Below are 60,948 nucleotides of genomic sequence, written 5' to 3' on the forward strand. Positions count from 1 at the left end.
ACATCCTATGTTTTAGCTCTGCGGCCAAAACCTCCGACTGAAGCCTATCATTTTCACCCATAACCAAATCCTTACTAGCATGGGTTTCCTCCACCTGTCCTTTGAGGTCCTCCAATTCCTTCATGATTTCTGCCTTCTCAGCATCAAATACCTTGACAGCCGTCTCATTCGCCTCCGCTAGCACACTAAGTTCCATCTTGAGCCTCTCAACCTCTGCTTCATAGAAGCTATGTTTCTCTTCTGCGGTCAGAGCCTCCGACCTAAGCTTATCATTTTCAGCCATCACTAAATCCGTGCTGGCCTGGATTTCCTCCACCTTCCTTTTGAGGTCCTCCAATTGCTTGATGATTTCCACCTTCTCAGCATGAAATGCATTTGCGGCTGCCTCCTTTGCCACCTCCAGTGTGTCCAATTCCATCTTGAGCCTCTCAACCTCCGCTTCAGATAAGCTACATTTTTGCTCTAAGGTCAGAACCTCCAACCTAAGCTTATCATTTTCACCATCTACCAAATCCTTATTTGCTTGGGTTTCCCCTATCCTCCTCTTAAGATACTCCGATTCCATCATCATTGCTGCCTTCTCAGAATCAAAGGCCTTCCCAGCCACCTCTTTTGCCTCTGCCAGTGCAGCTAATTCCATCTTGAGCTTCTTAACCTCTTCTTCAGACTGGCTATATTTTTCCTCGGCAGCGAAAACCTCCATCCGAAGCTTATCATTTTCACCCTTCAAGCTCATCTCCACCTCTTCCTTCTCGCTTGCCAACACCTCAGCCGCCTTCTTAGTCTCCTCCAATTGCTTCTCCAGTTTACCCTTGCCGCCAGCCAACTGGGTGCTTTTGCGCTCCAACTCCCACACCTTGTCCCGAAGTGTCGAGACCTGGTGTGATAGGGACTTCACCCTGTCATCCGTGAAGAGATCTGCAGCTCATGTTTTAGAGTGGGTATTAGAGGAGACACACAATGGGATCATGCCGTGCAGGAATTGGACGGAGAAAAAAGAAATGATGTCTTGGCTCACCTGCATACCACGACCTGTTCTGCAGGGTTGGAGAAGTCGACAATGCCATGTCGTCGGTCGATGTTGCCGAGCACTCGTGGGAAGTGGAAGACGCCTGTGGCTATCTTCGCAGTGCCCCCAGATGAAGGATGGGCTCTGTGTTTCTGCCCCTGCCGCAGCTGCCCTAGGGTGAATTTATACAAGATGGAAACTGGAAAGGACAGAGAGGATGAAGTGCCAACGAGGAAGGTGGAAGAAGCAGGGCAGAGAAGGGATGGAGTAATGGTGCAGAAGAGGAACGGGGGCAGAGGGGAGACAATGGATGGAGTGTTGGTGAAAAAGAGGGATGGAGGAGCAGTTAGTCTGTACTTGCTGGGAAGTTTGTGGCCGGCAATGGATGATTCGATGAATGTACTTGCTGGAACGGATGAGCAGCTCTTTGCTGTCCTTACTTGCTGCGATCGTTGTTCGCTTTTCTATGGCTCATTTCCACCCTGTGATCTTGGTGCTAATCTCACTGAAAGATGGAACTTTTCTGCTGGTTAGGGTCCATCTCCGTACCCAGTATAGGAACGGTTCCATGCATGAGCTCTGCTCGGCAGCTAGCATGGCGAATAGTTCACTTGGATGTCCTGCCAGCTTGAAGTGCCGGCTCGCTGCCACATCCAGGTGGGCGGGTGGCGCATGCCCGGTCACGCCTATGGAGGTGATGAACTGCTTGGTGCATAGTGTTCTGTGCTTGGATTTGTAGTGAACTTGTTACGCAAGCAGTTTGTCCTTGAGTTTCAGACGTGCTGTTTTTGTGCCAATCTGCATGCAGTTTGTCCTGTTTCAGACCAGATCTATATGAGTTCACACAACCACCCTGGATAATCCAAACATAGCATTATTCTCAATCCAAATACGCTCCAAACACATGAAGACCAGCAAGATGATTCAACCCAAGGATACTCCAAACACATGAAAACCAGGGAAACAATCATCTCTAGGTAAGCAAATGAACACTGACAGCAATAGATGTGTCTGCTCAATCATGAATCTTTAAGTACAATCGGAGAGGAAGAAGTAACGGATATTATGTGATGGAAACCTACTTGGTTTAATGAGTTGAAAAAAATTAAAGGGCCCACAGACACCAGGAACTTGGTATTATTCGAGTACATGCAAAACCAGGAAGAATGGGAAGTTGCTTGTGTTTGGTGATAGTTATCAGCTGTGTTCTGGCTTATCAGGTACACCATTTCAGAGTAGAGGTTGATTAACTGGGTTTTGCAAGGCTGGATCGTGGATTTTGCGAAGCACTCTCAGTTACTTTCTGCCTCTGTTTCTGAATTCCGGGTAAGTGTATCTCTTTCATCTTTTATCTTGGCTATTGCAAGAACCTGGAAACTCAAGCTAGCAATTTACATACTGCTTTCCCTAGTACTTCCTATGTGAAAGTTGTGTGCGTGCAAATTTCTGCAGTCTACTCTCTATTATTACTGTGATCCTAATTTTGCTGAAAGTTGTGGCTTGTACTTTACATGCCTCATGCCTTTGCCTGTTACTACTTTACTACCCGCAAAAGTTTTTGTTGCAAGGGATACAGGTGAACTAAATGCTTAAAATGAGAATTTGTGGTATTTGCTTATAAACAGAAGCAGGTGAATAACTTTGTTCAGTTTTTAGGTTAGTTTCTGCACCAACTTCACTGCTGCAAATTCTTTAAAAAAACAGTTCTGTGATATATGTCTTGGTTCTTTGAGGGGGTTTCACATGCTGAAGCTCCTTTTGCTCACTCATGTTCAGAAAATTTACCATTTAGAAACTTGCAACTCTGAAACAGAACACCTGGCTTCATAGCCTAGTGACCAACCCACAATGAAGTAGGCATCTTGGTAGCATCTCTATTGCTACAGTTGTTTTTACACTTGTGTATCACATAAGGGAAGATTGATCATTATCAAATTATATGCTAGTACTTTCAGGTAGAGCTGCAACCCTGGCCATCACTACTAGAGAACTGACATTCCATCTACCTTTTTTGTCACGGTTAGTATTGGCCCGTGAGTAAAGTGGCGAGCCACCAAATGCCACCGCAGGGGGGAGTTTTAGTCCCGGTTGTAAATACCAACTGGAACTAAAGCCCCACTAGTCCCGGTTGTAACGGTTAGAAAGATCACACCGACGCCACCCCCCTTTTATCCCGGTTGGAAGCTCTAGGACAAAAGACTCCCCCTTTTGTCCCGGTTGGTAATTCCAACTGGAACAAAAGTAGTTGTATTTTGTTCCGGTTGGAATTTCCTTATTTTCGTAGGGATTTCACTCCTCCAAAGTGCTGTGAAGATTAGCTACTTCATTCTCCCTTCATTTATTGTTATTATGCTTTGTTTTATGCTTTAGAGAGGGAGAAAAATGAGTTTTTTTTAGAATGAGGGGGAATGGAGAGAATTTTTATTTATACATGTTTTTGAGATAGAATTTGATGGATAGCTTGCTTGTTATATACGATTTGTATTAGCTAAAAGAGCTTGATCAATATTAGATATGAGAAAAATACAGAGTAAATGTGTTTTTAATATTTGGTCATTGCAATAAAATTAAGGTAAATAAATTGTAGGTGTAAGAAAATAGAATTTTATCATTGTTTCAATTTTTCATGTCACTGTAATTTAACAATAATTATATTTCTTTGACCAATAATTTACTTATCTCATGTTTAATGGAAGAATTAAATATTATAAACAATAATCCTATACGAAGCCCTATGTTCATTTTCCACGTAATATGATGCAGATGGACCGACAATGGATGTACCGCCTCCGTTCCTCTAATCAGTGTCTGCACATGGCATAAATGTGCTTACGCTATTCTCTACGCATAACTTAATCTTTTCCGAAGTCTATGGAGAGTCACCTCCGCTCCTCCAGTACTAGAAAATAATGGTAGAACAGAAGAGTTTCGAATCCACATACTCGGGCTGAATATCATAAAAGAATCTTGAAATAGTATTCCAAACACCTTTTGGAGCCTAATTCTCATAATAGAAGTATGCTGGCCCAATATCCTCTTTAGACAAAGATCTGTTCACTGACCTTGACCTAGCAACTTTTGGTCAGTTTTGGCTTGCCACCATGGGCCATGCTCAGTGGACAAATGTTTTGCCTGGACGAGCTATTGTGTGTGTGCCACCATAGTTCTATTTTAGAGAATGTGGCACTTGCTCCAAAAGACGTTTGGACAATTATTTCAAGATTCGTTTATGATATTCAGCCCGAGTATGTGGATTCGAAGATCTTCTGTTGTGTCATTATTTTCTGGTACTGGATATGTGGAGGGGACTCTCGATAGACTTCAGAGAAGATTGAGTTAAATGTAGAGATGGCTTGGTGGGCGAACATTCTGCTATGTTGTACCATTATTTTAGGATAAGTGACTACGCGAAGTTCACTATGGAGCGTCTGTAATCTTTAGTGCATATGTATCTTTATTGTCTTGTTATGAGTATAATCATTATATTTATCTTTGGTGATTGTTATGAATGTTGAATGGTGCAATTTTCATGTGAATTATTTTTATCTTTATGAAAGTTGATTGGTGTAAATTATGAATATTGATCAAGTTCATTATCTACTGCAAAGACCTATATCCATTTCTCACGTAAAACAATGCAGATGGACCGGTAGTGGATGTATAACGTGGATAGATGGGTCAAGGAGTTTGGTGATGGCTTACATTATTTTCTAGAAGTGGCCAAAGCCAACAAGCTAGAGAACGGGTTCATAGGTTGTCCATGCTTCCAATGCAGTAACAAGAAGGACTACTCTTCCTGGGGGACTATTCACAGCCACTTGTTTAGATACAGTTTCATGCCTAACTATTTGGTTTGAACCAAGCACGGTGAAAGAGTGGTTGTAATGGAAGACAAGGAAGAAGAGGGGGACGATAACAACATTTCGGACTGGGCTGCAAGCCAAGCTTTTGCAGATACTACAATGGGCGGGGCTGATGAAGATAAGTTTGCAGAAGACGGTCCTATTGATGATCTCAGTCAGGTGCTACGGGATGCACACAGAGATTGCGAAATTGAGAAGGAATCAGAAAAGTTGCAGTGCATGATAGATGATCAAAAAAATTATTGTACCCAAATTGCAAGCAAGGGCATAAAAAACTGGGTACCACACTAGAATTTCTGCAATGGAAGGCAAAAAAATGGTGTGTCCGATAAGGCATTTCTGTAACACCTGGTGTTTTGATAATCAAAGATGACAAAGGAAGGTTAAGGGTGAATTGTGGAGAAAAGGAAAGAAATTGACTGGAAGTCAAATTCAAGTCGAATTTGACCAAAATTTGAATTTTGGAATTTAAATTCGGAAAAATTTGGCAAAAATATGAAATGGAGGCTTGAGAGTGTTTAGAACTTTAGGGATTAAAATTGGAGACTAATCCTAGGCCTAAAACCCTCAAGAAAAGCAATTGAAAAACAAAAACCAGGCAAGTACTGTTCACTGTCCGAAAATAGAAATTTCAGAAAAACAGTGCAAGTATCCAACTTGGAAATTGATTTCTGCCAAACTTTCCAAGTAAGTGGACAAAGGCAACTACATAGCAATGAAGTATGATCTTTGTACAAGTTTAATAGGGTATTGTTGATCAGGAATAGTAAAGGAATCAAATTTAAATTGAGGCTCAAAGTCAGCACTATGCTAATTTCGATCTAAGTACTGAACCTGCACTTTTTCTAAGTCTGAAAACAGCATCAAGTAGCTATGTTTGGAGCAAAATTCAGAGAAAAGTAGTGCAAAAGGTATAGGTGTTCATGTGCAAAATGGAATCCTTGTTAGTTATAGAGCATGAATGGTTAGTGGTTGGACTATGAGGAATGAGTTTGGGCCACTGAAAATGAATCAAAAGAAGGGTAAACGACCATGCACAGTGACTGTCAAACTGAATCCAAGGTTCAGAACGAATTCAGTTTACCCGAGAGAGAAATTTAAAATTCCGGCCTCTGGGATAGTTATCTCGAGCAAGAGTCAATATATAGATTAAAGTGCCTGAGTTTATCTCCAACTTTGCTTAAGAGACTCTTGGACCGTTCGATGCAAAATCAACCATGGTAAAGAACTGAAGTTTCGGGTAACAGAAAGAAAAGGGGGACGGCAGTAAGCAGAGCAAGGACGTGTCACCGTCGGTGCCTTCACCGGCTACACAGCTCAGCGCCTAGGGCCACCTCTTCACCATGCAAGCCTACAACTAGGCCACGGTGTCGCCCATGCGCGCGGTGAAACCTTTGCATATCTACCGTTCCCGCCGTTGCTTTTACCGTGCTATCTTTTTACCGCCGCCCGTAGTCCACAGCCAAGCCTCTGCCGCTGAGCAAATTCCACCGCCACCTCACCTCCCACGTCGATTCTTTTCGCCCACATCTCCGCTGACACCTTGCCAATAGCCGTGCCTACTTGTTGCCCCACTTCTCCGCCGGCGAGCTCCTAGCCGTCGTCGTTTCCGCCTGCCGCCACCAGACCTCCTGCTCACGGTGAGCTTCACCTTGCCGCCACTCTCCTTCCTTGTGGTAAGCTTTGGGTAAGTTCGTGGATCACTAGGAAGCTGTAGGGGTAGTTGGAGGACCGAGTGACGGCCGTCGGTCACGCCGCCCGCCGTCGTGGAGAGGCCAGTTTTGGCCATCTCCCGGGGAGCCACCGCCGCCCATGGGTGCGCTGTGGCTTGGAGATGCCTCCCCAGCCCGGCGCCGTCGATGGGGGGGCGCCGACCGTCGAGCCGCGCCGCCCCCTGCCGCGCTCTGTTTTGGTGCAAGGTTAAAGAAGGCGCTGGTGCTGGGGGTCCACGCGGCAGTAGAAGAGGAGGAGAAGGAAGAAGGGCTGACCGGGTGAAGGAATAAGGCCGATGGGCCAGTTTAGCAGGCCGGGTGCAGCGGAGAGGAAAGAAAAAGAAAGGTGGGCCATTGGGCCAGCAGAGAAATAGAAGGGAGAAGGGAAGAGGAATCGGCCCAGCAGGCCGGCAGTGCGAGTTTGGGCTGGCGGGTAAGGAGAAGAAGAGGAAAGGGTGGACCCGAGCTGCGGGCCCAGCGCGAGTGAGAGAGGGTAGAGTAGGTGCGAGTGAGAAAAGTTGGGCCCGGGGGTTTTGGGATAAAATTTAGGTTTTCCTTTATTAGATTAATAGATTAAATTCGTGTATCACCATTTAAATCACAGAAATTTCTAGGAGTGTCCAAAATTAGTGAAACCAATTTTGTTAGGACTGTTTTATTTTCCTTTATGCATTAAAATTCTTATACCTTAGGAAAAATAATAAAAACATTGGTATTTGTTTAATGCCTTTTTATTAAGGTATTTAAATAAATGCTTAGCCTTTATTAAATGCATAAAATGTGGAATAATGTTTCATATTCACAAATTATTATTAACCCATAGGAGTTAGGTTTTGAGACTAGAAAATATTTATAATATTTTCTAAAAATAAAAGAAAAAGGCTAAGGTAGGAGTAGTAAAGAAAATAAAAATGATGGGTTAATCTTTTCGGGTTTTTATGTGTTGGCTTGCAACTTTATCATGATAAAGTGTGTAGTCACTTGTTGGCTTGCAACTTTATCATGAAGGAAAGCTGTATAGTCTTGTATTCAAAAACTTGCATCACTAACCCATGCATGTATTATATCGTAGACACCAAAGCACCTGAAGGGGAATTCTTGGAATTATCAGAAGGACCTTCGGAATTTGAGGAGATCGTTGAATTGATCCCCTGTGAAGCCAGTCCGTCGAACAGTGCTAACATTTTTATAGATCAAGGCAAGCCCCGGTGCATTTATACCTATCTACTTTGGAGTTATTATTTCATGTGTCCAATTATTGGTTAATTTCTATATGAATGCATTAAGTCTAGGAGTTGATTGAAACCCATTCTTGTGCATGATCTTACCTTGTTTTAAGGACATCTTTGCCACTTGTTCAACAATTAGTAAGTAACCCAAGCTTAGAAATGCTTAAATGCTTAAAGTAACTTGGTTACCGAACCTTAAGGTAAAAATGTTGGGTCATACATGCTAGATATGGAAAGATAGTTGGAAATATGGAAAGCCGACAGAAGCTAGAGATGTTAGTTATGTCTGCCAGTTTAATTTGGTTAAGGCCCGATCATTGTCTTAACCTTTGATCAAGTGATTGTCACCTGGTTTCTTACTGGGTATGGGACTAGTAAAGCCCGGTAGGTTAGTAGACTCTCTGATCGGGAATATTTCGTACCCGTGCTTGACGTGCTGGAGATTGGCAGGGGCGTAGCCTGAAACTCACATGGAGATCGGGCCAAACGTGGGGTCCCATGTGGGGGTGCGTCCCTGGGTTTGGGTAGTCTTATTCCCAATCTTTGGATATGCTAATCGAAAGGTCGTTATGTATGACCCGGACAGTCGTACATAACTGGTGATCAGGGTGCTCTCCTGCAGGATGTAAATTGATCCGGATCGCTGCAATTCTCGGTTATGAATGCACTTGATCACTGTTGAGCATCGTAGTATAATCTCATGAATGCAATGTCTTTCCAAAATTAAATTGTTGTATGACTTAATTTCCTACTATTTGCAAAAGTATCTCTTTGTCATCATCTAGATTGGTTAGGTAATAACTTAATTGAATTAAAAGATAAAGTTAAGGTCTCACTTTTAGTAAGCTTTTTTGGCAAAAGGGGAGTCAGCCACTACACTAAGCAGCTATCATGTAGTTCCAGAAAAGCTATTATATTGGTTAGTTGGGTAAGCCTTGCTGAGTACCCCGTACTCAGGGTTATCCCTTGTTGCTGTTTCAGAGCCACAGCAGGAGTCCGCAGAGGAGGAAGCCCCAAAAAACTAGGGTATTGTTACAAGTCTCGTAATACCCTAGAAGTAAAACTTAAATATTTATCTCTCACCCAGACCAGTTTATGTTCTAAACTCCTAGAACCCCTCTAACCTGCACTGTTAAGTTTATTTCAAACTATGTTCTGTAATAATTCGTACCCCTTGTATGTATGTAAAAATGTAATATTTGTTGATGTTTTCCCATCGTGGAAGCGATCCTGGTGTATGGCTATGAGACATGACGTGGATCTTTCGAGGAGTCCTAGGGACACTCGACTGACTACCGGACTTATGCTGTTTTAAGTGCGTTTCGAATAATTACTGTTCTGACAGCGATTAGGTGCATTTAAACCAGTTTAAGTTGGGCGGTTCCGCTACACAGGGCATATTGAAAATTGTTAAGTACATTCTTCGTGAGAATAATGAATTGCTGTCCACAACATATGAAGCTAAACAGATTGTTTGCCCTCTAGGATTGGAGGTTCAGAAGATACACTCATGCCCTAATGATTGTATTCTCTATCTTGGTGATGAATAGGAGAAATTGGATGCTTGTCCTGTGTGTGGAGCACTACAGTATAAGATCAAGCGAGATGATCCTGGTGATGTTGAGGGGCAGCCTCCCAAAGAAGAGAGTTCCCACAAAGGTGATGTGGTATTTTCCTATAAAACCAACCGGGACTAAAGGGGTCCACCCTGGGCTTGGCGTGGCCGCCCCTTCTGTCCTGGTTGGTTTTACCAACCAGGACTCAAGGGGGTCTTTAGTCCCAGTTGAACGACCCGGGACTAAAGACTCCCCCTCCATCTCAAAATTTTTATGTCGGACGGATTTCTAAGAGATTTGAGGCCTACCAACCGGGACTAATGCCGCGTTTTCTAGTAGTGCATGCCACACGGTTGACAATGAAACTATGAAAGGAGGCTAGTGTAGTCAATGTCGATATTGTCGTACATACATCTATGGGCCCACCAGAAGGTTTGGACAGTTCTAGATATAAGGCTATACACTGAGACGTGTCAGACATGGAGGCTACGATGCAGGACGGCATAGTCTACATGGTAGGACAGGAACATAGTCGAGGATTAGAAAACTAGTCGTAGCAATTAGAAAAGGACTCACCTAGTCGAATCTGAATAGTATTCTTGTAAACAACCGACCTGTAACCCTGCCCCCCAGTAATATAGGAGAGCAAGGCTGCAGCGGCTGCTGAGCACGAAAAATGGCAACAGGTTCGTAAAAAAGCATGGTTGAAGAAACAAAATCCGGAGCCACCACTGGATAAGCGTAAGCTTCGGTCTTTCATCAAAACAATGGAGGCAGAGCAAAGGAAAAAGCCAGAGAAACCTCCGCCATCTGATTATGACAGACAGATAACAAAGCAGGCAGCTCATAAGAGGAAGAAAAGTGAGAAATCTATTTCTCAACTCGGAGAACAATCCAACCAGTTGGTTGCCCCGCTTGTGGTGCTTTTTGACTGGGAGAAGAACCTACCAGAATTCAGTAAAGATACTAATCTAACAGCAGCACAACTTCGAGGGGAGGATGAAATCCCAACGCGCCTTGTGCTTGTCAAATGGAAATATGAGTATGGTAAAGAGCTCGTGCTTCCGAAGTTGGTAAAATATCTCCCAACGAAGATGTACATGTTGCACCAATGGTACATGCAGGCTACATCATATGGTTTTGTCGTGATGGAAGTTCGTGTTGGCGATCAACATTACTTCCGTGGTGATTACATCATAATGGTGCCCCTGGAGGAACTGTACATGCTATACAATCAAGACGCACTAGACAAATCACTAATCAGTTGCTGGGTCCTGTAAGTCTTTAGTATATTTCTCTAACTTCAAAATCCTCGTTCTAGTCAATTTGCAATATCTTAACTCCTATTCGATTTTGTATCGTGCAGGATGGAGATGCAATATTGTCGCAATATTGTCGCAGGATGGGATACCATGACATAGGCTTCATGGATCCCTCAATTATTTTCCAGGATAATCTAACGGATAAACCAGATGAGACTACGAAGAATATATTTAAGTTCCTCAACAAGCATTGGGACAAGAGACCCATATTACTACCATGGAATTTTGAGTGAGCATTTTTCCCATCTCATTCTTTTCCGAACTATCACTTTAACATAATACTAACTACCTTCAATTTGGATGCACAGGTACCATTAGGTACTCATTATTATTATCCCCGATCAGAGCTTAATGACTGTCTGGGACCCTTTGAGGAAACCAAAAGAAAAATTCGATGACATCATAAACGTTCTGAACAAATGCTGGACTCGATTGCGTCAAACTCACAAGGGCGATTTCAAGGAGCAACTTGTTTTGCATACAGATTTCCCGGTATGTGTTGAATTTTCACATCTCGTGACACTTCCTTTAACACAACAAATATTTCATAACTTTTTTTCATATATATAGTGTGCGAGACAGCAGGAGGGTACTCATTACTGCGGATACTACGTTTGCGAGTTCATCCACAAATTTGTGGGTCTGAAACATATCACCGAACAACAATTAACCATACGTATATACAAAATTAATTTTCTTGTACTTCAAAAATTAATTATGAACTTATACAAAAATTCATGTGTATATAATATTATCTCAAATGTTATATTAAAGATAAATAGAACCTTCCATAAATTAGCGTATTAGAATTAGTATGCATAAAGGAAATAAATACGAAATACAAATATAGACTAAAGGAACAAACATAAGAAAAGAAATGAAAAAAATTAGTACCGGTTGGGGATAGCAACTGGTACTAATGAGGGCACCTCCCCGCGAGGCGTGGGAAGCCCTTTAGTACCTGTTAGTATCCCCAACCGGTACTAAAGGGTACCCCGGTTATTTGAACCGTTACTAAAGGGCCCCCCTCTAGTACCGATTGGCCAGTACCGGTTGCGCATCCGGTACTAAAGGGTCCCCCTCTAGTACCGATTGGCCAGTACTAGTTGCGCATCCGGTACTAGAGGGGGTTACTAACCGATACTAAACTACATTTTTCCAGTAGTGTGGTCAATCCCCTATGGGCACCTGCGGCGCACATTGATCAATAGCAGCCCGTAGTGCAAGATTTAGGGTTTGTGCTAACATGAAGGATAATAGAATTGTTGGAATTGTTGATTGTATTGCTAAGCCTTGTGGCGGATTATATATGAATATATTGCTTTGGAAGCAAGTAGTCTCCTTAGAAATAAGACAAGCCAGAATTACAAATAATCCTAATTTATCATATCTAGAGATTTCCTAACATATTCTAATAGTAAGGATAGATTGATTGTCAGCGCAACGAATTCCTTTTTGCAGAGAAAGAATCACATGCTTTTATAGAAAGCAGACACAATGATCTCCTGTAAACATATAATTTTTTTACTTCATATTTTAAATTGTAACAATACAGTAGGGATGTCTAGAAATCCGACTTATCCGAATTTGTATCCGCTAAAAACACCAATATGGATATCCGTATTCGTATTCGATTTTAACAAGGATCTCAAATGGATGTATCCAGATTCGATTTTCAGTGTTATTCTCTATCTGGTTCCAGATTCGTATTCGACGTAAATGTGAAATATCCAACATTATTCGTATCTGCAAAGAATAAAGTGACCAATGATGCCATCTAAAACTTATTTATATTACTAAATACTAATACAAATGATGTTAATTTTAATATTGCTAATAAAATAACTATTTACACCATTTAAACCATTAAAAAATTATCTACATGACAAATGACTAATTATGTTAACCTAATATTACGAGTGATATGTAATGATAAAGTTTAATTAATTTTAATATGAATAATTATATTAATTTTGAATACATTATATTATTAATTAAATGAATAAACCATATTTAAATGTATTAATGAACTTAATTTTATTATTAAATGATATATATATATATATTTATGGAAATAATTATTTTTATATTTATTTTGGTATATTTAATTATTTATTAATGAATATGTTATTTTCAATAGGATCTATTATGTACTATGCTCATAATTTACTTCCACCATGATTTTTGATCAATTATAAAATCTACGATAAAGCAAACTTAATACTCGTTATGATGCTATGTTATAAGTCTTGTAAGTATCTGAATTCGAACTATTCGTTTTATGTTCATATTCGATAATATTTGTATTTGAATTAAAATATGGTAAATCGTGCTATTCGAATTCGATTCCATGCGTATCCGATTCGAATCCATCCCTAACAATACCGATACAAATAGTAGCAAATTCATTGTGCCACGCGAGAGACTGTGCCATTGCCTGTGGCCCTTAAGTTCGAAAACCCAAGATGGTGGGTCAACACCAACAAGAATTACTCTGCGATTCCTGAGTTGTAACTGAAAATACGTACTCTGATGACTGCACACCTATGCCCCAGCAACACACATACGCACATGACAGATCATTGATCCAACCAACAAAGTGGCACTACCATTCGCAATGATGCGATTTTCAGATTGGATTCAAGAAGTTTATACAAGTTGCTTATGCCACTCTGACTGACATATAATTAAGGTATTCTCTTCTAGTCTTCAGGAGGTTCAGAATTTATAAACATATTATATGCCCTATTCTTTCTACATACCATCAACACATGGCAGTTGGCATGTTGCTACAAAACATGCATCTGAGAAAACATGCTTCAAAAATACGTTCACCGAGAATAATGCAACACATAAAAAGGGTATAATATGTTTGTGCTTATTACACGAGCCAGAGAACCATGCATATCTAATTAAAATAGATAAAATTCCTTCATGTATAATGTATTTTGATAAGCAATATCATAATTATTATCTATTTCTCAATTCTCAATGGTAAAGCCATTTGAAAGCACCAATGTATTTTAGTGTTCATTCCTTCTAAACATCTGTTTCAATCATTTTGGTCTGCAATCAACACCTCCGACGGAAGCTTATCATTTTTAACCTTCGTTAAATCCTTGTTGGCTTGAGTTTCCTCAACCTTCATCATCCTAAGGTCTTCGAATTCCTTCATGATTTCTGTCCTCTCACCATCAAATGCCTTTGTAGCTGCCTCTCCCGCGTCCATCAATGCACCCAATTCCATCATGAGCCTCTCAATCTCTGACCGAAGCTCGTTATTTTCACCCTTCACCGAATCATAACCCACCTCCAATTCCTGATTCTTATACAGAGCTGCATTGAGCTCCGACTCCAAAGACGCTGCCCTCGCATCCATCTCCACCTTCTGGACCCTTAGGATCTTCAACTCCTCCGCCTTCTCCTTAATCTGCTTCTTTGCTTCTTGCTGGTACGAATCCGCAGCGCTCATCAACACTAGAACCGCTGCCTTCATGTCCTCCAATTCCTCCACCTTCGCCTTAGTTTGCTTCTTCGCTACATCTTGGTACGCGTCGGCAGCGTTCATCAGAAGCAGGCTCGCCTTCCTAGTGTCCTGCAATTCCTCCACCTTTGTCTTGATTTGCTTCTTTGCTGCTTGTTGGTACGTATCGGCGGCGTCCATGAACAGCAGGCCTGCCTTCCTTGTGTCCTCCCGTTGCTTGGCTAGCTCATCGGAAAGTTTGGTGTTCTGGCCCTGCAACTCTCGTGCCTTGCACCCTAGTGTGGAGACCTGGCTCTGGAGCTCACGATTCTCGTTGAACATTCTAGTCTTTTCGCGCTCCAACCCCCACGCCTTGCCCCTCAGTTCACTGTTCTCATTGGACAGCATAGTCTTTTGGCGACTCAACTCCCGCACATTGGACAGCAACGTGGAGACCCGTCTGGAGAGTGCCAGCGCCTCGCGGTACCAATAATACCTGCAACGTATGTTTTAGAGGCAGCATTAGAGGGTAAGAGAGAGGGGACCATGCTGCGTGCGTGAGACTTGGGTTGATTTGAATCAAAAATAAAAATGATTGTCTTGCCCACTCGAATACCATGATTGCATGATTTGGCCGCAATTAAGCTGTTGTCACACACTCGTGGGGGGTGGAAGACGCCCTTTTTGCCTTTGGCAGCCCAAGGATCGACGTAGTTCGTCGTGCTACTTGTGCCAATGGAAGCTGCGCTCAGGGTGAACATATGCATCATGCATGTAGATAATGAAGAAGGAAAGGGTAGAGAGGGAGAGGAAGCAGAGCTGCAGAGGAGAAAAGGCATGGAGTGCTGGTGAGGTGGGGAAGTGGATGGAACGAAGCAGAGAGGAGAGAAGGTATGGAGTGTCGGTGAGGAAGTGGATAGAAGCAGAGGGGATCGGAGAAGGTATCGAGTGCTGGAGAAGGTATGGTGGGTTGCTTTTGGAGTATTCGGAAAGGGGAGGGAGTTTGCTGCTTCACTCTGGTTGAAGGCAGAGATAGCCTGGGGAAGAAAGAGGAATGGGACCCACATGTTTGGTCCAAGGAATCTAGTACGGGCTTTTTGTTGATTGTCACTAACGGTGATTTGCTTAGTCCATATTTAATTTCAATAGCTAACGGATACTTAACGCAATTTACTCAGGGTCTTCACGATAAAGGTGGGACTTCGATCATGCCCCCACATTCTCGTGCCTCAAGTCACATTATATCTTGATTAGTCAATATGTTTGTTCTTGTCTATACTATGCCAGCCCTACAATTCAATCCAAGTCTCCAGAGATAGGACAGGACCGAGCACGGCCCATGAAATGCCCGTGTCATTACCGTGTCCACCAGGAGTCGATCCCAGGTTTGACATCCTGTGTTCCTCTCCAAATATATTGTTAGTGGTAGATATACATACGTAGTCATGGACGGGCGGAGAATTTTATATAAGATACACTGTCAAAATGAGCTAACTGTTGTTCGGGATACAAAGTAGTATTGAAATGTTTTCGGCGACACTAGACTTGTATTTCTAGTCATGGACATCCTTAAAAAAGATCACTACAAATTGCGTGTGCACGCTGTAGTAAAAAACCAGCACTAGAAATGGGAGGTATTTCTAGTTGTGGTCGTTATCTTAGTCTAATCTCAGTGCATAATTTTACTGCACAGTTACCAAGATTGCGTGATGAGTATCATGGAGATGAAATTTCTCTCACATTTGATGAAACTCTCCCTTCTCTCTCCTCATAATAGTCTAGCCAAGTCAGCAAAATTGCTGATGTGGAATATAATTTAATGCTCGTAAAACTTCTATGAAATCTTCCATTCAGATTAGCATTAACGAACTGTCACATAGTCAACTATCTCATCTCTAGCAATATTCAAGATAATTAATAGCTAAGTTTACCTTTTTCACGACACCTGTTATATAACCTCAATTATGTTGTTCATGAAAATAATTTAAATATGATTTTTATTAATAATATACATTTTTAAGAATTTCAATGTATTTCTATCTATCTATTGGAATTACTTCGTATTTGAACTACATGTGCTGTAAAATAGGTCTTTAAGTTACAAACAAACATACATGGAGTCGTACATTTACACATTTTCAGTGCCACACGTAAATTTGGAAGGAAAAATTCAAATGTTTTACAATGGACACTCAAGTTTTCTAAGTCACTTTACAATTCCTCAAATTTAATAATACCTTTTCTTGAAAATTTTGAATCTTAATTAGTTGGGGACAAAAATGCATCCGTATAAACATCTCCAAAAAAGTTTCACATAGAATATTGAATGGAGGTAACCGTTTGCTTAATTTGGTGTTCATTAGACCACACATGTTTAAGCTCGACCCTCTCCTCTCCAAAAAAATTGATGGCAATCAATAGCTAAATTTATTTTTTTTGCATCACTACCAGAAACAGTAGATATGCCGAGTGGTGGTTTGCCGAGTGCATTCCACCAGGCACTCGGTAAACACCCTCTTTGCCGAGTGCTTCCAAGGAAATACTCGGTAAAATAATTGCACTCGGAAAAATCATATTTGCCGAGTGTTGGAAATAAAACACTCGGCGAACAACGAAAGGACACTCGGCAAAAGACCGTCACGTGCGGCGGCCGTCAACCTCAGTGCCGGCCGGTAGCATTTTGCCTAGTGTCCGTTAGTGACACTCGGCAAAAAACAAGATTTGCCTAATGTTTTCCACATGCATTCGGTAAAAACATTATTTTGCCGAGTGTTTTTTATTGGCACTCGGTAAAAGAATAAGTTTTTTTCCTCCCCTGCCCTCAAAACTTTTTCTACTCTCCACATACAACATATGGTACTCCATGTTAAAATTTGGTATATTTCTCGATCTGTTTGCTATATTTAATTAATTTATTGTATTTAGAGGAATTTTTTGGTATAGTCAAATTTGAACCACAAGTGATTCAAATAATGGAATAAAATGAGTGGAAAAATGATATTCATGTTATTGAGTCTAGTGTGAGGCCTTACCCGAGAAATGAAAAGACATTTGTTACGTACGATGCTTACAAAATTGTGCATGTACAATGTTTACAGACCGAAGCATCTCCGAAGAAGAATCGTAGCGTTGAGAAGGATCCGGTAAGATTTAGAGTCAAAGTGATGGTTGAATTGGGGTTTGACTTCAAAACTTTTTGTATAGGCAATAAACAACATAGATCGGTTCATGTCAAATTTTGGTAATTTTTCGGATCCGTTTGATAATTTTAATTTATTAACTATCATTATAGAATTTTAATTGATATAAATTGAATTTGAGCTATAACTGCATGAAATAATGGAATAATATTCGTAAAAAAATTAAATATGCATTGTTGAGTGAATTTGACAAGCTATTTTCAAAGTACATCAAAATAAATTTAGTAAAACACGTTATGGAAAAGGAGAAGAAGTATGCATGAAATATAAATTTGACGGCCTTACCGTTTGGAAATTAAGGAAAAAGAAAAGGGTTTGCCGAGTGCCTGTGATCTAGCACTCGGCAAACCTTGACTTTGCCGACTAGTACAGCGCGGGCACTCCGCAAACCATGCGCATATCAACCGGCCGCGCCGCACTCACACACACAGGCGCCCCACGCCGCGGCCGTCCGTGACCCCACCCCGCCGCCGGCCCACGCCACCCCGCCTCCCTCCCGTGCCCGCACCCCGCCTCCGGCCTCCCTTGCCCCCTCCGCCGCCGCTTGCCCGCGGCCTCCGCCGGCCCCGCGAGCGCCCTCGCCGGCCCCCCGGCGCCCCACCCCCGCCGCCGGCTCCCGCGCGCGCCCCTCGCCTTGCCCCCGCCGCCGGCCCCCGCGCGCCCCCAGCCTCCCTTGCCCCGCCGCTGCCCCGGGACCAGCCCCCGCCGCCTCGGGACCCCGCCGTCGACCCCGGCTCTCCCTGCGCCGGGTCCCTCGCCAGCCCCCGGGACCCCGCCGCCGGCTCTCCCTGCGCCGCCCCTGCCCCCCGGCGGCCGGCGCCCTGCCCCCTGCGTGACAGGTAACAGGGACTCAAAGTTTGTTTTGTTTTCAATGCTGAGAAAGAAATAGAATAGGAATTAGCTAATTCTAGTTTTCTAGTTCACTGTTTAAACATTTAACATTTCATCTAGTGTTTATGATCTGTTTTCAAGGGTATGCAATGGTGTTTTACATGGTCAGATCAGAGAATGTTGAACATAAAAGATATGCTGTGTGACGACAGCTCATTGATGTTTAGTTAATCTCTCTTTCAGCATTATGCTCAGATAGTGCTGTTTCTTGTTTTGCTGGTAGAAAAGTATAGATTCTCCCTTTTACTACCTGTCAGTGGGATGGAAACACCTGCATCACCAATTCACCATTTGTTTATTTGGTGCTAAGTCCTCATATCCTTTTGTCCTCTGAAGCTGATTTTATTTCATGTGGCCACACACTGAGATTTTGCCATCGTCCATTAGCATGACACAAGCTATAATGAAATTACTGCATGTTCAGTATAAGCCTGTGCCATATATAATAATGTGATGTCAAGAAAATAAATAAGTTATTTACATCTTCCTATGTGATGCGCAAAGTCTATTTTTCAGTTCCCAAAGGTCAACTACCATTGCTAAGGGAAGTGTAGAAGGGTTCTGTTCCTTTTTCTTGCTATAGCAAATGGTCAGGAAATCACCTAACAGAAACCGGCTGGTTTTTATCAATAAAGTTAAAACTGGATCAAATCTGGAATCTAATGTATATGCCAAATCCCAAATCTGTAATCTTTTTGCTTCCAAAACTTGAAAATCTCAAAACAAGCTAGTTTAGACAGCTGTTTACCTTTGAACTGAACCTCAGCATTGACTTAGTTACTAAGAAGTTCTTCTGATGAACAGTGTCAGATCCGACTGCTTATAGTAACTGCTTTGATGATCATGTGCTGCTATCTTTAATAGGTTATGCGGCCGCCGCTCCCTGCCCCGCCCTGCCGCCGTCGTCCGCCTTGCCCTCCCGCCACCCTACACCTTCGACTTGCCGTGGTTTTGTAAGGTATAAGATGTGTATGTGGTTGTCGGCCATCGTACTGTTGGTTTGGTGTGTATGTGGTTGTCGGCCATCGTGCTGTTTTATTTGTTGCAGGTTTTGGAAACCTCACCGTGCAGGGGAGGTGCTGCCGAAAATTACATTTGATACTATTATGTTCCTTTTTTTGCAGGAGAGGCTATTGCACCATCCTCGACTCGTCACTTTGTAGGACAGCAAGGTGAGGAATGGAAGACCCCTCTTTCTGTATCATGTTCGTATATCACGTAACCTAGGCATCTCCTGTTCGAGAGAGATATGGTTGGAAATATGCAGATCTTTGCATATATATAATGGTATCTGTTTTGAATTGTCCACATTTTTTGGATAGCTCGAGGATGTGTAGATGGGGTAGTTTCCATGCTCTACTTAATTGTCCACATTTATTTTGCATATCTTTCTAAGCACATTTTGTTTATCTGTGCTAATTGGTTTACTCTTTTTAATTGCAGGTGATTGAACAATGGTCAGCGGTGTGAGGAGGGTAACGTCGCTTTACGCGAGATCGACCGATGCAGCTGAAGAGTCCGATGCAGCTCAGGAGTCCGGGAGGGGTCGAGGGAGGGGTGGAGCCAGGGGTCGAGAGAAGGGTGGGGCAGGGGTCGAGGGTGGAGGCAGTGGTCGAGGGAAGGGTGGAGGCAGGGGTCGAGGAAAGGCTCGAGCGAGACCACCATCGCCTGTAGCTTCCTCCTCGTCGTCTGAGGAGGAGGAGGTACCTTCCTCGCACGCCTCTGGTGATGAGGAGGTACAGGTGGAGCAGGACCAGGTGGAGGAGGAGGCAGGGGGTTCCGGTTCCTCTAGTTCGTCGCGTATCTGGTTGCGAGGTCCCTCGACCCTCCCAAAGCGACCGATACCTCTTGAGAGACGCCCGGTTATTCAACCCTCATGGAAAAGGTAAGTAACTTTAGATGTTATCACTAATTTTTCATTTGATATGTTGAAAATTACAATAAAAACTAATAATTTATCTTAATCACTTGGGCAGGGGTTTTACGAAGGTCGGTGGGGGTGATCACGCACGCCATCCCAACGGCATCCTTGGTCTTTTGTGCAGGCTACACTTCCCTGGTTTGGTGGAGTTCGACGGAACGACGAAGCCGGCCTACACGTGGGAGCACTACGTCGCCGTCTGCGATGCCCTTGATCAGGATGGTAGGGTATTCCCCAACAAGGCGGAGCGGGTGAAGGCCGAGCTGTGGGTAAGTCTTCCTCGCACTACATTGCTCAACACATTGCATTCACTGGACATTCTTGAAATAATGACTGGATACATTGTGTCTATATGCAGGACTTCTTCAGATGCCAAGAGGGATACGAGGCCAGGGCAGCTACTGTGGCTCACGAAGCCGCCAAGAAACTTGTAAAGGACATGCACTACGAGGCGCGTGTTCAGGCCATCATCGACTACTACGCTAGCTACAGAAGAATGAAGATCAATAAAACTAAGGCAAGAACCATGAAGCTGACCCGGGAACAATACTTGCAGGTAAATGTGGAACATTAATACTTATTTTTCCGAGATTAATTACACTTAACTTCATCTTCTTAATGTCATACACTTGATGACGTAGGTGCCTCCGTGGTGGTGCATCCAACATTGCCAGTGCTGGGAATACATGGTGGACAAGTGGTGCAACCCCAAGTGGGAGGAGACGCACAACGCTTGCCGAGATCGGCGTTTGCTGATGCCAGGTGCACCACACCATCAAGGGAACCTCAGCCTCGACGAATACGCGGCTAAATGGGTATGCGAATTCATTTCTTTATTCTAACGCTCAATTCTGCATAATTTCTAATCATTTTGCTTTTTTTCGCAGTCGTCGTCACATGGTGGCCAGCCTTGCTCCCAGTTCAAGGCATGGGCTTTGTCCCACAAGGGCAAGGCGACGGACAACATCGACTACAATCCAGAGGACCCGCCCTCGGCGTACAGCAATGCGACCGTCCACAACCGCCTCAATGAATACACAACGATGGCAAGGGAGGTCCATGGACCAGAGTACGATCCGAGCACCCAGGAACTTGATGGAGAAGTTGTCATGAGGGTGGGAAAAGGCAAGAAGCATGGCCGGTACTGGATTGGGGACAGCACAATCGACACGGCCACTACTCCCACTCTCTCCCAGATTCGAGCAAAGGGCACGAGTTCCAGCTCGGCCATACGCCCACGACCGGACACTACATGGTTCCAGATGGAGGCACTGCAGGTTATTCGTGTTTTATTCATCATTCATTGATTTTTACATACTTTTGTTTTGCATTGTAACATTGGGATGAAATATTGTAGGCCCAGGTGAAACAAGAAAGGAAGCGACGAGAGGAGATGGAGGCGAGGATGGAGGTAGATTGGCAGAGGGAGGCGAGAAGGATGGAGGCGAGGGTGGAGGCAGCTGAGCGGAGGGCAGAGCAGATGTTCCAGTATATGCAGGGTGTTTTTGAGAGGATGGGTCAACCTCCGCCACCGAACCTATTCCCTCCATCTCCTACATCTACTCCTGTGAGTCACTCGGCAAACTTATAATCACCGTTTGTAGTTTATGCAGAATCAATCTTACAAAGATGCCCAGACACTACAAACTAGAATTAAACTAGACACTAGAAACTCGAAATAAACTAGAAACTAGAAACATTGTGGTATATATGTTGCAGAACACACAATAGAAAAGTGACTTATGCAATCTCACACATGCAAATCTCTTCTCCTTTGTGTAGAATCAATCGGCGGCATCGAATGAGCCATCAGACCCAGCTTTGTCGCAGTGGCCATCGTTGCCTCCTTAGTGACTGATGTCTACTTGTGGTTGCACGGCCACTTGTCTCACTTGTGGATTACTTGTCTCACTTGTTTGCATTTGTGGCAAAATACTTGTGGATTACTTGTCTCACTTGTCTAGTTGTGGTTGTGAATGTCTACTTCTAATGATGATGTTTATTTGTGTGTTGTGAATGTCTATTTGTGGTTACGAACTGCCTGTGATGCTTATTGTGTGCTTGTGATGCTTATTGTGTGCTTGTGATGTTTGTTTGAGAGGGGTCTGTTATACGTGACAACAATAAAAACTGGGTGGTTTAGGTCACTTTGCCAAGTGTTACACTCGGCAAAAAGGTCTTTTGCTGAGTGGCATGGCAAAAACACTCGGCAAAGAGATCAAATTCTATGCATTCTGGGAAGATTTTGGTCTCTTTGCCGAGTGTCAATGACCTCTTTGTCAAGTGGCACAGCGACACTTGGCAAAGAGATCAAATTCTGGTCGGGGACACGAAGCTTTGCCGAGTGTCAGGAAAAACACTCGTCAAAGATTTGAAAATTGCCGAGTGTTTTTGCCACAACACTCGGCAAAGATTTGAAATTTGCTGAGTGTTTTTGCCACAACACTCGGCAAAGATTTGAAGTTTGCCGAGTGCCTTTCCGTATGGCACTTGGCAAAGTCGCCGTCATCATCTTCTCACCGTCGTCGTGACTTTAAGAGCTGTTTGCCGTTAAAATCGAAGCTGAGAGGCATTTGCCAAGTGCTACACTCGGCAAAGCTACTGTTTCCAAGTAGTGCATGAAACTTTTACATAACCTCGATTCAGTATGTTTGTTCATGAAAATAATGTAGTTATAATATTTTCAATAATATACCTTTTTAAGAGCATAAATATATTTCTATCATTTTAAATACATTGGTGTAAATACCGTCCCTAGATCATTTGGACTAAGAAATATGGAATACAATATTCGGAAAAGTGAAGTCTAAATAGTATCAACTATTAATATGGTTAAGGTGTACTTTGTAGGTGAGATGATAAGGGCAGGGACTACATGTGGAGAGAGAGAGAGAGGGGTCCTAGATTCGAATTCTATATACCACACGTGTGTATTTCGCGTGAAAAAAATGTGCTTTCCCCTTCACCCATTCACACGGCAGCAACCATTGCACTCCTCGTGCTTGAGAGGTCGACGGCACAACATACTTCTCGCCACAGCGAAGGAAGACAGTGGTGCAGTCGAGGCCCCCTCACCAGAAACCACATGCAGCTGTGGCTTGCATGTGACAACAGTGTTCACGAGTGGGCAACCCCGCGATAGCAGCCTCAAGCTTCGCAAGTTGGGGCGATGGCAAGCCGAAGAAGCGTCAAACTTCACCTGATCAGGCACCATGACAACCTCTTTGAAGAATACTACGCGCACGAGCATGCATCCCCATGACACCGGTGTTGACGCTTACTCACTTGGTGGATCTTCCCAGCTTATGACATTTTGGTGTATTAGGATGGATAAGTAGTTTTTGTTACATAGTATGGTTTATTGTACTTTAATTTGCTAAGGTATATACGGATAAGTTACGTTACATGTATTTTTTATAATTTCCTTTTTGTTTTGTACTTCAAATTTAAAGAAATAATCTAGCCTCAAGCTTTGGAGGGTGCGAAAATCCACCTAGTAGTTTTCAAAATAACGAGCACGCGGCACCCTCATCTTTCAAGCGGCAGAGCACATCACACATATTGTTGATGCAAAATATGAGCTTCAAGCTTCTGCGTTGAACAACATGGAGGATACGGGAGATCTGCTTAACTCCAGTACAGGTTTCAAATCGGCTTGCGAAGGTGCAAGGCGTGCTAGTTAATTTGACATGTAATTGACAAGGAAACATTAAATTCCTGAGCCGATAGGCGGTGAAGCCTTCGAGCTCATAAATAGGGGTTACTTTGAATAAATACCATAAAAGTCAGGTTTTCAGAGTAATCATATGATGTAAATAAATAGAAGCATTAATGACATGTGTCATCGGCTATATGAGCCGATGGGCTAAGATAGATGCAAGATAAAGCAGCAGCCATTAAAAGGGTCCTTGTTTACCGTGTACACGTTGAATCTAATTAATATCATCACCCGATAGATTGGACTTAACTAAGAAAGTATGGCTGAGATGGCATTAACTTCGATCTATAATCTAAAAGACTAGGATGCGACATCAAGGATAACTTGCCTACTGTTTACAAACCGATTAAACTAACGGATCTAATTAATGTCATGAGCCGATAGATTGGACTTAACGAAGACAGTATGACTAAGAGGACATTAACTTTGACCCATTAGTTTAAAAGATTAGTAACGGCAGCAAGGCCTCGAATGCACAGTCATCGGCTCAAAGACGTCATCATGCTACTGGGAGATATGGATAAGACCCAACTGAGATATAGGCTCTCAATAGTAGCTTTTTGACGTTAAGGATCTGAGGGCTAGCAATACGAGGGGTAGAGGTAAAAGATTTATCGGACCTAGCATATGCAAAGCAAGTAAAGCATGCAAGATCTAACCGGCCGATACGATTAGATAACTGGTGAACGCTTAAACAAGGTCAAGAAGCCGATGAAGATAACCTGGCCAGATCTAAGCCGTTTGATAACTATGAGCGCTTGATAAAACTAAGAGATCGATATGATGTAACTTAATCAAACCAAACAACTCGATAACTGTGAGCAACATCAAACAGAATATTGGACGAAGCCTAAAAAGTTCTATTTGCAATCTAAGTAACTCAATAACTAGCCTTTATGCTAAGAGATCAGAATATTTGACAAAGCCTAGAAAGTTTTGATATAGATAATGTAAGGACCACGTAACGGTACTTACAAGCTCGTTTGAGATTGAATCCGATGTAGCCCTGCGCACAAGAAGAAACTCGCCGGTTTCTACTCTACTCCTACTCCTAAGGTTTGACGGCGTGGCGCCGAAAGGTTGTATTGATGATTATTTGATACAACGCTCACGAGTTTATATTTATACCCTGAAGCAAGCTAAACTCCTAATCGGTCATGACATGAACCGTTACAATGAACCTAAAAACTACTAAAGATAAATTTACACGTTTCTCCTTATTTGGTGGAGTCGATTTCATTTCAGAATGGTCCCCTCCTGGTCTTCTATCAGTTTCTAGAATATGGTCATCTGTAGCCAAACCTTTTCTTCCGCAAACCCATCAACTGTCAGAACCTTATCTTCATCTGTTGACTCCGGTAAAAAAACCAAAGTCAACACATATTAGTATTCATTTTCACAAGCATTTACGGGCAAGCGATGTGACACTTTAGTGCATTCGCATGGCCCATAAAAATGAAGCGCATGTGTTAGATGAAGATCAAGCTTTGTAAGGCGCGAGGAGTTATGGTTTGTTGGCAGTTGATCAGGCGGCAGCAATGGTTCTCAAGGCGGTTCGACGGTCAAGAGGATTGGAGTAATAATTGTAATAGTTGCCATGCATGAATATATGGTTAATGATATTTTATTTGAAATGCGCCTTTATCTCAAAAACCGCCACTAAAGCTTACTTAGTGTCTCATGCACATCCGAGACTTTCCTGCATCGGGCTCATAAGTCAAGGGCTCAACTTTTATAAATGCTATATAGGAAAGTCCGGTATTCGCTTAAGATACGTTAAATCTGCTAACAGTAGATCTGCTTCCATCCTGATGTTCTTTCCTGTTCTTCTTTGTTTCTTGACCCTTCTTTACAAAATTTCTTTCTTTTGGACATGGCATACGAGCTCCACGCTGATCCTTACCCGTAGATGTCAAATTCTGCAATTGAACCTCCAGACATTACTGATCATTACAAATGCACGAACAAGAAACTTGTCAAAGGTAATGAGTGAGGCTGTTATTTCCTAGGGGGCATAGGGCATAGGTAACGGCCGGGCAAAGATTGAAACCCATTACCTATTTACAACTATAAGTAAAGGGCCATGATCTACATTTGTTACTTCGCGCAAGTCACTGGGTGACGCGTCAAAGGATGCTTTGTTTCTTGCCGGTTACTAGTAACTCGTTATATGTAATGGGAACAGGGCCCGTTATCTTTGAAAGAATGACGCACAAGATAGTGCCTGTTTCATTGATATAGCAGAAAATACAAGACTACAGTCATGGGAGGCCATAGGCAGGAAAAGGAAAAGAAAAGGAAAACAATGACTCGCCCGATTGGATTGGGACAACAACGCGGGTCCACCACTCAAACTCCAAAAAAACGTCACACCCGACCGGTTGGATTGGGATGTCAACGCGACCTCCTCACTCCACACACCACGGTGGCACACACCAACATTCACGCTCATATATTCACCGAAACCTCCAGGCGTAGCCCTGTGTCGACAGGGAACCGATAGAAACAGATTGCACCGCACCGAGAAGGCCACCGTCATGCGGGATCCTCCGTCGTAGTGTTGCTGCAACACCACGCTCCACCTAATGGAGTGATACCACCGAATCCGGACCTCTCGCAGGCTGCCTCGCAGTCTCCACCACGATAACACAACGCGTGGGGGCCTCGCCACATCCGCCATTGGACTCCACCTTGATCTCGTCATCTCGAAGAAACACCGCGCGCGGGGGCCTTGCCTCGCCCGCCACGGTACTCCACGTCATGGGCCTGTTTCTTTTATCACTGTCAGAGTAGTGAGTAATGTTGCCCCACTCCACCAGATCTCCATCGATCAACCAAGCCGCCGCTGCAGGTCGACTTCACCTCGTTGCTTCACCCACACAAAAGCCTCCACCGTCAAGTCAGCAAACTATAGAAGTCGCTTGCGCCGCCTTTCGACGATGTACCACACTGAGTAGCCCAGCCAAGCTGATCAACCTGCCGTGGTCCGCTATAAGCCTAGTTGTCCCACGATGCCGTTGCCACAAGCGTTGTCTTCCGACGCAGTCCCACACTGATCTGACCGTTGCCAAGGAACACCAGCTGCCGCGGTCCGCTGCAAAAAGCCAAGCCGACAACCATGCGACAACCCCTGACTGCCGCCATATCTGCGATCGCCTCCATGGCCTTGGCAACACCCGTCCAACTTTCCAAGTGGTGGGAGTGCCACCACCAGCTACGGCCACCCATGACCAATGGACCAGCAATGCCATGAATCGAGATGGTTCTCTAGAGACGACGCCTCCAAGGAGGGCACGACGCCAATAGCACCACCGTCGCTCATCTAGAGTCTGGATAGGGTTTTCACCTAGAGGACCCCGTGCAGCAGAGTTGTAGCTCAGTCATAACACCCCCAACGGGGAGAACGACGCCCTAGGGTGCCGCAGTCATCTCCGCCAGCAACGCTGGCGAGGGCTTTCACCCGGAGCATCCCAACCCTCACTGTATGCTCACGGCTCGGCAGTCCAAAACCACTGTCCCGGCAGCCCATCTAGGGCGGGGTTGCCTCCACCTCCGCTTGCTCGCCGCACGAGCCCCTACCAAGGCTCAGCCGCCTTCCTCTTCCATCGCCGCCTCCGCAACTCCTCAAACCGAGGAGAGGTGGCCCGACGACGCTCGTAGCCCCACCTCGGTGCCGCCAGCGTGCCCCTGTGCTAGGTGTCCTTGCCGCGCCTCCATGACGTCGCTGGCACACCTTGCACAAGCCACCCGGCCGCGGCACCACACCGCCGCCGTTGAAGGCACAAAAGCTGATGTGTTCCGATCTGTCGCTCACCCCACTTGACTGCCATCGTGCAGCCACGCGTCGGACCGGCCGCGCTCTGTCCACCACCGCTGGCCGGTCCACTCCTTCCCCCACGCGGCGCTACCTCGTCTCCTCGCCCGGGGCCGGCCTCCATGAGCCGCGCCGCTCAACCCTTCGCGCGCGCCCGCCACCACCGCACACGCCACGCCCCACCGCGCTGCCTCCGACCGTCGCAACACTGCCACCCAGGGCGGCCGCCATCCCGCTGTCGCCGTCGCTATCTGTAGCACTGCGGTCAGGGTGGCCTCCTCCCGGGACAGGCGCTGAGCACCACCAGTCGGATCACCCAGGCAGTCGTCTCCGCCACGGCCACGGCGGGCAGCGCCCGAGCGCGCTCGTCAAGTCATTTGTAACGCATCTCTCATAAAAAAACGTGATGCCCGTTATCTTAGACATTATTCATCCGTTATCAATATAGGTGGTTTCGCTTAATGAGTGACAGTACCTGTCTCTAGCTCAAACCATGGAAACCCACAGTTGCGATCTGAACTTCTTTTGTTGCCCCCTGCTTGGTGTATGGGTGTATATTTTGCGAATATTGCCAGTTTGAAGCCGAAATATACTTGCCTCAGAATTTGATTCACATGTGGCCGGTTTACTTGGCCAGCAGCACACCTGAACCTTTTTCCTTTTCCCCCTTTATGAACGCACATGAGGGCTACTCATCATTTACACCCTCTTATATAGACCGCACCGGAAACGGACAGATTATTGACCCATCAACCAGCAAAGTGGCACTCTTTTTGCAGTGACATCAAGTGTTCTCTTCCAGTCTTCCGAAGGTTCATAATTTATAAACAGAATAGGCAGAAGTTAGTTAAATCTAGTAATGTACAAAATCATGCAACAATGAGTTTCCTCTATGCTATAGTAGTCTGTCTACCATCACCACATTGCATGTTGGAACAGCATGTGCCTTTCTTCGAGAGAACATGAAAAAATACGTTCACCTAGTATGCAATACAACAAAAGTGTATGATATGTTTGTGTTTATTACACGAGTCAGGGAACAATGTATATCCAATTCAATAGAAATTTCCTTCATGTATTTTAGTAAGCAGTCTCAACTGTAAACCCATTTCAAAGCAGTACTGGTTTATTTTAGTGTTTCTTTTTCTTCTAAATCTCTGCTTCCATTATAATTTCTGCCTCCTCCAACTCCGCCAAGGCACCAATTCCATCTTAAACCTCTGCTTCAAACAAGCTATTTTTTGTGTTCTGCTGTCAAAACTTCCGACCAAAGCTTATCATGTTCACCCTTCATCAAATCCTTACTGGCTTGAATTTCCTCAACCTTCATCATCCTAAGGTCTTCGAATTCCTTCATGATTTCTGTCCTCTCGCCATCAAATGCCTTTGTAGCTACCTCTCCCGCCTCGGCCAGTGCAACCAATTCCATCATGAGCCTCTCAATCTCTGACCGAAGCTCGTTATTTTCACCCTTCACCGAATCATAACCCACCTCCAATTCCTGATTCTTATACAGAGCTGCATTGAGCTCCGACTCCAAAGACGCTGCCCTCGCATCCATCTCCGCCTTCTGGACCCTTAGGATTTTCAACTCCTCCACCTTCTCCTTAATCTGCTTCTTTGCTTCTTGCTGGTACGTATCCGCAGCGCTCATCAACACTAGAACCGCCGCCTTCATGTCCTCCAATTCCTCCACCTTCGCCTTAGTTTGCTTCTTCGCTACACCTTGGTACGCGTCGGCAGCGTCCATGATCATCATGCTCGCCTTCCTCGCGTCCTCCAGCTCCGCAACCTTCGCCCTGATCTTCTTCTTTGCAACTTGCTGGTACTTATCGGCAGCTTCCATGAACAGCAGGCCTGCCTTCCTCGTGTCCTCCCTTTGCTTCACCAGGTCACCGGATAGTTCGGTGTTCCGGCGCTCCAGCTCCTGCACCTTGAGCCCCAGCGTGAAGACCTGGCTTGCGGACACCTGAGCCGCCCTCGTCTTCTCCGCCAATTGCTTCTCCAGCTGACGCTTCTCGTTGGATAGTCTAGTCTTCTCCTGCTCTAACCGCTGCGCTCTCCAATACTGACCAACGTATTCTGTAGTGTATGTTTTAAAGGGTGTATCATCAGGGATTTGGATTGCTTTCAAAGAAAAAACATGATGCCTTTGGCCTTTGCTCACCTGACCAGTACATGTTGTAGAGAGTTGGAGGAGAGGCTGACAAGGACTTGCGGCTGCTATTGTCATGCACTCGTCGGAGGCAGAAGATGCCTCTCGCTGCTACCCCAGCTGAAGGATGCTGTCCGTCGTCCGGCCGCCTAATTAAGGATGGAAACTTCCTTGGGTGGATGTGAATGTATACAAGGGTAGAAGGAAAGGACAGAAGGAAAGGATGGTGTGTCAGCGAGGAATACCGGAGGGAGAGAAGGCATGGAGTGCTGATGAAGAAGAGGCACGATGAGGTGTTTTTAATTCCCTTTTCTTTTATGACACAGAGGATGGAGTGCTGGTGAGGGAAACAGACGAGAAAGGCATTGAGTGCTGGCAAAGAAAGAGTCAGTGGGGCTCTCACATGTTGGAATCGTGGAATTTTTTTTAATACCATTTTTTCTCGAAATTACAAAATGGTACGCAAGAATTCAAGATTTTCAAAAATGTACCCCAATCGTCTACTGGTTAGGAAGTCGACGAAATCTACTGCTTTCATCTAACCACCAGAAGACGAAACATTGATTTCGTCTACCAGGTCGACGAAAATAGCATAATTTCGTCTGACGGGAAGATGAAATTAAAATAACCTGACGAGTGGAAATTCCGTCTGATGCACGGACGAAATATTGTTTCCTTTAAAAAAAGGACAACATGGTTGAATGCCAAAATGCGCGGACGATCTAGATTTCAGAAATTATGTGTTTGAGCTAATCTATTACAAGAAGAATAAATTTCCATTTCAAATTTTCCTCATGGTTTGCCATATTTTTCCTTATCTGAATTTGAAACTTCTATTTCCCTCTTCTATGTTCACTTCCAATACAAAACATGAAGTTTTTCTGGTCATGCTGGTGCACACAAGCATATGAAATTTGAAGAACCATTCAAGTTGCTCTTCCCGGCATAAATTGCATAGCTGAGTAGCAGTGAAATTACATGATAAAGAGGGTACAGCATCTAGTACATTGTTGCTTATAGATTTTGCAACATGGAGACACCACCTCTTACCTAAAAAATCTACCACAAGTTGCAATGGCATGTACAGCGATGTGTTAATGTTAACATGCATCGTTCCTAAACCTAACATGCCTTAGGGAATTTAGAGAGCCAGGTTTAAAAACCAAAGTGGCAGTATCTAGTAGTATTGGCTCTGGGAGAACTACGAGGGGCCAACCTCGTAGAATCCAGCTCCACCGGAGGATGGTGGAGATGTAGGACGATCCTTGTTGTGGTGGTACGAGCACTTGCACCACAGATCCGGACAAATGGGGTCACCTTCGATGCTAATGACCCAAGCATTATATTCCTCGTCGGCTTCAATGGTCTCCACCCGTTGCTGGAGATCGAAGATCTTGCATTTCAGGTAGTCGATGTACTCTTTGGTATGCTTCTGAATGGGAGGGTGTAACGACCCTGGTTAACTCAGCCGAGTTAATCCTAATCCGAGTCCCTAATCCCACTGACTCAGCTCCCCTGAGCTTAAACGCTCAACCTCCAGTTCCCAGCTTCGACCCCTGAAAAACCGACCCAAAACCGCCGGTTCTTTCTAAGTCCAAAGGCAGTGTTCTTTCACATCTTGGAGCAGAGGAGAAACCGAGACTGACTGGTGGACCCGCAAATCTCTTCCCCGGATCTCCCGAGGTAGACGCACCCGAGCAGCATGCGCCCGCTTCAGAGCCTCTCCGCCGTGTGGCTTGATCTCTCCGACGCCCGCCGCTTCGCCCAGTCGCCGGCCGCGACAGGATGGATTCCCGCGCCCTCCTCCCCAATCGCAGCGGAAGCCCCTCTGCAACCCTTTCTGCCTCGCCTCGTCTCGCTCACGCCCTCGCCAGCAGCGCCATGGTGCCCCGTCGCCGCCGTGGCAGAGTTTTGCCACTGCTGCGTCAGACCGCCTCGCAACGCGCGCCCATCATCATCTCGCCGGATCCCCGGCTGCAAGCCCCGATGACTTCCGGCTTTTCCGCCTCTCCACAGTCGCGTCGCCCATGAACTCGCTACGCGACGATTCCTCCCTCGCCAACCCCGACTCCGGCAGCGACAGCTCCTTTTCTCGCCCTACCAGTGCCGTGCTCCGGCAATGCCGCTGTTTCGTGCTCGACCACGACGCCGTTCGCCCTGTCTTTTCACCTGTTGCAACCTCGCTTGTAGCACCGTTCTCCCTGTCACACCAATCAAATCTGCCGCTCGACGACGCCTACCTCCACCAAATCTAAACCTCGGCAAAACCGCGCCTACGCCGCCTTGTCTCCAGTGCCCAATGGCCGAAGACGCCATCTCCGAAGCTCTGTTCCGCCGCCCATCGCCGCTCAATCGCCGCCATGGCAGCGCACTCCATCTTTTTCTTCCCAATCTTTGTGCTGCTCCAACTCTCTCTCTTCCGCGCAGCTATAAAAAGGAGTACCAGAGCCCTACCGGAGTTCCTTTCGCCATCGCTGTTTCACCGCCCCTACTCTGAGCACACTTGAGCAATCCCACTGAAACTCTTGAGAAGTTCCCCTCTCCGCTCAAGTCCGCTTCTCCCCTGTCCACCCAGCCGCCTGCTCCTCCGCACTGTGCTAGAGCTTCCTTGTTGCCCACAAGAAGCTCCGCCGCCGCCGGAGCACCGCCGGACATCGCCGCTGCCCAAGCCTTAGTGCTTAAGACCTTCTGCCCAAGTCTACTCCTTCCCGACCCCAAAGCTTCACCAGTAGGCCTAAAGGTAAACTGCGGACCCCTTACCGGTTCGCCCGACCCCTTTTTCCATCTCGCCCGACCCTGTCTGTTTCGCCCGACTTTGTCTGTTTCGCCCGACCCCTTTTTTCCGTCTCGCCCGACCCTGTCTGTTTCGCCCAACCCTGTCTGTTTCGCCGACCCTTATCTGCCTCGCCCGAGGGCTCGGCTGTATCCTTTTCCTTGACCCGAGGGTATCTGTGTAAAATATCAGGGTTTTCTCTGCGTTAAGTCTGAGGACCCCGGTACAGTATTCCTTAGGTCGGAGGGTCAGATCATAAGTTTCTCCCAATCTGACCCTTTGTCTTGTTCTCTATCAACTGAAGCTTGAACCTCCACACTTTTTCCGTAGCTTTGCTACAAGTTTCTAGGCTAAAACTTGCAAGTGTTGTTGTTGAAATAACCGTTTAAACATTAACTCCTGTATTTGCATTCGTGTAGAGTTGCATCTCGCTGACGGCGTCTACGAGCTGCATCCGGTGCTAGAAGACGGAGCTGTAGCTGAGCTGCCAGTTCCAGAAGCCAAAGTCGCCCCAGCTGAAGACCAGTTCGCCTCCACCCCGCTTGAAGGCAAGCCCCGGAGCATGAACCCAACTTTCTAAACTTACACATGCCTTCCTTCGTTTGTATGTGCATTACGTTACAAGAGTTGTTTGAAACTATAGATGCATGACTTAGTTCTCTTGATCTGAACACTAGCCTGATGAGTTCGAGTAGTTGCATTGCTTAATAGGACTTGGTAAAAGTCGAGTGATTTCCTGTCACTCACGAGTTATAGGAGTTGGTTGTTCTCCTTCTGGTTACAACTATAAGGACGATGAACGGGGCAGGGCCTGGTGAACTCTTTTGGTGGTCAGTGGATCGCCCTGTCTGTCTATATGAAATTGCTTAAGGTCAGAAAGTGTTGGTGTTCGTGATCAAGTGTTTGAAAGTACTAATCTCATACCTAGTATGGGATGGGGAAGCCTAGTACCTGATTGAACTAGGGCGTGGCTTATACCCCTGCTATCCCTGGAACGAGGTTCCCATGGTGCATCATGTGGGTACAAGTGCAGTCACAGTACGATAGAGGCCGGGACTGTGGAGCATTGCATGCCAAGGAAAGTTTGGACCTGACACGTGCCTGGGAATTGATGGGGACGGCCGATACAGGAAGCGACCCTCGGTGGTGCGCGGATGTCGTGAGATTAGGTTCGCCATGCATGGTTAAGAAACTCGAATCAATTCGTCTGCCTCTCATAGTTTGAGACTGCTTGATCGCTATGCTACACTGAGTAAATATGGAACATGATGATGATATGAACCCGATGCTTGTTCTATACTTTGTTGTTGGAAACTATGGTTGTTTAGCATAAGTTACCAATGTAGACAGGTTAATGAACTTAGAATCTGAGCTAAAATATTGAAAGTAAGGACCCACTGTAGTCGCTTTTGGCAACACAAACCCCTCAGCCAAAGAGCCTTGCATGTCTAGATGTTGGTGGAGTAGTTCTCCACTAGTCGGTTAAGTCTTGTTGAGCTTAGAAGCTTAGCCTTGTTTGTGGCTCTCTTTCAGGTGAAGTTGAAGCTCCTGAGTTTGCTCCTGTTGGCACTTGGCTGCCCCAGCTTCCTCCTGGGTGGACAGTCGAGTGGGATCCCTCCTCGGACGGCGAGGAAAGGGATCACTGATGTCCTGATCGGCCTCATCAGGGACGTCCGACTCCGGCGCTAGCTTCCGCTATTTTATCTTTCCGCTGCTTTTGAATCTTGTAAAACTCTAACTTTCGAATTGATGTTGGAATTAATTGTCAAACTTGTTTAACTCGGTGGATCTGTTGTATTCTCTGGAACCACTCACCTTCGTGTGGGTTATGCTAACTCGGTCCTGATTAAGTGGTTAAATCGGATGGAATCCGACGGCACTTTGAGTTAACTTGACTAAGGCATGAGTGTCGCGTGTCAGGCGACTTAACCGTGCTTTAATTAAGTTAATCCGAGGTGGTTCCACCACAGAGGGTCAACCCACTTGGTGAAGCGGCAATTCCCTTCATCAAGGTAGGACTGTATACAAAGGTTGTGTTAGCCCATGTGATGCGAATAGTTGAGAGGGACAATATTACTCACCAATCCTATAGGGCATCTGAAGAATAAAATCTTGCATATAATCATTTCACTGTGATGGAATAAAATCTTGCATCCATCTGAAATAATGCCACGAACCAATCTTCCAAATCCCTTATATTAGCACTCTCCAGATTCGGGTGCTCAACGGTGACTTCAGGGAAAGAACTCAAATCCACACCCATTGGACCATAAATGATCTCTCCATTACCATAGCATACCCTAATCTGATTTCCGCTCCACATTGCTACCACCTGACATACATTTCAACTATCAATCATACTTTCAAAGCTATTCTCGTCTGAACTAAAATACTTTTTAAATGCATACATTTCAACTATCAATTATACTTTTGAAGCTATTGTCGTTTGAACTAAAATACTTTTTAAATGCAATCTTCGAGTTATAAATTAAATCTACCCTAACACAAATCTAAGATACAAACACAGTAGGTCTTTGCAAATATAGAAGCTTGCACAACCCTATTTCCGTCTTGCATCCTTTCTTATTGAAAACAAAGCAAGTATTTAGTAAGCATATTAAAAAAATTACCACTAACAATTTCTTTAAATCCTATTGTCCAAACCCTAAAATCCTCTACAAACCATAATTGTTAGTAGGAAGAAATTTAAATCATGCAATAATGCTACAATTATCATAACATTTACTATTTTAAATCTATTTTGCAAAAAAAAAATCGGACCTTACCAAGCCTGCCCCCTACGCCCGCTGTGCCGTGGCTGGCCGCTGGCTCGCCCCCGCGCCTGCGTCCTACCACTGGCCCACGCCGCACCGACGGAGAGAGGGGAGAGGGAGGGAGGGAGAGACAGCAAGTCGAGCAGCTGGAGTGTATAGAGGATGTTTTTGTCCACCCATTGGACGGAATCTAAAGATTTCATCGGCCGAGCCGACGTATTGTTGATTTTGTCCTACAGGTCGATGAAATATTGGGGCCCAAAGCATCTTCGTCCGGGCGGCAATTTTTCGTCTACCCGGAAGACGATTTCGTCTTCCCAGCAAACGAAATCATGTGTTTTCGTCCACCGGGTAGACGAAAATAGGATTTCATCCACTGGGTAGACGATTAGGGTACAATTTTGTAATTCTGTGAATGTGGAGTATCATTTTGTAATTTTGAAAAAAAAACGTATTAAAAAAATTCTGCCACTTCTTGTATAATGGTTAAATTTCCAATTTTTAAGATTTCTTTTGCTGTGAAACTGATGTGGAGAGAAAACGAGATGGTGGAAATGGATCCCCTCCACCATCCAGCTCTGTGGCTGCTTGCAGCATGGCCTCCCTTGTGTTTGTGCGTGATTCTCAGCTGCATTTCTTGGAGGTCTGATTGAGTGCTGTTCATTTGGTTTAGCGTGCATGGCTTGTCGATTGCGTGTATGTGCAGGTGCTTGCCCAGCATCCGCATTGCCGTTGTGTCGTCGTCGTGCGCTGCAGCAATCCCCTAGGCCTCACGCTCGTCGGACAAAGCTTGCCACCAACGAGGCACGTTGTTGTTCCATGGGACAGCGACTTGCGGGATTTGTTAGCAACAAAAGGTCAATAGTGACACAGTCTAAGAAACCAAGGGGTTAAATAAACCAAAACATACATAACTGGGAAACTGAACTCTGACTATGCTTCATGAGAGTAAAGTAGACTTTTCACTGAACTTTAGACCTTACGAACAATGTAAAGTCCTAACTATTTCTATGTATCACTCCGATTGGCGATGAACACTAATAAAGGGACCATTACTTTTTTGAGTGATAATTCCTATGGTGGCACTTTTTAACCAACATGCTAAAAATGCGAGGCGTCCCAAAATGCATCCGAATGAATAGAATATGATCATCATATATGGATGTTTACTTCATTGCATAATAACAGCTGATCACCATTACATTCATAACACAAGGTATACCGACCTAACTATTTTGAGCGGTACGATGATAAGCATGATAAAATGCTATTCTTATTCTTCTCCTGTGCCTCAGCAACTGCCAGATGCAGCTGCTCGATGTCCTTGCTCAGGGCATCGATCTCACTCTTCTTTTCCTCCAGTGTCGCCTTCAGTTTCTCAGTCTCACCACCCTTTACAACATTGTAGTTCTCAAGCTCCTCAATTTTTGACTTCAGCTTGCTTGCTTCAACCTTCTCAGCGTCTAGTGCTTTCTGGACTGAATTCTTCTCTTCGTTCAGGTGTGAATGCTTGGCATCTAGTCGGTCATAGGATGCTTGTAGTTGTGACATAGAAATGCGGATAGTCGCCAATTCAGCCCTCTGCCTATCGACCTCAGCATTGTTGTCACGCCATGCTTTCTCAGCCGCTTCCTTGCTAACTTGGATTCCTTCTATCTTCCTTTTGAGGTCCTCCACTTCCTTCATGAATTTTGCCTTCTCGGGATCAAATGACTTCACAATTGTCTCCTTCTCCTCTGCTAATGCACCCAATTCCATTTTGAGCCTTTTAACCTCTAATTGGGACATGCTATGTTTCTGCTCTGCTATTAAAATCTCCAACCGAAGCTTATCCTTTTCACCCTCAACCAAATCCTTCTTGGTTTGGATTTCCTCCACCTTCTTCTTAAGATCCTCCAATTCTTTCATGACTTTTGCTTTCTCAGCATCAAAAGCCTTTGCAGCCGCCTCCTTCTCCTCCACCAATGCACCCAATTCCATCTTGAGATTGTTAGCCTCTGCTTCAGACATGCTTTGTTTCTGCACTGCAGTCAAAATCTCCAGCCGAAGCTTATCATTTTCACCCTCCACCAAATCCTTGTTGGCCTGGATTTCCTCCACCTTCATCTTAAGATCATCCAATTCCTTTAGGATTTCTGCCTTCTCAACATCAAAGGCCTTTGTAGCAGCGTCCTTTGCCACCTCTAGTGCTTCCAAATTCATCTTGAGGTTGTTAACTTCTGCTTCAATCAGACTATATTTATGCTTCATAGCCAAAATCACTGACCGGAGCTCATCATTTTCACTCTCTACCAAATCCTTGCTAGCTTGGGTTTCCTCTATCTTCCTCTTAAGATTGTCCAATTCGTTCATGATTTCTACCTTCTCAGCAGCAAATGCCTTTGCAGCTGCCTCCTTTGCCTCTACCAATGCAGCCAATATATGCTTATGGCACTTAACTTCTGCTTCAGATTGACTATATTTCTCCTCTGCTATTAAAACCTCTGCACGAAGCTTATCATTTTCACCCTCCAATAAATCCTTATTTGTTTGGATTTCCTCCAACTTCCTGTTAAGATCCTCCAATTCCTTCATGTTTTCTGCATTTTGAGCATCAAATGCCTTCACAGCCGCCTCCTTTGCCTCCGTCAATGCACTCAGTTCCATCTTGAGCCTCTCAACCTCTGCTTCAGACATGCTATGTTTTTGTTCTGCAGTCAGAACCTCCGACCGAAGCTTTTCATTTTCACCCTCCACAAAATCCTTATTGGACTGAAGTTCCTCCACCTTTCTCCTAAGCTCCTCGGCTTCCAGCATCATCTCTGCCTTCTCAGCATCAAACGCCTTCATTGCCGCCTCATTTGCCTCCACCAATGCACATAATTCCTTCTTGAGCTTCTCGACCTCCGCTTCGGTCTGCCTATACTTTTCCTCTGCGGTCAAAACCTCCGACCGAAGCTTTTCACTTTCACCCTTCAAGCTCCTCTCCACCTCTTCCTTCTGGCTTGTGATGCCCTGAGCTGTCGCCTTCGTCTCCTCCAATTGCTTTTCCAGTTTACCATTGTCACCAAGCAGCTGGGTGTTCTTGCGCTCCAACTCCCACACCTTGTCCTGAAGTGTGGACACCTGCTGCGATAGGGTCCTCACCCTGTCATCTGCAAAGAGATCTGCAGAGGGGGTCATTACAGGAGAGAGACAGAGCACGCTGCACAGGTTAAAGAAAAATGATGTCTTTTGCTCACCTTCAAACCACGACCTATTCTGGAAACTTGCAGAGGTTGACGACGACATGTCGGTCGCTGTTGCCACGCGCTTGCCGTTGCTCGAGTTGGAAGATGCCTCTGGCTATCTTTTGCAGTGACCCAGCCCAAGAATGTTCCCCGTTTTCCTGCCTCTGCCGCAGCTGCCCCTGGATGAATATATACAAAGTGGAAGAAGGAAATTAAAGGACGGAGAGGATGAAGAAGATTGAAGAAAGGGATGGAGTGCCGGTGCAGAAGAGGGATGGAGTGCCGGTGCAGAGGAGAGACAGAGGATGGAGTGTGGGTGACCTTTTCAAAAGAAAAAACGATGGAGTGTCGGTGAGGAAGAGGCATGGAGGAGCAGCTCGTTTGTACTACAAAATATATGCAGTGAGACTGGGGCCTTGCCAGGGTCCTTAATCTCTAAAAGAAACACTGGCATGGCGGGTAGAGCACACTGATGTTCTTCAGAAATCTAAACGTCCTGTAATTTCCTGTGGAATGCGGGCACTGGCTTTTGAATTACGATACGAACGATCTAAATTGTTGGCAAATATGACAGCTGACATCCCCCGGTTTTAATGTTTGGATCGAATTTGTTTCACTTGCCGTCACCCGTCAGCTTACATGGTCAATGAACCTTCTGTCATCCTGAATGTATTCGGATGCTGGGTCTTGATCGCATTTTAAATCTGGTCTCAGCATTTTAAGTTTGGGTCTGAACGTTTGAATACGAGGCGTAAGTGTAGCACTTCCGAGGCTCTTTCAATCCGTGCTCATGTTCAGAACGGAAATCCACTGTTTCAAACACCTGCAGCTCTGAGACAGCACAGCCAGCTCCGTTGCCATCAGTAGTTGGTATTCCTGCGGACAGCAGCTCGATAAACGTAGTGCTAATGCAAGGCATCAATTGGCAATCCTCGCAACAAGGCCAAGGCGACCATCAGAAACTTTCACCTCACAATGCAGTGTTAGCTCCATTAGAAACTTCTTTTACTACATTTGGACAAAGCGCAGATTGATCGTCCTTATATGCTACTTGTGTCAGGTAACCATTGTCGGCACAACAAGTGCCTGACGAGGTACTCCCTCCGTCCAAAAAAAAAAATGTAACTCTCGCTTATCGAGGAGTCAAATAGTTTCAATTTTGATCAAATTTATAAAAAAAATAACATCTCCAAATAGATTTAGTATGAAAATATATCACCTAATTAATCTATTGATATTTGTTTTGTACCATAAATATTAGTACTGATATTGCCACTGAACACAGACCCATTTAATTTGCGCTCTGTTCTCACAAAGCTCACTTATAGCTTGGCTCACACCCTGTTCTGGGTCCAACTCGTCGTTTGTACTAAAAAAAACGTTGACCGTTTTGACTTGATAAATCATCTAGATGGAGAATTGGCTTAAAACTGCTCCAAAGGACGGTCCAACTGGCTGGTAACGGGTCGTTACGCTCGTGGGCCTGGTCCAACCGGCCCAAAATGCCTTCTCGAGCTGGCCGGCCCAAAACGCCTTCTCCAACCGGCCCACTTCTGTTTCCACCAACGGAACTCCTAATGCGAGCGGACAGGGGTCGCGCGCGGTAGAGACGACGCCGGGAGATGGCGGCAGGCGGCCGACGTGCCGTCGACGATGAGCGCGCCCGAGGATCCTCCAGCGCTGGGCAGGTAAGTGCCCCGCCCATTGTTCATAATTTTGGTGGGTGAAAATTGGGGACTTCCGTAGGATTTGTGAGCATGTGACATGAAAGGGGCACTGTCCTTGATCAAATGATCAATGTTTGATCAGAGATGAGAACTTGATGAGGTTGGGCCTTTCTGCGATTGAATCATTTGTCGCTGTCAATCAGTAGGGTTAATTTTGTCTTCATCACAAAAAAAAAATTGTTTGGCAGAGAAGGGTTAGCTAGGGTTATGACTTATGAACCTACGATTCAACCTACTGTCATCTAGTTCATTGTCAATATATAATTGATGGGTTTTTGTTTGATTGTGGTTAGGTACGTGGGAGAAAATTTTGACTTTGAAGGTCTACTCTGAGGATGCCGTTGGTAGTAAGCAATATGCAGAGAGGAGAGTGGATGGGAGGACATACTGTTTTTGTTTTCAATCTGGTGCAGTTGATCGAGAAGATTGGATACAGTTCAATTGATTAGCTGATGTGCTGCAAGAAGAGGCAATCAAGTGAAGGTGTTATGTCAAATCTGTGTGCTGCATAACATGATTTTGCCATGTCTGATGAGTACAAAGACTTGAATACTGTTAGTCATACCACACCGTCAGGAGAGCTGATAGATGCTGATAAGGGCATTGAAGTCATACCACACCGTCAGGAGAGATTACAAGTACAGAGGAATGAACCAAGGCAGGTCAATGTGTGCTGCAAAGACAAGAGTTGCGCTTTCCTCATGAGTGCTTCTGTTGTAGGAAAGCAGACTTATGGAATCTCACTAATGTGGTACTGCTATGGAGAGTTCAAGGATATGAGTAGTGCTTGGCTTGCTCAGGTCTGAGGATGATATCAGAACTGATCAAGACTGGAAAGTGACATCACTCCAACAATTGCACTGTGGCAAGCTAGCTGCAAGATTGAACCTATACAGTGGACTTAGAGAAAATGACATGGTTTGTGTTCCAAGAGGAATCTAAGTAGATTGCCTTTGCAAGCATTAAATTCCAGGTGGACAAAAAAGTTACTGAGAACTTTGTACATGATTGGTGAAAAAGGAGGTGTACTTGGAAAAGGTAGTCATGATTCGATAAGAAGTGAATCTGATGGCATTGCCTCTCCAAAGTTCACACAGCCAGGCACGCCAAAAAGAAAGGCAACAAGGAAGTCGGCTGATGAGCTAATTGTCTCATGATCAGCGGCAAGGTTTGACACTGTTACCTATAGCAATTGCAAGAAAGAAAGACACCATTACAAAGGATGTCGAAAGAAGCTTATAGGCCGGATGTAAAGCTAAGGAAGCAAGGCCATCTCCCAACTCGTTCATTATTCAGTAGCACTAACCTGCTTTCTTTGTCATTTCATTTGCATCAAATAAAAGGGCTAACCAGGAACCAGCTCCCAACCCTCACAAACTGGGCCTGCATCAGGCACAAGCAGTTATGTCTTACCAACGTTTCGGATCAGTATATCAGGTAAATGTGAAGCCTTGCAATTTTTATCAGAAAATTTACACAGGGAGCCCTTGCTGCGTGAGCTCGCTATAGCTTTTCAACGAATGGGTGGATGCTGTGCGTACGTAGTGAGGGCCCAGCTGAGTTGGCAAGTCAAAACGGTCACCATCGTTTTTTAGCCTATGCCCGACAAGTGGGACCGAGAGGGGATAGAGTGCGGACAAAACTATGGTGCGTTTGTTCTTTCGTTATTAGAGAGAGAGAGAGATTCCGAAAGTGGCCTCATTCGCCCTCGTTTCCAAAACGATCAGTAGCCTCATGCACCCTAGTTTCCAAAAGAAAAGAAAAACTCTGGCTGTAAGCTAAAAGGAGTCCACTCATTTTCAGATTTTCCGAGTATCTGTGCTGCCTCGAGGCCGCACACGTTTAGCATTAAACAAAGAAAGTAATCTGAACAGGCTCAAGAACAGGATACCATGATCATATACATGCCATTGACTGAAAAACCAAACACCAAAGCAAGCAAAGAGCTGATGATGGAAGAGAAGCGGCACCAAGCTAGCCACCAAGGTAAAATCATGCAGCAGGCAGCTGCTGAGAGCAGGCGGCGGTTCCATTAATTATCAGACATAAAAAAGGGCAGGATTCGTAGTATATCAAGGAATTCAACAGGCTGGTGCATAATCACCGAACACAATGCAAACGCGTTCCAACATTCGATAGACCATATAGTCCTGATATGCATTGCATAAGGTACGCGACAAGCATGTTCAAAGATCATCATGCGTTACAGGCAACTAACAGTTCATGATGTTATCATTATTCAGCTAGAAGCAAACATTAGCACAGCGGATTCCATCCATGACTCCTGCTCATTGGGACACACGGCAGCCTGACGCCACTCCTTGCGATCTGACACTGCAGTAGAGAGACAGATAATAAGAATGGTACCGACCTTCATAATTCAAACTAATAAACACAGAAGCTAGAATAGACCATGATAAAAGTATATAGAGGACATCAAGCAAAGTGAGCTTTTCTGTGCATGCCTTCATCTTTTGCAGCTCGGTACAAATAATATGCAATGAAGAAAGAAATAAGTGTCATAAACAAAGACTGCAGTGCGCAAGAAACTTCAAGAGCAAGTGACTGTTGGTTTCATCAGTTTTTATTTTTGCAAAGGATGGATAGCCCTTTTATGGCACATGCATCATCCAACATATAAGCACAATCTAGTATGCTTCAGCATCTGAAACTGTCCTGCTGTTTTCATCATGTGCAATTTCTAGTTTGCTGCTACTGACAATCTTGCTACTACCGTGGGCATGAAATCCAAAGTGCTTCGCTTCTCATTTGATTTGCTTCGTGGTTAGCATTTGACGGCAGTGCATCACAATAGCAACACCAACAGTCACTTGCTCTTGAAGTTTCTTGCGCACTGCAGTCTCAGCTGTTGCAGAGTATGATCCAAAGATTGATCCTAAAAGGATAACCAAGTGTAACAATTCAGGGTCGAAATTTGGCTTCTCGACTGAACTTGGCACAACATTTTGTGGCCCTAGAGCTAGAGTATATGCAGGAACCAAGAGATTCAAGGAGCATCCTTTGGTGGATCTATATACACATCCTAAAGAAGTATCACTTCAAAACAATAGAAATCACAAGACCGGTGCAAGTAGCTTTCATAAACAACAGAAGAAACCAATGAAAGAACCTAGAACATGATGATGTTCAAAGTGCAAGGAATTGATGGTAGGAACAATATCACTTCGGAATCATCTGGCCATCTTGGTGCGCGCAAGCTAAGTACAGCGACCAAAAGAAAGCCATCTGATCTCAAATTTGCAGTTCTACACCCAAAACCTAAACAAATCAAGTCAGTTCATTCCATGCTTCCGGGAAAAAACCAACTGAGGATGTTGTTCAGGAAAGGTATTCAGAGTAGCATGCAGACAAGGACGCTACGTGTCAGCAACTCAGCATACCATTCAACAATATCAAATCAAGGAGCTTTGAGAATATGTGTGAGGTCATTGGGAAGGACTATGGACCTAGATATAACCCTGGTAAGCTCTTAGTCAATCATGCTTTGAAAGCTCTTAAGCATATAAGTACTTTTCGGTTAAAGGATTGTTGGTGGGTATGAGACCTGCAATGTTAGAGATTGCATTTTATGGAACATGCAAAGTACAAATTTAAAAAGATTTTTTCCTAACAGTAAAGTAGGCTTGCTCATGAGAATCTTGGCCAATATGGACATGTATTGGGTGAGCCAAATGGACCAAAAAAACTCAAGAGGTAGTGCCACTTTTTAATCCAAACAAATATTGACTTCAGAAAAATAATCAGTATGCTGCTGAAGAAGGCCTTCACTGCATTGCTCCTTACATTTGCAGCTATAGTGGGGTAAATGTTAGTGTAATCCAGAAACCCATGCCTATTTTTTCTTTTGCCAACCTAGACAGCCCACATCCCTGTTTGAATCCAGCACCTGTGTTGGATTCCATGCAGCCTTTGGCAAGACCCCCAAAAAGTTTGCTCAATCGGATAGCACCACTCATGTCGGAAATCAACACACCCACACGTGTCCATGTAATACTACTAGAGTCGCTACATGTGCTAGACGCAAATTAAAGGTGCTAAGGCGGTGGCGAGTGTGCCTCACATCGCCATGCTGCCATGACAATCATGTATTCCTTAGCCAAGGAGAAAAGAGAAAGAAGCTGTAAATCCAATTTCTAAGAAAAGAAGAGAAAAGCTGTGTAAATCCAATTCCCATACTACGCCCCGCCACACCATCGAGAAAGCTACCACAATCAGAATACCTACAACCAACATGTATAGGAAAACAAGTGCACAAATACATATACGATCAGTAATTACCTGTTGTTAAACGAGCTCGGGTCCTTGGGTAACTTCATTGGAAGAAAGGGCTCCAGGAGCCAATCTTTCCGCTCAAACAACTCAGCCTCTTCAGGAGCAGAATCCTCTTGATTCTCAACATACAGAATGCTGGACTTCAGTTTCTTCTTGATCATGTCAATAGAAACTAGCCAAATCTGGGCATTGTCGTAAGTTCCATCCTCCTGCTCGCTAGGCTTATGCTTCAATAAGAAAGTGACCTCATTAGGGTCATCCATGCTAAACATTGGGAAGAGTAACAAATCTCGTGGAATATGTGCAAAGTCATCATCATGAGGCCAAAGGTCATATGCTGCCAACCAACTATCTTCTACCCAAACCATATCATTCCCCTGTATCCTCAGTTTCCAGGTGGTGATACTGAAATTAGATGGGTCCGGATCACAGGTTCGTTTGAGCATACCATCATACCATAAGACAAAGGCAAACTTCAACGCATTGCCACCATCTGTTGTGCCCAGGGTGTGGTATGCCTCAAGGCCTCCTTCGACATGGTCATGACGTTTCATGTGATACAGCCTGGGAGGTAATTCGAGGAACAAGATCTCAGGGGCTTCATCGAAAACGTTACACAGCATGACGCCAGAACTGTAGTCAACCCAGCACATCCAGCTCCCGAAGGCGACGACTTTGTCTGTGTCCCAGTACCAAAGGATATGCTCCAGATCCAAGTTGCCGTTGGGGCGCACCGGGACGACACGCGGGCGCTTGAGCACCCACTGGTCGGAGATGGACGGGTTAAACACGGTCAGCTCCGGCCGCGCGGTCTCCCCAATGACTGTCATCTGGAGCTCAGCCACGACAAACTCCTCCAGGCCCCGGCGGACGATGCCAATGTCCAGGGACTCCATCCTGCGCAGCATCTGATTCGTGGCGTGAAAGCCCTCGGCCTGGACCCGGGCCAGGATGTCGCCGATGGTGCCACCGAGAGGGGGGAGCCAGCGCAGGGACGGCCTGGCGCCGCTGTCGGCGCTGTAGACGAAGTAGTCGATCATCGGGTAGAGGGAATCGCCGAGCACGGGGATGGGGTAGTGCATGAGGAGCAGCACCGCGCCGTCGTGGGCGGCGACAGGGGCCAGCGGCTCGCCCTCCGCCGGGCCGTTCGGCCACCGCAGGTAGAGGGTGGACGGCTGCGGCGGCGCGTTGAGGCTGACGCAGACGTCGAACGGGTCGCCGCGGGAATTGGTGAGGGAGGCCACGGTCGGGTCGTCCGCGGGGAAGGAGTCGTCGTCGCGGCGCCTCACGAAGCAGTCGAGCGCCACCCAGCCGCGAGAGGGAGGGAGGGCAGCCACGGCCGCTGGTGGCGCTCCCCCCTTGTAGCTGTGGGTTGCCGCCTCCAAGGGCGAGTAGAGGGTTAGGCCAACCCGAGCCGGTGGCTGCTCGAGGTCGGAAGCCATGGCGGCGGCTAGCGCGGCGGCGGCTTTTCTGTGATGGATGGAGGCGTGTTTCGTTGCGACTTGCGAGCCGAGTCAGTTTGGGAGCTGGGGTTTATCCGTGTCGGAAGCCAAGTCCTTTGCGGCAACGTGAGCCTGCCGGACGAAAACCTGAGGCCCAACCTCAGCCCGCCCGAGACAGGCCCGACCCACCCGTTGGCGCGTGTGGGTGGGCTTAGCGAAAATCGAGACGACTCTTCTATCAAGTCGTCGCGCGGCCTCTCCCATTCCTTGCATAAATTTCGAAATTTAATATCCAATTTGCAAATTCGAAAGTCTTGTGAAATATAATCGCAGGACGTGGATTCTTTTGGTTTAAGATATTTCCTGCCCTTTTCTATATTTCACTTATTTTCTCCTTTTTTTATTTTCTAGGTCTAGTGAATGGACAATTATACCCTTGATACGTGGGACTCACCAACCTGACTCAATTGTTTCCTTTTTCTTCTTTTCTTCTTTTCCGTGCCCCTCTTTCTTGCATCTTCACCGAGAGTGAATTCTCTAAGCATAGGACCAGCTGCCCACCCTATGACACGGTACACTCTCAGCCAAGATTGAGGCACAGGTGACGTGGCTCAATCTCAACTGCCCCTACGTTCATAAGCTATTTAACGCATCTCCACCGGCGTAAAATGGTGACAGTGCAGCTGGTGCCAGCGTGGAGCATGCCTGCTAACCCCAACACCGAGGCCGGCTTGCCCTTACACAACGAGCTCGGCACTCCTCTGCCCCGCGGCAAGAGGCTTCGCGTGCTGGCGGCATGGAGGGCTCGAGTGGGAGGGGGAACCGGAGCAGGGAGAAAGGCGTGGCTAGGGGAGAAGTAGGACAGGGGAAGGGAGAAGCCGGAGAGGGAGAAGTCGATGCAAATTTTCTGCACAGCGTGAGTAGGAGAAGCTCGTACAGCACAGTCATTCCTCTGAGTAGGGAGAGATGTAAGGCATGGAGTTAAACTCCTCTGCCTTTGCGTGTAACTTCCCTCAGGAGGGCGGCATCGATCAGGTGAACCGCGGTCAGAGTCGTTCGTGGAAACGGCAGCCTCAACGACGGCCACGGCAAGCGAGGGCGCCCACCGAACGAGCTCCAGCTTGACTGCGTTTTCTCTCCCGTATACGGCTATACCATCCCGAACCAGTTTTCCCTCCCGTTCGGTTCGGCCTCCTCTCCCTCTCCGTCTCATCCTCACCAAATCCGGCGAGATGTGGCCGGATTCCGGCGAAAATGGAGGCCAAATACGGTGCGGCGAAGGACGGGCTCCAGGGCGTAGCGTCACAACTCACAAGAAGGTCGGAGCGAGCGCCCACGCCCCACGCCCCCCGCGAGGCCGCGACGCGAAGGGGAACCGCGGCCCCAGCTGCGTGGAGCCCGCAACGAGGACGAGTCAGCATATGGTGGCCATGCACGGTATTGGAGCGGCATGCGGCGGCGGCTCTCGTGCCAGTCCCCCGTTACGGTGGTGTCCATGGGTGCCACGGCGGCCGTGTTGGTGGCGCTAGTTTGTCTTGGCACCGTGGAGGTCTGGAGGCAGTGGCCGCGCCCGAGCAAGCGGCGTGCGATCAAGAGGAGACATGCATGAACGACACCGCCCGCCTCTGCCTCACTGTGAAGCTCGGTCTCATCAGACGTCACGCTGCAGCTAGCCCACGGCTCCTGGAGTCCGGAACGGGCCGTCGACGACCTCGTCGGATTCGGATCAGAGGGCCGTGGCAGCGGGCCAGCGGCGACGCGCACGCCCGTCGCGTCCCGTGCGGCGGGGCTCCTCGGGGGACACCACCCCGACGTGTCCGCCAGGTTCGTTCGATCAGCGCCTTCCTCAGCGGCGCCAAGGCCGCGTCGCGCGCGTCGCCGGCGCCGTCCGTCGATGAACACGAGCGCGCCCGGCGTCGTCGCACCGGAGGCGCTCCCACGCCACGCGCAGCACGGTTGCAGTTGGGCGACGACGGGATCCACGTCGACGGCGCTCAGCACCCGCGTGCCGGCGGCGTCGCTCGGCGCGCAGGACCGCACGGCCGTCACGAGCAGGAAGACGCGCTCCGGCAGCTGCTCGTCTTCGCCCGCCGCAGCAGCTCAACTTCCCTCGTTGCCGCGCTCGTTCTCCGGGTTCGCGGCGTCGCGGAAGAACTAGTCTTCTATTCAGATTATCATTGCTTTTGTCCTGAGCTTGCAAAATCATGTTGAAGTCAGCCAGTACCAGCCATCTGTCAGAGAAATCCCCTCTGATCTGCTTTAGTTCTTGCAGGAATCTTAACTTCTCATTGTCTCCTTGTGGCCCATACATAACTGTTAGCCACCAATCAGCCAGAACTGTTGTCGCTTCCACCTTTGCTGACACTGTGAATTCCCCCACTAAACATTGTGTAATCTTGTAATAGTCCTCATCAACTGCTAACAGCGCTCCCGCACACGTTCCTTGTGCAGGCAAGAAGGTGAAATTCCTTTAGAATACTAGTCTTAGCTAGATAAGAACTATACTTAAACTCAGTAGCTCTAGTTGTACTTCTAGGCAAGACATAGTTTTACCATTGTTAAGCAAAGCATCTTTAAATACGTGACCTCCATCCATTATCATCTAGTAAGCCCTGTCAAGTAGTTATACGGTCTACTGAACCGTAACGATGTGTCCATGTAACTAGACCTAATAAATCAGCATGCTTATATGTAAGTTAGGTTGATGGGATTCCAACTTATGCTTGTAAATATTGAAAGTGAAAAGGTGGTAACTAATATAAAAATAAATTACTTTCAAACACTAAACAAACAAAAATATGTGTCGTGCCTGTTAGAAGTTGATGTCAAGGACTAGCTTGCACACGCAAGATGAACATATTTTCTTTTTCTTTTTCTTTTTTGCTAGATGGATCGAAGAAGTGAATGACTCGATCACCTGTTGGTGTTCTCAATCAAAAACTGTAGAAAGTCGTTGACAGTCAAATTTTCAACTCTTGGAGTAAGTTCGTAATTCCTCTTCTCTGTTTTAGGCAACTTTACCAAGTGGAGGAGTTAGCAGTCTGATTCACAACTACAATGAATTCAGCCTCATCCAGTCAGTACGCCCAAGGAGGTATGTTTTTGTGCTTGCTATTTGTGTGCTTTGGAGAAAACAGGTTTCGTGTGCAGGCGTTAGGAGAGGGGTGCTCTGAAAATATAATGATGCTATATATATGTTTCTTATACAGGTAAACGCAAGAGCTACATTAGCTATGATATGTACGTTGATAACACTCTCAATATTACGGATAAAGATGATGCTCTGAAGATGGGTACTTTTAAAGCCAAGCACAAAATTGTTCATGAAGCATCCTGCGGTATCTGTCATGGGAGTACAAGCTTATTGGCCTTCTCCTAACAAGAGTCAATTGCTCCATCCTATCCGAGATGGGAAAGCGGGCTATTTTGTCCCTGTTGAAGGCATTGGAAGAACATATGGCAGCACGCTTATGCTTTCACAAATTCAAGTGGCTAGAAATTGTACTGACACGAGATGGTCAATGTTGAAATATGCAATACATTTGGAATATTCTAGAAGATTATGGAGATATCAAGAGACTAACTTTATCATGTATAAGGATAAGATCATAGCAAGGTGAGAAGGTTCTAGAAAATTGGAGAGAATGCATGAGTCATAATTGACATGCTTCACAGTGAAGTGTAGAATAATCTAAAACTAGATATTTTAGCATGGTAGAAATATAAGAAACTAGATAAGGATGAGGAGGGTTCTAGAGTTAGGATATTTTGTATGAAAGAGTGTGCAAGTTGACACATGGTAACACCACAATGACCATGAGCACCTATAAATATGTGTGCTCCCCTCCCTTCTAGCCATACCATGGCATAGAGCGGCATGTGAGCTATAGGTGAAGAGATGGCAAGGTTGCCATGTAGTGTAATGGTGTCATGGTAGAGTCTCTACATAAAAGTGTAAGAGTAGTGTTGTATCAAGTTGTGAGTAGGTGAATAAAAGATTTGAGTTCCCTTATATAGAGTTGGTCTCCCGTGTCGGTGTCGGTGTGAAAGTCTCTCCAAAGTAATGTGGGTATAAGATGCCACTTCTAGGAGTTGGTATTGTCAAGGTTTGGGCGCAAATGTCTCAACAGTCAAGTTCTTTTCAAACATGTGGGAACAATTCCTTCCTCACCCAACGCTAGGAAGCATACCGCTGTCGGTGTGGTGGAGTACCTCATTAAGCCTAAGAATATTTCCGCATATTTGGTTCATATATTGAAGCTTATGGATATTCGAAGCAAGCCCAAACTCTATACTATTCTTGTTTCCTTGGTGCCACTGAATAACAGAGGGTGGGGCTACATTCAGATATATGAGAAAGTAAAAAACAAGATTAGTGCTTCTGAATTTAGAAACATTCTCTTGAAGATTCCCTACCATAACAATTGGAGAGCACAAGTTCAACAAAATCTAGTTCAGCAGGAAACATTTCATATTTTTGCCTGAACGTTACGATTCACGGCTAAGAAACAAGACTGCGATAGAAGAACAGCTAGAGTCGGCTGATTTGTTTCTTGATTTTTTGCTGAATGGCACAAGCCTTCGAGGACAGCGAAGCCTGATTACTTTTCCTAGCCATTTTGAGTTGATTGTATTTGTATTATTTCCGCTTCTCTGTTGCCTCTTTTGCAAGAAGCCATATATGATGTGCTACAGGATGGTTAGGCCTTCCTTCAGGTAGTATTCAAGCCATTAATGTTTAGGTAAAATATATATTTCTAGTCACACCAAATACTGTGATATTTTGTATATTAATCTCAATATCACCTTTACCTCTTTAGTTCATGAAGAATCCTCATGCTATCTGGAACGGGGAACCATTGGCTCTCTTGAACAATGAATTGTTAGCCCTCTCTCTCGAATAGTGAATCATTGGCTCTGTGTGTGGTGTGCCTTGTGTTCCTGTGTAAAATGTCAACACTTGGAATTTCGTTACATGTGGACTTGAAATCATTGATGCAGACTATACCTCTATTTTACCTCTATTAGAACTTCGTTATATGTGGACTTCAAATCATTTATGCAAACTGTACCTCTATTTTACCTTGATTGTTTGTGCGTGTGGGATGCCAAATCACTTAGAACTTCATGAATGATGTGGCGATGTGGCTTGAAAAGGTGTTCTTAATTCGTGAATAACCGTTAATTACCACTACGCCCTGGATTCTAGTAAGGATTTCAATTATCAAGTTAGCCATGCTAATTTACCGTTACATCTATGTGCTGTTTCTGTCATTCTAACATCATGTAAGGTAAGCTCTTCTTGAGGTTTAGAGTTCATGAACAGAATGTGCAGATTTCTGCAGGCACTAGTTGGTTAATCCAGTGGTAGTAGAAATGATCACAAATCAACTCACCGAACAGTTTTTCAGATCATGCCCTACTTTGTCTAGCATCATCTTATTGCTTTCCCTTGAGACCTTAATATCTGAAACTGTTTTCAACTAACCAATGGCAAGCCTGAACCTTATTTCAACATCCCAGGCAGATGCAGTACACCTGTGACAGTCAACAACAAAGGAGTCACATGTCCAGTTCTACTCCTCTTAACTCTCAGGCGGTGATTTAAGAACTAAGAACACACATACCCAAGTGCCCAATCTCTATTCTTTTTCCCCATTCAGCAATTGTTCCGCAATTATCTACCTACATGACCAACAACAAACCTGAGCCTTTTTCGACTCTACCTGGAAGAGCTATCTATCATGCAACCGTTGGACGCAGTATGATTACAGCAACTGTTTCAATGATATATATTAATATCGACTAAGAGCAACTCCAAAAGACTGCTAATTTTACCCCCAATATCTTTTTTAGGGAGAAAAAGAGAAAAAACGAACTCCAACACTCCACCCAAACCTTTCCCAATTTTTTAGCGACGCTAAAAAACAGTCTGCCGCCGCGTATATTTTAGCGTTGGCGTTTCTCCCCTAATCCTGATTCCCGCACACCCGCTGTCCCTTCTGATGGGCCTAATACGATGGCGTGGCCTGTTTTGAAATATTGGGGTCAATTTATTAGCGATCTGCTGTAGATTGATACGTTTTTGGGGGAAATTTTTTTAGGAGAACCCCCGATACATAGTTTTGAGGAAAAAATTTTTAGGATACTCTTGGAGTTGCTCACCAACACTACCCGCATGACCAACAAACCTGGGCACTTTTTGCCTCTTACCTGGAAGAGATCTGTCTTGCAATGTTGGACGCAGTATGGTTGTAACAGGGGTTTCAATGCTAAATTTCAATACCAACTAATTAACACTAATGTAATAGAGTATGTTCTTGTAGTAGGTACACATCATGCTAGTACCGTGATGCTGTCAGAGAGAACAACTTAAAAATTATTGACAGCACACCAACTTGATTGATGATATCAGTACAAAAGGTAGCAAGTTTTTGAAAGCATCAACACTGAAAGAAAATAGAACTCTTTGTATTACATCACACCCAAACAAAGAAGCCACAGTTGCAACATTGACACATCTAAATGACTACCTAGTGCTAACACCCTTTGGGCTTTCCAAAAATTTACATCGATTCTGCAAACCAATAACAGGACAACTGTTAGTACAATTCAAGTATTTGAATTGACCCCTGACCAGTGCACAGCCAACAATCATAACAGGATGTTAAAGGTTTCGCAAAAAAAAGGATGTTAAGGCAAGACACATTCCAAGGAACAGCAACCACAGCACAACAAACACTATACCATGCAAGCAAAGGTTTAACTTCATTTCATAACCAGCTGATTCATCAAAGTAGCAATACAGCAGGATAGCAACATGAGCATTTTGAGTTACATATCAGTAAGGGTGCAAAAGAAATGCAGAAAAGTAAAAAATGAAACTAGCAGCCCTTCAATTGGACCTGGTGGCATATATGAAGGAAATGGCAGCCACCATGGTTGTGGTAGCAGCATACAGCCATGTCCAGATGCCACCCTTCCTCCTTTTCTGAGCCTCAGCCACTGCGAGTTGCAGCAGCTCAATATCCTTGCTCAGGGTATTGATCTTCCCCTTCTTTTCCTCCAATGCTGCCTTCAGCTTCCCAATGTCACCATCCTTCTTCCCATTGCACTTCTCGAGCTCCTCAATTTTTGAGCTCAGCTTTACAGCTTCAGCCTTCTCAGCATCCAGAGCCTTCAGAACTGAATTCTTCTCATCATGCAGGCGCAAACGCTTCATGTCAAGATCATTGCAGGAAGCTTGGAGCTGGGACATGGAAGTGTGGAGCTCCTCCAATTCGGCCCTCAGCTTACCGGCCTGAGCATCCTTCTCACGAGTCGCTCCCTCGGCTGCTTCCTTGTCAGCCTGGGTTTCCTCCAACTTCCTCTTGAGGCCCTCCAACTCGCCCACAAGTCTGGCCTTCTCAGCATCAAATGCCTTAGCAGCAGCCTCTTTCGCTGTCAGCACTGTCCCCAATTCCGTCCTGAGACTTTCAACCTCTGCGACAGCAACTGTGTGCTTCTTCTCAGCAGCCACAACCTCAGACTGGAGCTTATCATTTTCTCCCTTCACCAAATCAGACTCCCTCTTCTTTGCCACCACCTCAGCCTCGAGTTCCCTTTTCTCAGCCATTGCAGCCACCAGCTTCGTCTCCAATGACTCTACTCTGGCCTCAATCTCCACCTTCTTGGCACCCAGCACCTTCAATTCCTCCACCTTTGCCTTCAGTTTGCACTCCATTTCCACCCGATAAGTCTCAGCCGCCTTCCTGAACTGTTGCAGGTGCCTCTCCACCTCCATCTTCTCACTCGACACCACCCGAACCACCTTCTTGGCCTCCTCCAATTTCTCCGCCAGCTCACCCTTCTCTCCGAAGAGCTCGGAGTTCTTGCCCTGCAACTCCGCCAACAGGGCCTCCAATCTCGCGACCTCGCTGGACACGGCCGCCACCTCCGCCTCCTTCTCCCGGAGCAGCTTCAGCGACCGCGCCCTCTCCGCGGCGGCCTCCTCGAGCCGCGCGTAGGCCTCGCCCCTGGCGCTCGCCTCCCGCGCCGCCCGCGACTCCGCGTCCCGGAGCGACCCCTGGACGGCGGCGAGGCGGGCACGGAGCGCGGCGACCTCGTCGGCGGCGGCGCGGAGCGGCGCCGCGAGGGCGGCCTGCGCCACCGCGCGCTCGGCGGCGGACAGCGCGGCGTCGTCGGCGGAGAGCTCGTCGAGGCGCGCCGTGAGCGCCGCCACCTGCCCTCGCCGCTCCGTCGCCTCCTTGAGCAGCATGGTGTTGAGCGCCTTCAGCTGCTCCGCCTTCCGGTCCCGCGCCTCCTGCGCCGGCGCATCCTCCGCGGCCTTCGCCGGCGGCACCTCCTCCGCCGCGGCGTGGTTTCCGTTGCCATTGGCGGCGGCGTGGTTGCCGTTGCCATTGGCTGCGGCGGCGGATTTCTTCTTGGCCATGGCGGCGGCGTCGGCGGCGGCGGCCTTAGGGTTTGTTTGTGGCTGCGAATGGATTGGAAATGATACGGGGTTTCGGCGCGGATTTATGCGGCGGGGGCGGTTCACTGACCTGCGGGGCCGATTTCCACGAGGGCCTACATGGAAGTGAGTTGCTTTGGGGGTGCCGTGGGCTTGGGAGGCGACCGTTGGTGGGTGGGGAGAGTTTGAAATGGGAGTGGGCGCGGACGGCCCGGATGCACCGGAGGCTTATCGCGTCCTGCGCCGCATTTAATTAGAGACCGGGAATTTTCGTGAATTTGTTATTGAGAGCTCTTGGGATTCGCGTTGCACAGGGTGGTCCTGGCTGTTGTACGGCGAATCAGAAATGATCATGAGTTTTCCGTCTGGTGGAGAAGATGAATATTGGCTCTACTCCTGAAGTGCTTAAGTTCATAAACCATGGCAAAAATGCATATGTTGCTGAGTCACAACACAGAACTATTATATTATACAACTAGTAGATGTCAATCGCAATCCAGCAGGATTGTGAACAAAGCTGATATACTGTAGCAAACACTTAAACCTAGAGTTCATCTTTAGGCGCCGGTAAGCATTCTTCATCCCAGTAGTAGGGGAACTTCAGCTTCGCGGCTGTATGAGGCACACTCCAATCATCATAAATGAATCTGCAACAAGTAAAATCAAGCTTAGAAACATTGTCGGCTACTCGTATTTGAATTGCACTCAGTTGCAAACAGAGGAAGCAAAAGAAAAGTATGTGCACTACTCTCGAGGTGTATAATCAAATATTACTAGGGACACCATTAATAAAATGTGGTACTGGTGCAGCTAATAACAGTGATATCGATAGCAAAGCATAAGGGACCATGACATGCATATGAATAACAGTATCATGTTGATGGAGAATTACTGAAAAAAAGGCTAAATCAATAAATCACATAAATAGCGATATATATAGGTGATAGGTTAAGATGCAAATGTTCGAATAAGGCATCAGGTACATATTATATCTAGTAAACTTGTGATAACGTTCAATATTTATTTCAGAAGACCAACACTTTAGATTTGCAAGGTTTTTTGAAGTTTTTGAAAAAGAAGATGTCAATGATGTGAGGGTTTTTATGCTGCCCAAAATAGGCCTTTGCTCTAGATTTTTTTTGTCTTCATTATGCGTCCCTACAACTTTAGCGTCTATCATAACAACTATGACTTACAATATAAATGAAATAAAATTCTACTGCATCTTGATAGATGTTACTAGAGCATGGCTGTAGGCTAGGAGTAGGAACAGTTACTCATAAGCAAGGGTAAATATGTATTTGTATACCCTTCCCTTCAATCAAGTTTTGTGAAAACTGTGTTGTTAGGAATGTCCAAAAGGTTCGGACAAGAACTCCTAACTGTATACTATTTATGGTATATGCATGAGCAGAATGGGAACAACAACAACACTTTTTCAAGGTTCACAGCACACAAATGTATCAACCTAGAAACAAGTTACCCTGAAATCTTAAGTAGTCAGTATGAATGAATCAGTTCAGACTATGTTACTGAATCAATTAAGTAACACAACGTTCAAGTAAGATATGCTCACATCTTGATAGGTGGACGTGATATGATCACAAGAACCTGCAAATCTTCGTGCTCATCAGAATTCCAAACCTGCAATAAAGAGAAATACGACGTAAACACTAAAATAGAAATCAATCTCCTAACAACAGAAGTTCCAATATAATCTTGAAATGTAGCTAAGGTGCAGCAACAGATAGTCCCTAACAGGTAATCGGCAGAGTTGTGCAAATCAGGACAAAAGGCATCAGAGTATCAGGCGAAAAAAAAATACAACCATGACAACCCTTCTGTTTTACCTGGTGGGGATCATTTACAGGGATTGTAAATGTGCTATTCTGAAATACAGGAATCTCCTGTGGCTGCCCTGGGTACTTCAGCGAGCTCGACCCCAGCAAGAGAGTGCCTTTCCCTTTAAGAACAACGAAAATCTCCTCACAGGAGTGCCTGTGGATGGGTGTCCTTTTGCCCGGACCAAATGTCTGAAGCCACACTTCCACCTGAAAGAAAGCATGTTGCATAGAACTAAGCAAGAACCAAACCGTACTAGAATTGATGAAATAGTACATACACTGCTAATAGGCTATTCGAATATGACTCATCAAGGAAAGCATATATACACATCTGCACAGCTAATTAAGCCCTTTGAACTTATAGCAACATCAATCAAGCAGTGTTGTTCTGTTCTTGTGCTCACGTTGAAGCAAGAAACTATCATGAATCAAGGTGGCAGTTACTTTCCACAAATGTGCACAAAAACCAGTTCAGCACATAAACAAGAGGAAATACATATTAGCCACTGAGCCGAATGGGTTCTTTCAATCGTTCCTCTTCCGTTTATTAAAAAAAAAAAACCTTTTCCTCACCTCCTTCATCCCGTGAGCGAGCGCGCCGGCGACCGTTATATGCGAGAATCCTTCCCTCCCATAGTTGCTTTGGTGCATCCGGCTTATGTCTCTCACCAGTGAGTTGTCTGGATACATCAGAATATCAGATACACATCAGATTTGCTAGTACAACTGTAGCAGAAGAAAGATGCTCGCGTCTATCGCGAATCCGCACAGAACCTCCTAAATCCAACGAGTCTAGTTAGAACTACTTCTGATTCAGACCCGACAAGCGCGATCTTTGGAGGTAAGGTCAAGCCAAGCGGCGAGTTTGGGAGTTTCAAGAAACCGGAGAAGGAAATGAAGGGGGAGGGAGAGGGAGGAAGACGCACCTCGCGGGCAGGATGACTCCGCTGCTGGGAGGAAGTGGGCAGCGGCCGCGAGGAGGAGGAGCGCGCGGCCGACGCCGGCGAGGTGGGGCCCACGGGCTGCCGCGGCGGCCATGTCTGCTCTCCGGCGCTGTTGGTTTTCGTTTTGGTCCCTGCAGTTTCCGACTATTTACGCCTCGTTTTGCAGTTCTGGGTTCTTCTTGCTTTACTGGTTTGCTTCTGGAAAGTACGGAGCCTTCTAGAAACAGCGGCTCCTCCAGAATTGAGCGCCTATACTCCTTTATTCTTTTTTTTTCCTTTCGAAAGGCATTTATTCCTCGATTCTAAATCTTCCTATAGTGAGTGTGTACTCGATTTTATGGTACATCTAGTATGGCAATGACACGATATTACGGTACGTGATCGTACATCGCACAATTGATTAACAAGCATAGATATCACGTTACCCTTTGGCCATTGGCAATTGGACAACACTAATTGACATGTTTTTTTTTTGTAAAACTCACTAATTGACATGTTGAACAATTTATACTTGTCATCTTTTAAATTGAGTTGGTATTTGAATGCGAATCCAAATTCAACATCTATTTTGGTATTCATATCCAACAATATTCAAATTCGAATTAAAATGTGGCAAATAGCTACCCGAATTCGATTTCATGTGTATCCGATCCGAATCCATTCCTAATGCCGAGTGTATATTACTGGCAACCATTGGTTCCTTTGTTAAGACAAAATAACAAGGGCAACTTGAGGAGATCAATTACTTCTTTGGTTCCTTTGTTAGTTCCTAATGCAGTGGACTGGAAACAGCACATATTGCCTGTTAACTTTTTTGGTTCATAAACCATGGCAAGAGTGCGATTTCCCTATGGAGGCACAATACAGAACTATGCCTGACAACGCACACAACACACAACAACGACATATGACAGGTAGGCGTGGACCTCGTTACAGCAGGATATGGATGAAGCTGATAAAATGCATCAAGTACTTTTGGGCCTAGAGTTCATCTTTAGGTGCTGGTAAGCAGCCTTCATCCCAGACGAAGGGGAACTTCAGCTTTGCTGCTGTATGAGGCATACTCCAATCATCATATAGAAATCTGCGACAATCAATGTAGCTGAAGGTGAAAAACAGAGCAAGAGAACAAAGGAATGTGAATTACTCTCTAGCTGTGTTATGATATAATTAGGCATACAATTAGAACTCAGAAAGGTGGAGTTGGTACAGATAGAGATAGCAATGGTGACACCAATAACAAAGTGAAAGGGAAACATTAAACCAATGAATCACACAAATAGGTATTGAGATATCATTGAAGATACAGATTTCTGAATGCAGCTTCAGGTACATAGCATATCTAGCAATCTTGTGATAATGTTGAAGTACCAATTTTGAGAATATCAACATTTTAGAAAAAAACCTGCGCTTTTTTGAAGCTTTGGAAAAAGAGGTTTAGATGAAATACAAATACTATAAAATCTTGAGTACTGTTGGCTAGGAATAGGAACAATTATTATCTGAAACAAGGATAAAATGCATTTTCAGTTTTTCACCCTACCATGCCAGGCCAACTTTTTTTGGTCTGTTTGATCATGCCCTTGATGCACAAAATTTTGGCTTGGTACGATGAGCAGTAAACCAAACATGCCCAGGAACAAAAGGTTCTGACAAGAACTCCTAACTGTATGTTTCTGATATAAGCTTTGAACAAAATGGAAACACCAAGAAAACTTTTGTATCACACTAGTCACAGATTAATCTGAACTTTGAACAGTCAGTATGCATGAATCAGTCCAGCATATGTTGTTGAATGTACAAGAAACACAGCGTTTAAGAGAGAGATACTCACATCTTTGCAGGTGGGCGCGATATGATCACAAGAACTTGCAAATCTTCATGCTCGTCAGAATTCAAGACCTGGAACAAAGAGCAAGGCACCGTAAACACTTACATATAAAACAATCCCCTGGACATAAAATAAATTGACCCAACATAACCTTGAAATCTACCCCAAGTTACAGCAGAGTTTGGTGCACACTAGAATCAGGAGACATCAAGCACATGGAAAATACACTCTACCTGGTGTGGATCATTTACAGGGACCGAAAATGTGCTATTCTGAAAGATAGGAATCTTCTGAGGCTGCCCTGGGTACTTGAGCGTGCTTGACCCCAGCAAGAGCGTGCCTTTCCCTTTGAGGACAACAAAAACCTCCTCACAGGAGTGCCTGTGGATCGGCGTCCTTCCTCCTGGAACTATAGTCTGAAGCCACACTTCCACCTGAAGGAAAATATTTCATGGCAAAGCAGGAAAGAACTATTATACCATCTACAATGTCAATCGGTTATTCAAATACAACTCATCAATCGAAGAATATCTACACATCAGTATACCAAAGTAAGTCCATTCAACACCTAGCAGTACCAATTGAACAGTACAGTCCAAAATTGTTGACTAAGCAAGAAACCGTAGTATCATCTGCACTGTGAATCAGCTGTTCAAAATAGGAGTAACCAATTTAAGTGTATCTACTATCTGCACATCAGTGAGTAAACCAAGTTAAGTCTATTCAACTCCGAGCAGTACCAATCGAACAGTGCAGTAAAAGATTGTTGAGTTTTTTGCATAAAAGCAAGCAATTATCATGCTTCAAGGTGGCCTAATGTCCACCGAATCCAGTTCATAGCATAAAAGGAGAACAAGTCTTGACACTTGTTCATGCTAGTATCCATTGGGAAATAAACAGAGTGGCCCCCAATCCGAAGTGTTTCCTCACCTCCTTCATCCCGTGAGCGAGTGAGCCGGCGACGGTTATATGAGAGAATCCGTCAATCCCGTAGCTGCTCTGGTGCATCTGGCTTATATCCTTCACCAGAGAATCGTCTGGACACATCAGATGCACTTGCATATCAGGCATGCTGCTACCACACAGCAGAAGGGGGGAAGAGTAGCAGGTTTCGGAGCTCGAGGAAAACTCGAGAAAGAAATGGAGAGGTAGGGGCAAGGGAGAGGAGGGGAGGGGGAAGGCGCACCTCGGGGACAGAACGGCTCGGCTACCGGGAGGAAGGACGCAGCGGCGGCGGCGAGGAGGAGGAGCGCGCGGCCAGCGCCGGCGAAGTGAGCCCCGCGCACCATTCTCACCGGCGCAGCACGACTTGAACGAATGCGACCCTTGAACAGTGGAGCTCCCTTTAGCCTCTCCATGAATTTTGAGGAAGAAGAGAAGGGAAGGAAGCAAACGAGAGGAGGAAGAAGGAGCCGTTCATGGACTGCACCGCCCCTGCATGGATTGGCCTGTTCAGATTGAAGGGCATCTAGTTAAATATATTTGTTACCTTTATTACAATACCACTCGCCAATGATGTTTATATTCCAAGGGTGTTCAATTTCACCAATAATTCTATATAATCAACACAAATGCTGCATTCAAATAATACTCTCTTCGGTTTTTATAGATATATGATGATGTTACAACAACTTAATTAGTAACTAATTAGAGCCAGGTGTTGGGGACAACTGACTGGGAGTACTTCTTTCACCCAAGTCAAACATGTTCAAATTTGACAAAGTTTAAGAAAAAATATAACAACATCTATAATAGCAGATATATGCGCTACTAAAATATATTCCATGGTGGATTCAACGACGGTTGATG

General features: G+C 45.4%; 9 protein-coding genes across 11 annotated transcripts in view; 1 reads left to right on the top strand and 8 right to left on the bottom strand.

The window, feature by feature from the left end:
- LOC117848112 (uncharacterized) overlaps positions 1-1,390 on the bottom strand; it is a 2,786-nt gene extending 1,396 nt beyond the window's left edge. The window contains exons 1-2 of the mRNA XM_034729430.2: positions 1,019-1,390; positions 1-918 (exon numbers count right to left, since the gene is read on the bottom strand). The exon at positions 1-918 is cut by the window's left edge and continues 1,396 nt beyond it. Coding sequence (XP_034585321.1) covers positions 1-918; positions 1,019-1,067 — 967 coding nt within the window. The 5' untranslated portion in view covers positions 1,068-1,390. The remainder of the gene's footprint in view (positions 919-1,018) is intronic.
- A 12,177-nt stretch (positions 1,391-13,567) lies between these two features.
- LOC117850352 (uncharacterized) lies at positions 13,568-15,111 on the bottom strand. Its single transcript, XM_034732183.2, has 2 exons — positions 14,771-15,111; positions 13,568-14,650 (listed from the first exon to the last, which is right to left on the bottom strand). Exons 1-2 carry the CDS (start codon positions 14,779-14,781, stop codon positions 13,744-13,746), a joined length of 918 nt encoding a protein of 305 aa, XP_034588074.1. The 5' UTR covers positions 14,782-15,111; the 3' UTR covers positions 13,568-13,743.
- A 2,925-nt stretch (positions 15,112-18,036) lies between these two features.
- LOC140222393 (uncharacterized) lies at positions 18,037-23,482 on the top strand. 2 transcript variants are annotated; one of them, XM_072292871.1, is made up of 10 exons: positions 18,037-18,193; positions 19,110-19,203; positions 19,370-19,417; positions 19,689-20,130; positions 20,222-20,435; positions 20,525-20,722; positions 20,808-20,981; positions 21,054-21,443; positions 21,524-21,733; positions 23,017-23,482. In XM_072292871.1, exons 4-10 carry the CDS (start codon positions 19,700-19,702, stop codon positions 23,023-23,025), a joined length of 1,626 nt encoding a protein of 541 aa, XP_072148972.1. In that variant the 5' UTR covers positions 18,037-18,193; positions 19,110-19,203; positions 19,370-19,417; positions 19,689-19,699; the 3' UTR covers positions 23,026-23,482. The 2 variants fall into 2 exon arrangements, with proteins under 2 accessions (XP_072148972.1, XP_072148971.1); XM_072292870.1 differs by lacking the exon at positions 23,017-23,482 and adding an exon at positions 21,949-22,203 and having other exon boundaries at positions 18,039-18,193.
- Positions 23,483-28,661: 5,179 nt separating this feature from the next.
- Positions 28,662-30,087, bottom strand: LOC117850049 (uncharacterized). Its single transcript, XM_034731827.2, has 2 exons — positions 29,866-30,087; positions 28,662-29,780 (listed from the first exon to the last, which is right to left on the bottom strand). Exons 1-2 carry the CDS (start codon positions 29,876-29,878, stop codon positions 28,933-28,935), a joined length of 861 nt encoding a protein of 286 aa, XP_034587718.2. The 5' UTR covers positions 29,879-30,087; the 3' UTR covers positions 28,662-28,932.
- A 6,448-nt stretch (positions 30,088-36,535) lies between these two features.
- Positions 36,536-39,189, bottom strand: LOC117847600 (uncharacterized). The gene is made up of 2 exons (XM_034728827.2): positions 38,622-39,189; positions 36,536-38,546 (listed from the first exon to the last, which is right to left on the bottom strand). Exons 1-2 carry the CDS (start codon positions 38,668-38,670, stop codon positions 36,631-36,633), a joined length of 1,965 nt encoding a protein of 654 aa, XP_034584718.1. The 5' UTR covers positions 38,671-39,189; the 3' UTR covers positions 36,536-36,630.
- A 3,134-nt stretch (positions 39,190-42,323) lies between these two features.
- On the bottom strand, positions 42,324-46,188 carry LOC117847902 (uncharacterized). 2 transcript variants are annotated; one of them, XM_034729202.2, is made up of 2 exons: positions 44,636-46,184; positions 42,324-42,670 (listed from the first exon to the last, which is right to left on the bottom strand). In XM_034729202.2, exons 1-2 carry the CDS (start codon positions 46,069-46,071, stop codon positions 42,625-42,627), a joined length of 1,482 nt encoding a protein of 493 aa, XP_034585093.1. In that variant the 5' UTR covers positions 46,072-46,184; the 3' UTR covers positions 42,324-42,624. The 2 variants fall into 2 exon arrangements, with proteins under 2 accessions (XP_034585093.1, XP_034585094.1); XM_034729203.2 differs by lacking the exon at positions 42,324-42,670 and adding an exon at positions 42,839-43,232 and having other exon boundaries at positions 44,636-46,188.
- Positions 46,189-52,820: 6,632 nt separating this feature from the next.
- On the bottom strand, positions 52,821-54,558 carry LOC140222394 (uncharacterized). Its single transcript, XM_072292872.1, has one exon. It carries the CDS (start codon positions 54,500-54,502, stop codon positions 52,967-52,969), a length of 1,536 nt encoding a protein of 511 aa, XP_072148973.1. The 5' UTR covers positions 54,503-54,558; the 3' UTR covers positions 52,821-52,966.
- A 404-nt stretch (positions 54,559-54,962) lies between these two features.
- Positions 54,963-57,507, bottom strand: LOC117849590 (auxin-binding protein 4). Its single transcript, XM_034731195.2, has 5 exons — positions 57,291-57,507; positions 56,938-57,044; positions 56,371-56,571; positions 56,097-56,164; positions 54,963-55,167 (listed from the first exon to the last, which is right to left on the bottom strand). Exons 1-5 carry the CDS (start codon positions 57,400-57,402, stop codon positions 55,065-55,067), a joined length of 591 nt encoding a protein of 196 aa, XP_034587086.1. The 5' UTR covers positions 57,403-57,507; the 3' UTR covers positions 54,963-55,064.
- Positions 57,508-58,037: 530 nt separating this feature from the next.
- Positions 58,038-60,600, bottom strand: LOC117849589 (auxin-binding protein 1). Its single transcript, XM_034731194.2, has 5 exons — positions 60,326-60,600; positions 60,070-60,176; positions 59,373-59,573; positions 59,143-59,210; positions 58,038-58,392 (listed from the first exon to the last, which is right to left on the bottom strand). Exons 1-5 carry the CDS (start codon positions 60,495-60,497, stop codon positions 58,290-58,292), a joined length of 651 nt encoding a protein of 216 aa, XP_034587085.1. The 5' UTR covers positions 60,498-60,600; the 3' UTR covers positions 58,038-58,289.
- Positions 60,601-60,948: the final 348 nt, after the last annotated feature.

This window comes from Setaria viridis, chromosome 3 (assembly GCF_005286985.2).
Source record: "Setaria viridis chromosome 3, Setaria_viridis_v4.0, whole genome shotgun sequence".
In the NCBI taxonomy this organism is placed as follows: Eukaryota; Viridiplantae; Streptophyta; class Magnoliopsida; order Poales; family Poaceae; genus Setaria; species Setaria viridis.

Excerpts from the sequence above, each read along its gene's own strand:
- LOC140222394 (XM_072292872.1), bottom strand. The coding sequence starts at position 54,502 with ATGGCCAAGAAGAAATCCGCCGCCGCAGCCAATGGCAACGGCAACCAC.
- LOC117849589 (XM_034731194.2), bottom strand. The coding sequence starts at position 60,497 with ATGGAGAGGCTAAAGGGAGCTCCACTGTTCAAGGGTCGCATTCGTTCA. Across the intron at positions 60,177-60,325 it reads CGAGCCGTTCTGTCCCCGAG|ACGATTCTCTGGTGAAGGAT; the intron begins GTGCGCCTTCCC and ends TGATGTGTCCAG. Across the intron at positions 58,393-59,142 it reads TCGCGCCCACCTGCAAAGAT|ATTTCTATATGATGATTGGA; the intron begins GTGAGTATCTCT and ends TGATTGTCGCAG.
- LOC117847600 (XM_034728827.2), bottom strand. The coding sequence starts at position 38,670 with ATGTCGTCGTCAACCTCTGCAAGTTTCCAGAATAGGTCGTGGTTTGAA. Across the intron at positions 38,547-38,621 it reads GAATAGGTCGTGGTTTGAAG|ATCTCTTTGCAGATGACAGG; the intron begins GTGAGCAAAAGA and ends CCCCCTCTGCAG.
- LOC117847902 (XM_034729202.2), bottom strand. The coding sequence starts at position 46,071 with ATGGCTTCCGACCTCGAGCAGCCACCGGCTCGGGTTGGCCTAACCCTC. Across the intron at positions 42,671-44,635 it reads CCGAGCTCGTTTAACAACAG|TGTCAGATCGCAAGGAGTGG; the intron begins GTAATTACTGAT and ends TCTCTACTGCAG.
- LOC140222393 (XM_072292870.1), top strand. The coding sequence starts at position 19,700 with ATGGTCAGCGGTGTGAGGAGGGTAACGTCGCTTTACGCGAGATCGACC. Across the intron at positions 20,131-20,221 it reads ATTCAACCCTCATGGAAAAG|GGGTTTTACGAAGGTCGGTG; the intron begins GTAAGTAACTTT and ends TCACTTGGGCAG. Across the intron at positions 21,734-21,948 it reads CATCTCCTACATCTACTCCT|AATCAATCGGCGGCATCGAA; the intron begins GTGAGTCACTCG and ends TCCTTTGTGTAG.
- LOC117849590 (XM_034731195.2), bottom strand. The coding sequence starts at position 57,402 with ATGGCCGCCGCGGCAGCCCGTGGGCCCCACCTCGCCGGCGTCGGCCGC. Across the intron at positions 56,572-56,937 it reads TCGCTCACGGGATGAAGGAG|GTGGAAGTGTGGCTTCAGAC; the intron begins GTGAGGAAAAGG and ends GCTTTCTTTCAG. Across the intron at positions 55,168-56,096 it reads TCACGTCCACCTATCAAGAT|ATTCATTTATGATGATTGGA; the intron begins GTGAGCATATCT and ends TACTTGTTGCAG.